General features: G+C 39.2%; 1 protein-coding gene across 1 annotated transcript; it reads right to left on the bottom strand.

The window, feature by feature from the left end:
- Positions 1 to 2,759: 2,759 nt before the first annotated feature.
- On the bottom strand, positions 2,760 to 50,038 carry LOC142139879 (multidrug and toxin extrusion protein 1-like). The gene is made up of 18 exons (XM_075197739.1): positions 49,546 to 50,038; positions 49,126 to 49,238; positions 46,829 to 46,840; positions 42,772 to 42,840; positions 40,422 to 40,570; positions 35,264 to 35,306; positions 34,097 to 34,141; positions 22,159 to 22,256; positions 18,104 to 18,201; positions 17,472 to 17,585; positions 17,309 to 17,376; positions 17,091 to 17,199; positions 14,335 to 14,410; positions 13,084 to 13,153; positions 8,559 to 8,691; positions 6,987 to 7,081; positions 5,378 to 5,444; positions 2,760 to 3,110 (listed from the first exon to the last, which is right to left on the bottom strand). The coding sequence occupies exons 1-18, from the start codon at positions 50,036 to 50,038 to the stop codon at positions 2,917 to 2,919; spliced, it is 2,046 nt and encodes a 681-aa protein (XP_075053840.1). The 3' UTR covers positions 2,760 to 2,916.
- Positions 50,039 to 57,243: the final 7,205 nt, after the last annotated feature.

Raw genomic sequence — 57,243 nt, 5'->3', positions numbered from 1 at the left:
TCAAATAGATTTGTCAGCTGTCACATAAAACTCTGCTGTCAATGATTTGTTTTGTTTTTCGTTGTATTGTTTTAAACTGTGTACACACATGCATAGACATATTAGTTAAAGTATGATTATTTGTGTTACCTGAAGAATTTCTCCAGGTGAAACAAATCCATGTCATCCAATTACAGGATCCTCAAGTATACACTGGTGTACCGATGAAATATATCTGGGTAAAGGTGTATTGAAATGTTTCTAATGTATTACTGTGTCGTACTCAGGGCTTTTGTTATTCAATGTGATAGCCCTAGAGTTATAATAGGTGATAGGGGTATTTGTTATTGATAATAAATGTATAATGTATGAGCAGTGATAACAAATTACATACTTTTGATTAGCCACAAACCAGTGTGAAAATAAAGTAACGATACTAATTAGAACGAATTTAATAGAATGAGGGTTGAAACTTGATTGGAGTGGCTGGTAGTTTTGGCCACTAGTCCGCACCACTATCGAGATCACTCCTGGGCTGCCTCCTAACCTGTTGACTTTTGAAATGTTTTTGACTTTTCTTGTGATGAGTTTGTAATGGAGAGACTAGTCTAGACCTTGAGAGGAAAGGTAAATAGTGAGACAGCAACCGAGAACGTTCAAAACACTGTCTCCTGAAAAGTTACACGAACTGTCAGGATGTTGGACCGGGAGAGTAAATTGTGGAACAGTAATTTCCTATGCTCAGGTTATTTGACATAGCAGAGAGACAATGGTACCCATTTCATTCACTGCAGAGGAGCCAACACCCAGAGAAGGTTCCAACTACACTCGCTAACTGCATTCGGGGCCTCCCAGTACAGATTCACAACACCTGAGCCAAAGACTAAGACAGTTGTCCAGCATGAAGTGGTAGTTTTTCCTGTTCTGTGTTTCTCTCCTCTCATTCTCTTTTCAGGACAGTCAATTCTTTCGATGGTAGACAGATGACGGAGGCTGGTTCAGGTTGTAATATTGAGTAGTTGGGGATGAAGGAGAAGTTGGTAGCACAATCGGTCCAGCCAATTACTCTATTCAATTCAGAAGTAAAGAAAAATTGGGAAAGCTTGGAGAAAGTGTGAGGGGCTATTGTCTGAGGAGTATTGCGTCCGTAAGTACGCTGACCCCATAGTTGAAGAGAGGTACATCCAGCGATGCCAGTCCAGTAGTATTCTGACTTGAGCAGGCATCCTTGAGAGTGATTATCATTATTGTGTGGGTAAGGTTGTAGACCAAAAAGTGCTGGGTGTGCTCTCACGTGCCTCAGAGATTATATCGAGTAGGACTAGTTCTCTTTCCATTAAATATTCCTGAGGTACCCGAATTATGGGGTGGGAGGTCACGAGGAGAAAGGTAAGACAGCTAGGTCCTTTAGTTTGGAATCTCCCAATATTTGGTTCACGCACAAAGAAGTATTGGGAGATTGGGAAGAACGAAACAGACAATAGGCCACCCCACAAGTGTTGAAGACAGGAAATGTTGATATTATTTGAATGTATATTTTAACTCTGGTTGATGATGTTATTGATGAACATGAAGTGTTTAAATGTTGTCTGAGCTTAAAGACATGTGTTGGGTGGATGAACCTGTTAGACATGAAGAACTGTAGTAGAAAATTCTATATTACTGATACATGTTCTATCGTACTCTGTACCCTTCCAAATAATGTACTACATGTTTTGTTGTACCCTTGAAGGGCATACAAAAAGATTATCTCCAAGCTCCAGAGGTATACGGCCTATAGTAAAAGTAAAAATTGTTTTGAAGATTTAGACTCTCTCTTATGGTAACCTGTTTAGATCTACCGACAGCCTGGTCATACACCAAGGTGGACTTACATTACAGAGCAATGAAATGTGGTACTGAGATCCTGCATATAAAATCTTTATAAGGTGATAGTTTATTATACTATCAAAGGGTGGAACTGTCAAAGTCGCATAATTGGATGAATGAAAGTATATTGGTTAATATTGATTTACTGTGCGATTGCGATCGGTATGCCACATAACATGTGGCATGGCGTAATCGCACTTTAAAATACGCACACACTCGCACTCTCACATTTAGTTATTTATATATTTCATATTATAAAGGTTCCATTCCCCAGTAATTTATCAGCAGATGGTATTTATGAATATAAATATATATATATATATATATATATATATATATATATATATATATATATATATATATATATATTCACAGAAGGGATCGCACATTGCATACTCTAGTTAGCGATGTTAGGGAATAAATGTTTAAAATGTTACTAACTGTATTGTGAATAGACTAGCTTGAAATGGTTTCTGGGCAGGAGAATCATCTGGAATGTTGACCCTCACCCTTGGAGGGGGTTGTTTTGAACTGGCCTATGACCTGTTTACACTGGACCCTCCTGAAGCCTGGACCTATAGAAGCAAGCCACATCATCTGCATTGTTTTCTCTGTAACACTGAGTGTATATAATACAGCTTTGCTGGTACTAGCCCAGTCATTCTCTGACCACAGTATTCTGGAGTGAAGTACTGTAGCTGGTACCAGCGGAGCACAGCTAGCGCAGGCGGGTGCAGCAGTATGTATGTATCTTTGGTATCGGATGTACTGTATTATAATTATGTATTGAATTGCTAAAACTTTTGCGTCTGCTGAATTAATTGTTTGTGCTTTGGAAACAAGAAATCGCTTAGACAATGCTTATTGGAAAACGATAAAATTACTTTAATACACTGCAAAACATGTGAAATATAGAGTTTTCCCAATCATCTTGTTTTATAAAGTGCATTTTTGCAAAAATAGAATTGAACCTGAAAACAGAGATAATTGTACCATAGGTCTTTATACTCCACTCCATTACTACATTCAGGGATGTGATCTCACTGTTATCTTGTGAAAGGATGGCAACTAGTGTCTTTTAACAGTGAATTTTATAATAAGTCCAATTAAAAAAGTTGCAATAATAGCTAGTGCCTCAAAAACTCGCCTGATAATGAGTCTCTTCCGTGCTTGTTTATCCATGCGGTGAGCAATGTTTTCAGGTAGCTCAGTCTCTCCGCTGGTGCTGTCCAGGGCTGCATAATTACTCAATTCTATATCATCTGCCAGGAATAATGGAGGTTAGTTTTGATACCATTACTCCATTAAATAATAAATTATGGTATAAGAGAATATGCAGGGCAAGTCAATGTTGCAAGCAGGAATATGTCACCCACACTATTTAAGTCTTTCACTTCTGTACATAAATGTACAAAATGTTAATTTGCAAATGAATAATGTAATTGCATTTGTCTATTTAATCACTTGATAGGCAAAATAGGAAAGATAGATAGCGAAACGCGCGTTGGCAGTATAGCCCGCAGCTCTCCTGCTTAATATTATAGATTTTCATCTTTTAGATTCAGCTAACCTTAAGCGTTCACTAAATCAGCTCAATCGCTATACCAGCATACTAAGGAGCTCATTATGCCTAGTGCAAAGCGCTTATAGTTTACCATTCATGTATAAGAAGTGATAGTCTAGCTGAAGAAGTCAAATTGAATTACCTAACACTGACTAAGAGTGCTTATGTATACCAATTAGAAAGGATTATATAGGAGCTGTTATCACAAACGGTTACCGTATAGTCAAAAGGACTTTAATCCGTGTAATTCAATCTGTTAATCTAATATATTATATATACCAAGCAGGTAGTGTTGGGATATTATAATGCTTATCAAAAACGAAATTATTTTCATGATACACTAATTAGTGACGTGCTAGGGTAGTAGTTAACTATCCTTTTAGCAGTTATTAACACAATCACCACACTACTGTTACTCATCTTTTAAATATTTCGCTACTTTCAAGTGTTTTTACGAGCTATGAGTGTTCCATACAGGAGGACACTTTTTAATGTATATCAATAAAGATTTGGAAAATTTTATTTAGACAAAGAGTGCCCCGTTATCACAATTCTTTTTCTCTCTCTAAAATTAAAAATAGGAAAGACGAATGACAAAAGATCCATAGGTAAGTAGATTGTGTGCACCAGCTTTGGCTTGTTACAAGCGTAGGGCCCTCTGAAAAAGCGGCAACCAGCTGCAGGCTGGTGTGGTCACACTAGAACAGGACCTTCAGCTGTCATAATATAATAGCAACCCCAGCACAAGATGAAATTCTCTAGGGAATCTGGGCTACCAAAAAATTAGAACTCTATCCCCTGTTCTACAAAGCACCATGCCCAAATAATTAATGGCTGTCAGGGTTTGCTGGGACTTGTAGTTCAAATCCACTTAGCTTATCAGCCTTTAAGCCATTACATTGGCTCCCACCACCCCAGGTGTACCACAATGAACCCCAGTGCTATTCAGCACGGAAGTGATTTGCCATAGGTGGTGCGGGCACACATATTTTACAGGCCTGATTCCACTTTAGCACTCTGCCCTGTGCTGACCAGGCTGGCACTTATATTACATTATGGTACAGGTCTCCCTGTTATAGTGTAACCAGCTCAGCCTGTCATAGTATGGTGCTGTTTGATTGTTTTTAAAGGGACCCCATGCTTGTCCCCCAGGCCATAGCACTGGTACAGGTTACTTATTTTAGAGGGTGGTCATGCATTTATTTACTTAAAAAAACCAAAAACCTAGTAGATACATGCTGATGATCACCATATGTCATTAGCTTCTGAAGAAATTACCAAGTGTAAAGTATTTGAGTACCTTGCTAACCTTATCAAAAGCATCGGGACTGCATGTTGACTATTTCAATCCATATCCACAACAACATCGATTAAACCTGAGACCCGTGGGTATTTACGATATCAATCTACCAAATTAATAAAAGGGTTGTATTCTATCGTCTTATGACTTTTTATAATGTGTATCTTTAAGATAGATTGTTTTCGTTCTTGATTTATATTAAAGTTGGTTATAGAAAACTAATCTATTCTGATTTCTGGGTTTTGTTTTTATTTGGATTAATTTTTTGATTGTGACTAAAATAGCGCTGCATCTTTCATTATCAGTTACCCTTTTTTTGTACAAGGGGATTTTTTACCACCTGGTCTGAGATGGTGATAAAAGCATTTTATCTGTGACTGAACTACTTAAAGCACAGCAGAGGGTACACCTTACGGCCTCATTCTCACACATTGCTACTTCATCTATGCATTTGTAAAGGGGCCTGAAAAAGTATTTTCACCCTTGATGAGGAATACATAACTAATACACCCAGGTGTTCAATAGAGTGGGAATACAGGATGGAGCATATATGGAAATAAATAGTACAAGATGCGTATAGGCTATGTCCTGCTTTTTACTTGCCTCATGGGAAGCGTCCTTAAACATTGAAAGATACTGATGTTCTGTACAAATGAGTTACATACCTGGGGTATCGATACTATGCTCACAAAATGGGACAGGTTTTTTTTTCAAACATACTTGTTCCTGGGCCTATAAGAAAAAAGGTCAAATGTCATCATAGCACACACATTACTTATTTTGCAGATAACTGTGCCTGGATTAATCAATTGATGCCTTTTTTTAAAAAAAAACCACTAACTTAATGCTCAGAAATCTGCAATTAGAATATAGGGCCTGATTCATCAAGGTACGCAAACGCATCCGCATCTGCTAAACGGGACTTGAGCTACGTAAAACACCACATACGCAGCGCAAACAGAGCAGATACGGCACTCAAAGTCAACTCAATCTCAAACTCCAACGGTTTGCGTCACTCAAAGTATGAAACACAGATGCGTATGCGTTTGAGTACCTTGATGAATAAGGCCCATAGAGAGGAAATGATAAATGAGAGCTGACTATTTTGTACTGGATGAAATGATTTACATTGGAAGGTCTGTCAACTACTAGATTCATGGATTCTCAACTACAGTCTTTAATTGGGTTCTCCACGTAAGGTCAGAAGATATCCATTGTGAAATAGCGCTTGCTGGCTGTACAGTTTGTTGAAACACAGACACCTGTGTACTCCCTGCTCCGGCTTTCTTATTGCAGTGTTCAGCTTCAAACTAAGTATAGTGTGAGAGGAAGACAATTTGTAGTATTCTGTGCTCTGGTATCTAAGCGGACCATGGGCGACTGCCTCGGTGAGTACAGCTTGTTCACTATGTGCTACTGATGGTACTTTTTCATTTTTAGTTGTAAGTGACGTCTTCTTAAGTACTGTCAACAGGTTATATTCTGGGACTATCTACTTGTAAACAGGAAGCATAAATTCTGACCTAGTGAAATATATTGATTCACCACGCTAAAAGATAATCCTTTAAAGTTATCAACAGTTGTCCTAAAACAATGGCTGCAGGTTAGCAGTTTTTGTTCTAACACTAAAATGTATTACAATTTATACAGTGTATTGAGCAGTGATGATGTTAGAGAGAAAAGAAAGCAAAATTACAAGCCGTTGATTTTCTATAATGGGAAACTAAATAAATTATTGTTAGTAATTCATTTTCTGAATTATGTCCCATAAAATGAGTGATTTGTAACCATTTATATTATTTATCATAAACTGTCACAAGAATGAAGTGTTCAAGGAACAATATGTCTTAAAAGAAGAAGCTGGAATAGGAATGGTATCTGAACTAGATTTTTATTAACTTGTCAAAAGATGCCTTTTATTCTATTTATTCTGAGTAATAATTTCTTACAATATTTGAAGCACTTTTGACTCGTGTCATGAAAAAATAAATCACAAAAAAAGTTGAGAGTGCCGCAAATGTGTCCAACTCTAAATGAGCCTGTAAATATTTCCTTTTCTAAGTGATCACTTTATCAAAAATATAGTCATACCATCTAAGGGCAGTACAAGGGAGCTTTTCCTGAGCCCTTATACTACCCCATGGGACCAATAGAATAGGGATCATTGAATATTAGCCATACCACACCACGTCACACAAGCTACTATTTGCTCTTACAATGTTAATATATTGCTCCGTTGGAAGAATAAGGATAGAAGGTATAAAATAATAATACCTTTTCTGTCAAAAGAGTCCAGTTTAATCTCCAGAAATAAATACAAAGGTAAACATTGATGAATACAAATCCAATTGTCATTCCAATCCAGTAACCTGACAATGCAAGTAAGAAAGGTTTAGCTATAATCCGTCAACCACTTTTCCATGTCAAAGAGAACAAAAATAATACATACAGTTGCTTAAACTTTTTAAAACACTGTGAAATATGGAATACTGGAATTCGCTTTAAGTGTGTTACTTTGGAGAAAATAAAAAAAGTAAAACGCAAATAAAAACACATTATAACTGAGAGGAGCCATCAATGCCTTTAGCATCTATTCCAGTATTAGATGCACCTTCCGTTCTCGGATTACCATGTAAAAGATAAGGTTTTCTTTAATTAGCATGTTGCACATTCTATCACTTACATGTCAGATTTTCCTAAAATAATCCCAGTTGTTCTGGATAATCAATTCTATAGTTGCTAAAAATAAATGTGGGATAAACTATTGTCAGGAAGCAATAAGTACACATTTACTAAGGTTTTGGAATTAATAATGTTACTTTAAATAGTAGACCAAATATGTGTAGGATATGCAAAATAACAGCCAAACACAAATAGCCAATTAGTAGTCTGTTCAGACGAGGAAAAATACATTGCAGGGCCATTTATGAAGCAAATGAAAGAAGGTTATGCAGCATAAAAGATGTATTCTTTCTGTTGTCACATCACCCAATATGCAATATACACAGATTTACACTGAAAAATAATTAGGGTAATTTACAATAGTGCAAATCACACACCTACATTTGTGCAACTGCATCTGTTTTTATGAATAAATTCTTCTTTATATACCAAGTGTTCTTCAAGGTGCATGGCCAGTTTAGTCTTTTGACTGTGGGGAGTAGAGGATTTTGTGCTGTGTCTCAGTCATTCTAAGATACGTAAGTAAGGTCAACTGTTGCAGCCCATGTAATTTCCACTTTTATACCTGGTAATGTTTGGTAGTGCAAACACCAGATCAATTTACACAGTTTTATAGATCTTTATTTGAGGCTTGCAGTTGCCCTTCAAAGAAGCAGCAACCTTTTCTGTTGTGAGTGTGACAGTGTACTTGAGTTTTTCTTCACATTTATATATTATTTTTTATCTCATTGCTACACTTCTGCCTGATGCTTTTTTACATGTGTGTTTGAAGCGTTATTACATTGGTCAGAGTGCTCCAACAACTGCTCTCCCGCAGAAATGCATGTGGAAGATCTGTTTCATAAAGTATAGGGATGAGAACTGATCTCTAGGCCCTCAGAGGTGATGGAGAATACTCTGTAAAACCAGGTTCAACTATGGAATAGTAGACGTATAACTTCACAAAAGAGCTCATATTGTGCAGTTTATTAGTATGGCACCTTTTGTGTACAAGTATTTTATGCCAATTTAATAGGTTTTAGGACGGATAAGAGTTCCCCTGAAATGCATAATGCTGTTCATAACAGCTGTGCACTATTTGGTCAGAATGGAACAGCCCTAAATCTCCATATGAACAATGATATACTCATCACACTGTTTGTTGTTTTTAGTGAATGCAATTACCTTTTATCCCAAGTTTTGCTGAAAACATAAGGGGAACTCCAACTGGAAATGCTATCAGACAATAGCCAATTAAAGATGCTAATGCTCCAATATGTGGCATCCCAATGCCTCTGAGAAGTCCAGCAACAGCATTCTGTATAAAGGAAAACATGCAAACTAGAGGAAAGTACTGTACATTGCAATCAACTTATCAGAATAGGTAAATAGGACTCATCAGAGGTCAACAAGTAAACTACGAGCTCTGGTCCACTTACAATGTTCTCCGTAGTGGCAGAATTTTTTGAGCAATCATTTAACTAGGTACTAATGATATAGGTATAGTCGTGTGTACTGGGTGTGCCCAGGCACACCTTAATGCACAGCCAGATTCATCATCAACATCACCATTTATTTATATAGCGTCACTGATTCCGCAGCGCTATACAGAGAACTCATTCACATCAGTCCCTGCTCCATTGGAGCTTACAGTCTAAATTCCCTAATGTACACACACAGAGACAGACAGACTAGGGTCAATTTTGATAGCAGCCAAATAACCTTTTAGTATGTTTTTGGAGTGTGGGAGGAAACCGGAGCACCCGGAGGAAACCCACGCAGACACAGGGAGAACATACAAACTCCACACACAAATAAGGTCATGGATGGGAATTGAACTCATGACCCCAGCGCTGTGAGGCAGCAGTGCTAACCACTAAGCCACCGTGCTGCCCACAGTATACAAAACTATACAAAAGATGTGTTGGCAAGACCAGTAACTATAAATGCTGAATTACCAATACATATATTCATTCTCTCTCTCTCCCCCTCTCTCTCTCTCCCCCTCTCTCTCTCTCCCCCTCTCTCTCTCTCCCCCTCTCTCTCTCTCCCCCTCTCTCTCCTTCCCCCTTCCCCCTTCCCCCTTCCCCCTTCCCCCCCAGATAGATGTCATTGAAGTCTGTGGAAGAATGAAACAATTGGAGAAGACTGAAGAAGCTGGTAATAGAAAATAATACTGTCTTGATAGTGTGGTCCTAGACCCAGAAACACTCAGATCAAACTCATAAAAATCCCAAGTGATTTCAACTGGTATTGATTTTTCTGGCTTATTAGTATGAAAAGCAACATGTAGTAGCTATAACATATAATAATTTACACTAACAGCAGAAAGACAGTGAAACACAAAGGCAGGGTATGACCCAAAGATTTATAGCATGTCCAGGGTCAGGCCCAGTTGGTTCCCAGGTCGTGACTAAGCGCAGTAATTGAAGAATGATTAACATAAAAGATATAATAGAAAAGGAATCATTGTCAAACACCACATTTCTCAAACACAGATGAAGCATGTGTAATTGCAATGAACGGTCACACTACGCCATAAATGCCAATGTTCATATCTTCTCCCCAAGGAAGTCATGAGACAGGGGGTTGGAGGGGGCGCGGTGACGGCGTTGCGTCACCATAGCCATGCACCACCCATAAAATGCCGAAATTCATGGCATTGAATAGCTGGGGCGGGGCTTAATGCCCACCATTCAATGCCGTGAATATCGGCAAATCCGGGAGGTTTGCCTACTATTCCGAGAGTCCGAGAGGACTCCCCGAAATTTGGGAGCCCCCCGGGACTTCCAGGAGAGTGGGCAAGTATGCATCACACATTTTTTCCTGCATAGGTCTGAAATACCAGAAAACAAGTTTGTAAACCTCAAACAAAGAACCACCATAGCAAATCACATTATGATTAAATACACCCATGTGGATTCAACATTTTCATTTTCCATTCATAAAAACACACAGATCATGGAGTGTAACTTATGCAAGAGAAAGTTTACGTGGCTTACTCTATAAATGGGGATATAACAAAGGTGTGGAATAGCAAACTAATCCATGCTGGTAAAGCAACATCTATGTTCATCCTTTAGTATGGCAATCCCTGATTTACAGAACTTATTTGGTTAGTTTGCTAAATTGGAGCAATACTGCCATCTAGTGGCTACACACAAAAATAAAAGTTGCCTACAAAAGACCTTTATCAGGTTCAAACTCATCAAAGCCAACTCCAAACTGACTTTTTAAGTCCACTGAGGGGCACTGCATATTAAGGTGGTTGCACGGCCCAATCATATATAGTTTACTGTGTACACTGACTGTACACTACAGAGAAGCACCACGGCTGCTTCTATCTATATTCAAGCAGCGCAATACCATATACACAAGATGACCGACGCAGCAGCTCCTCCCAAGTTCATTTGTGGAACTGAGGAGATATAGTCTCGGTGTGCAGACTTCATGTACAATTAAATAGCGCCCACAGACACCATTGAAGTAGGGCACTAAGTGATTAGATTGACATTAAGCAATGTCTGTTTTGCCAAGCAAGAACTCCTCAAATATAGGAATATATTTTATTCAGCAAATGTAGAGTTACCAACCCTTTAAAATAATTTTAAGAGTATGATAAACAGGGGGTAAATGTATCAAGCTGCGACTTTCCTGCGGTTTTCAAAAGTGGAGATGTTGCCTATAGCAACCAATGAGAGTCTAGTTATTTAGTACATTCTACAAAATTAAAGCTAGAATCTGATGGCATGTCAGGTGGAGGTGTTGCTATAGGCAACACCTCCACTTTTCTCGTCGGAAACTCGTAACATGATCCATTTAACCCCAGGTATTTTATTGGTACGTAATCTATGTGGTACAAATAAATATCAAACACACCTAAGGGCTCAGGAATTTGAGAAAAGGATATTAAAGATCACACAGCTGGCATATACTGTGTGTGGAATAGTAGTTTTCATTCATTATGATGTATTTTTTTTTCTGTGGCACACAAAGTTACTGCCAACCACTTGGTATTGTACAATTGAGACAAATGAAATACATGGTGGAGGAGAAAGGTTGGAAAAGGTGAAGAAGAAAAAGTGACAGTCCTATTGGGCACCCTAGATATAGACATATGGAGGACACCAGAGGTGCAATAGATCCTCCCCAAAGTCATTGGAATATACAGCAAGGCATTTAACTCAAGTCAACTTTATCTTTTGTCAAGGCCATGTCTGCCTCCCCTTACAGCCTTAGGCCTAGATCTACCACCCCAAAAACACCTATTATAGTCCACTACTAGTTATATGGGAGAACATGAAAGAGAGATAAAGGCACAGGAGACAAAGAGAAGTAATGAGGAATAAGACACTAGCAAAGAAGGGAGCACTGGGGATAGATCCCTATATGTCCAGTGGTCATGCCTTCTGTCTCACACTGTGCTGCCCATAACATGTTTGGCCAGCAGCAATGTGTTCCTGAGCAGTTTTCAGCGAAGGCAAGCTTTGTACTTTATGACATGGTGATGCAAACACCAGATTAACTACATTAGCAATAATTATTATATCATTATATTATGGTCATTGCATTTGTCTTATTTGTATGTACATGATGGGGTGTACTATGGATAAGTGATCTTTGCTTTCTTCTAGCAAGTCCCCTGTATGTTCCCAACAATCCCTGTGTTTCCTACTAACTTTTGTATTATTATCTATTATTAAACGATCAGTTTACACAGTTCTTGATATGATCCAGCACCATTTGTTGGAACTCTCTCCATCTCATATGCATGTCAGTATTAAATGTCAATGTAACATAGGCTATGATACACAGGTAGAAGCAACATTTGCTTGCTTAGCAAAAAAGTACAGAAGAATTGAAACTACAATTAAAAAGTAGAATTATGTTAAAACAAATAGGCCATACTATCATTTTCTCATTATGTGCTCCTGTTTAATCTTGTTTTCAACAAAAAACTAAACCATGCATTTTGGATAACTTGGTTCAATATAATCTTGCATAGACTTTGATAGACTCAATGCCACGGCACATACAGGCTCAATTGGCCACAGCTAGTGGCCTATCACCGTATTGAGAGATTATATATTGGGGTTTCCATTTTTATTCACTACCTGTACTTTGAACAATTATGGCTTGGTCCATTTTTATCCGACCTTGTTACATTTACTGTCTTTCTCTTGTCCTGTTCAAATCCAAAAATACAGCTTTACCTGTGATGGTAATCGTGCTTGATATACTTCACATATGTATTATTATACATTTTCATTGTTGTCACTAAGTAATGATATTAGTTGATAATTGTTTAATATAAATAGAGCCGCATATTTTAACATGCTTACTTCCAGAGTCATATTTAAATTGTGGTCATCATAGGGAAGTCACTATTGGTCTGCTCAATGGATGTTAACAGTAAAAACTAGAAGAGCTAGGGATGCAATGGGGGAGATGTTCAAAATTTAGCTGCAAATTGGCTGATATAGTTAGAAAATGAGTGGCGATCTGATGGCAAATGGTCCCTCACTATGCAGATACATTTAAAATCAGAACCGTATGTCCCTTGTTATAACTTTAGACCAAACCATAGACAAAATCATAGTTAAGCAGACAAAATAGGCTCCAAAAAAGTTCTTAAAATAGATACGTTAAAAACAGACAATAGTTATAACTAATAATTCACTAGTTGATAACAAAATAATTGTATACTTACGAATGGTGATCCAAATACATGAAATAAAGCACATATAGGCATGGAATGAGACACCAGTAATAAGATATCCCTATTAAGAAAAAGTTAAACAAATATATCAGTAGCGTTTAACAGACATCCACAGAAAACATAACAATTTACTGTAACAAAATATCAAGATATATTCCCATAATCTAGTCATGAATAAACTAATGGATACTTCTAGTCATATATAGACAGGGGCAGGGGGCATCTGCCCCCCTGGGCCGGTCACATAATGGGCTACCTTGGGCTGGGTCACCTGCATTTTTCCTTTAAAGTAGGCCGCTGAGTTGAGTCTTGACCCACCCCCCCGCCCCGGGCTAAAATTTGCCAGCCCTCCCCGGTCATAGATTAGGTTTTGTTTTACAAAAATACAGGTTGTAATGTGATTCCACGAGCAGCCCATTGCCTCATGACTTCATATGGTCAGAGAACTCATTTGTGAAATCCTTACAAATTACACTGTTTCCCATTTTCCAATGGTCATCCAAGAGCAAGTCTTAGATGGCTTGTGCCAGGTGAATGTATATATTGATTATGTGAAGGAGTTTAAAATAAAAGACCTAAAATACATTGCATACATGGCTAAAATACATGCCTCTTATTATCTGGGCCTACTGTTCTCTATGCTGCTACTACTGGCCCACACTTGCCTATTTTTCCCCTCACATCTGAGAGATCCTGGAGGGGAGGTGAAGTGTGAGTCTGGAGGGGACGGGACATCGTAAATCGTGTCATGGAGGTCCCTATCCTAGGAAATGTGCAGGATGCGGGAGAATGGTTTTACTCTTCTGGGAGACCTACCCAGAACTGGTGACATTCCAAGAGAGTGGGCAAGTATGAACTTGCCAGTTTCAAACTATTGGCTGTGTACTTGGTGCCTCTCACTCGTGACCTTCAAATTCACAGTTTTGGGTGGAATTCTGCTTTATGTATTTGTTTTTATTCATTTAAGGAAATACCTTAAAGACTGATCATTTTCACCTACTGCAATCAAATTCAGTGTAAACTAGATCTAATAGTAGCATTTGAGCCCACTACACTGATGAGGCACGACATTTCATATGTGTTATAATAATAGTGGCAAATGCAAGACATTTTATGATATTATTTTGTTGGAAGAGGACTTCGTTTTATTATATATTAAGCGCTAGCTATTCATGATTACTTCACACTTTTCTTTCTCTACATGCTAAACAGTCTTACACAGTTTACACAAGTATCACTTACTTATCATTGGTAAATATTTGACCAAGTGGATTCCTCAGACTAACCAATAAAATGAAAATTAATAATGTAGATGTAGCTGAAAGAGACATAAAAGTTATAGATATTATAATACACGTAATTTTCTGATTTATTATGTATTAATAATATCTGTATAAAAAGTGAGTTCTGACATCATTTAGAAATCAGTGAGTTCTGATGTCATCATTTCAGTGTTCATTAGGAAAATGTGTGTATTGTAAGGAATAATGCACTCCCTGCTGTAAATTATTCATGATATTAGAAGTCACCTTGGATTTATGTGACAGGATGTACAGACTTGTGCCAGATTTTCTCTGTAATATCCATATAATTTACAGTAGGGGGGGGGCATTATCCCATGTATATCAACAAAGCAATTGTAAAGTTTGTTCCTTCCATATGTTATAGTGCAGCTTGCAAACCATCTGCAATCACTAAAATCATATGTAATCTTCAAATGTTGAAGCACTTGAAACTCCTATTAAATTGAATGTTTATTGGATGATTCAGTACTGGTTGGATAGTGAGAACTTCTATTGCTCTCCATCAACCTAGTATTTCAGGAAGGAGAATCAGTATGTTGGTCAAACATAGAAATGTGTAAAACAAGTTCTGAAAAAAGAAATATTCAAGTTTTATCAATTATTCCAAATGAATGAAAACAAATATTATATGGACATGTCACACTTGCTAAAGCTTTTATATAGGTTTTATAATTGTAGTTTCAGGCTTTTCTACAGTTTCCAGCTACCAGTCTATATTATAATACTTTTCAGAGGACTTATGCTGGCTACACATGGGCCGATCTTGGTGCTCAGGATCCGTGCCAGTGTACTATTTGGCCACAGATGTCTGTCCTGCAGGCTGAACACTGGATCTCTTGTCTTCCGCACACATAGACCAATCGCCTTCTTGCTAAATTTACCAACAAGTTGATCATTCTTATTAGCTGGCATTATGCTCAGTTTGATGCAATTGCCTTGTATCTTTGTGTAATTTTAGCCTAGATGTGTATACCCTGTTTTTTATTTACACTATGGCTAATTTTGGGTAGATAACATATTGTGTTCTCTTATTTAGTCGCAAAACTAAATGTTTAGCCAGTAATACGCATGCAATCATCCAATGAGCCTACTCGTCTATGCCAGTGACGAGCATGTGGCTCTCCAAGCCTTCACCTGCAACCCCCAGTTCTTTTCTTCTTTATGCTTCATCTGTCCTTTTATCAGCTTTACTCTTCATTACACTGAATTGTCAGATTTGTTTGACATAACATGTTATATATGTTTGCATGCTGTTGTGTTATAACAGAATGGTGTCTATTTATTTGATTAAATGTATTATTTTAGCTTATTACTGAGATTGAGGGTAAAGTGCGCCCTATTGATGGTTATTTCTTACTCAACATGCTACCAAAACTCTTATACATTCTCTCATCTTGACTATTGCAGCCTCCTGCTATCTGGCATTTCGGAAACCCATATAGCTGCACTTCAGTCTTGCAGCAGCATTTAGGATGGATTGATCTTCTTTCTCACCTCTCCACATCTGCTGCACCACTTTGCAGATCCCTACACTGTCTCCCTGTGTCCTCCAGAATCAAATTCAAAATACTAACCCTTCCCTACAAAGCTCTCAACACCACCACCCCTTCATACATCACAACTCTCATAACAAAATACTCTCCCTCCCGCCCTCTTAGATCTACCTCTGACCTGCATCTTGTCTGGTCTCTGGTAACCACCTCTCACTCCTGCCTACAAGACTTCTCCCGTGCTGCTCCCCACCTATGGAACTCCTTATCACGCCCAATCAGACTTTCCCCACAGCCTTCAAATCTTTAGACACTCTTTGAAAATCCACCTCTTTTTTTAGAATTGACCATATCCCCGATAACACTATTCAGACTAATGCACCCTCACAACTGTCCCAATCTACATTCTGACCCACATTAGCTCCTCTTGTTTGAGCTGTACCCTCTTCCACTTAGAATGCAAGCTCTCTAATGAGCAAGGTCCTTCATACCCTATGTTTTTTTGTCTGCATTTATTTTGTCTGCCTTATGGATCCCTGTTTTATGTACGTACTGTTTTCCCTACTGTACGGCACTGTGGAGCCTTACAAATCTACGATAATAATCATTTTAATAGCTGGCCACATCTACGGCCCTCGAAGTATATCAGGTTAGTCTATGGCTCTAGGTTTTATTGTGTTTGTCAGTTTGTAACACAGGCTTGATAAGATTTATGTAAACTGTAAGCACCAATAATGTATGCTATCCCATAATTAAACAATAATCTACAATTAACAATAAAGGCATATTTGGTTAATAGTTTTGAGGTATTTGAGCCACTTTTCCTGTATTTCCATTGCCCACTCGACCCACATTTCCATTGCCAATGGTGTATCCTCTGGTAACTTGTTATTACTACATGCGACATTTAGCACACCTACTGCTGAACTAGCATATATTTTTTCCCCAAACCTTAGAAGCATCAACAATTTCACAGACTATATTTTATTTTAGGTTCCCTTGAGCCGAGTTATAGGGTTACATCTCTCCAAGCAGTGTCACAACAACAAGCTACGTAGAACTCCACTTTGTTTTACTGCGCATGCAGTCCAACTCTAAATCAGTTCTTTAGTATTAATGAATACTGGTAACTGCATACATATTACATATTTATAAGGCATACCCAACTTAGCATAACTCTAGGGCTTAACATATATATCCTTACCTGTTAAAATCATGCTCAACTTAGCAGATTTCTTGGCTTCATCAGTCTCTCCAGCTCCTAAAAAAATGCCTACTCTGATGCTCACGGCCATTCCAAGTGAAAATGGAATCTAAAATACGATGGGGACAAACATATTTACAGGGATATACTGGAAATCTACAGTACAATAAAAGTAAAAACCTGAATGTGACTTGTGAAATTAGAAAAGACTTCTGTACCTTCTGCACTAGAGTTATCAACTGAAACAAAATTAATTGTCCTCCAAGCTCCACTAGACTGATCAGACCTAAAGAAAGTCAAAGAGAGAGTAAAAATTGAATAGAACTTAGTGTAACGGTTATATTTGAAATTGGGACAAAGTGTAAGAATTATATTAGTAACCTGCTAGTATTATTGCTATTTGTTGAGCCCACAATTTAATGCTTATCATTAGTATGTTGGGAAATCCCAATGCTAAGAATGATCCCCAGTCTTCCAAACATTCAGTAGACCATCCTGTGGGTAAAAGAAGGAGATACTGTCATAAGAGCGCACACACATTGTACAATGATATTTTATAGAATATAAACACACTGATAACATCATCTATCATTATTTCTAAAAGTTCTAGGACCCAAGATTTCAAAAGAAAAAAAACAAAGGGGTAGATTTACTTAAACTTCTAAAAACAAAAAGTGGAGGTGTTCTCCATAGCAACCAATCAGATTCTAGCTATCAGTTTCTACAATATAATATAATGATAGGTTTGATCTGAGCCTATGGGCAACAGCTCCACTTTTCCTTTTTAGAAGATTTAGTAAATCTACACCAAGGTCTTTTCTTTGAAAGTACAAGATGTAGCCCAGTGCTACTTAGCATTTGGCAGAGCATCTCTAGGTGTGGGGGCCTGGTCTTTTATTGGGTTGTGCACATTACTTTCAATGATCATTTCACAATGAACCTTACCCAATATGTAGTTTGATATTATTAATTAGCTAGCCACAAATTTAATACATAAATGTAAGAAGACATACCTGGCCAAGACGCAGTATGCAACTTCCTCACTCGAATATAAATGAAGAGTAGGATACACTGAAAAGTAGCACCTGTACTCATGGCCAGTGCTGCACCTCTAGTAGGAAGAAAGCACAAAGGATTAAAAACATTTTTATCCTCAATCTTGTATGGATCTCATTGCTTAACTGTCCTATAAAACTATGGATCATTTAAAAAACTGGGGGAGGGGTGCGTGCCTTTGTAAATACCAGCTCTGATAGCGTTAGAGCTGGTTTCACATTTCTACAGGGGGGGGGGGGGTCGCTTTTAGTCTGGACACACTTTTTTGATTTAATTTATTTATTTTCCTCCCTGTACTGCCAGATACACTAAAAGCATATGATAAGTGTATCGTACAATTTAAGTGTAGCTCACTTAAATGTACGTAGCTCTGTATACTATGTAAGATTGCATACTTTTTATGGACCTGAAACCTTTGCTTTTGGCGAAAATTGCATCCGACTCTACATAAGGCCCCCAATGTGACGGATTCTCTAAATACAGTGGCTTCCAAAAGTAACCTATGCTCCTAAAAAATCAACAGATTTGTCTGTATTACAAATGACACTTACACAGAATGTTCGAGACAGTAATTTTCAAATTTATAATTCATTATTTGTCTGCAGATTTTTTTTTTCTTTCTAAAGTATTCAACCCCCATATGCTGTGGAACCTCCCTGTTTACACAGATGAAATATATTGCCCTAACAATTGGCTTTCAGTTAGCCCGGTGGATTCCAAACTTTTTCAGTTCAAGGCACCCTTAAGATCTCCAAAAAATTTTCAAGGCACCCCTAAGCCAAAATAATTCCCAAGTAGTCCCCCGCCTTGCTTACCACTGGCCCTGGCCGAGGCTCCCCTGTGAGATCTCCAAGGCACCCCAGGGAGCCTAGGCGCACAGTTTGGGAACCACTGAGTTAGACTCTACCTGTGAATCATTAGAAAAGATCAGCTTTTATGGATAAAAGACCAGCTAATTCAATTAACCTCGGTCATACTGTGAATATGCAGGAAAGCTGTGAAAATGAAGACCAAAAAGCATTGTAGGAAAACTAAAAATAAAGTTATAGACATGCCCAAGATGGGAAAATGCTACAGGATGATAAATATCCAAGTGTTTGGAAACAGGGGCTGGCTGGCAGACTTTAGCTTGGGGAACAAACACACAACAAATAGCGGCACATCCTTAAACGTGGTTTTTCGGTACAATATATACTTAGCAATATAAAAAGAGGCTATTTTAGTGTTGCTTAATCCAGTGATAATTTATTATTATAAATGGTAACTCTTAAATAACAAAAAAAAATTATACAACAAAAAACAAACCTCACTTTATATTGCATTTTATTTTATATGCTCCTTATCCTTACAGCACTTTTTTGTTTTTTTTAACCACATACCTGTCTAGGGGGGCTCGGGCCACTATGATGTAACATGGTTATCATTTTAGGCAAATTTTATACAATACATAGGCAATACCATGTGCACTACTGTTAGGTGCACCCAGCTCTGCCTTCAAGAACAGTACAGTGTGAAGCAGGACATACCTCCCAACTGTCCCTGCAGTCGGACCAAATCCTGACTAAGTGAGACAGTCACTCAAATCCAGTCTGCTCTCTCCTACCTGTTCTTGTCACTTTCACCACTTGTGGCTGCTGGTGTCTATCTCAGTTCCTGCTTATCTTGATGCTGGAATGTTGGATGCCATATTTGGGAAAAAAATGGGTACATGAGATTTAGAAAACTCCAACCAGCCCTGGTGTTAAATCAGTAGCACCTACATTTTATAATTAGGCCCCCCTCCAACCGCCACATTAAAATAACATTCACATTTGCTAAATAGATCTATTTCCCCCAACCAGCCCTGACATTAAAATAATAGCAAACACATTTAATAAATAGACCTATTTCCATCCAACCAGCCACAAAATTAAATTAATAGTAATCCCATTTAATATATAAACCTATTTCCCTCCCTCCAAACAGCCCCAGCAATAAATTAAATAGCAGTTAAGTTTAATAAATATAACCATTTCCCAAAACCATCCACGGCATTAAATAGTTCATATTCACATTTAATAAATAGCCCTCCTCCCCAAAATCAGACCCATATTCAATTTATAGCCCCAAACCACCCCAGCATTAAATTAAAGGTCCAGTCACCTCACCTTAAATTAATAGTCCCCACTATTAAATTAAATTGCCCCAGTATCACCCCACAAATAAAACAGCAGCCATTAAATAATTAGCCAACACCTGCACACCACCATTAAATAGCCTAACTCCCATACTATATTAAGATCCCCCTTCCCTCACATATTAACAGACTGTGCCCACACACACCCTACATTAACAGACTGTGCCTCCACACACTCCCTACATTAACAGACTGTGCCCACATACAACCTACATTAACAGACGGTGCCCACACACTCCCTACATTAACAGACTGTGCCCACACACTCCCTACATTAACAGACTGTGCCCACACACGCCCTACATTAACAGACTGTGCCCACACACACGCCCTACATTAACAGACTGTGCCCACACACACCCTACATTAACAGACTGTGCCCACACACTCACTCCATATTAACATCCCCCACAACACTTACCTTATTCCATCTGCTGCACTTCACTGTGTCACATGGGACGTGCACCGCGTGACAGGTGCTGTCCCATGTGACATCGTGGCTCTCAGTGATAGGTCACACATAGGACAGAGAGGAAGGAGGGACAGATCAGGTGGATCCATGGCCAATATAGATGGTGGCTGGTCCCGGAAGAGGGGCCTGCCACCAAGCAATAGAAACTTAGGCCGGTTACTCCACTGGCCCAAAATTTCTGACTGGCACGGAGGGTACATGCCCCCTGCACCCCGATCCAGAAGATAAATTAAATTATGTAGCTTACATGTTGATTTATGTATACATGGAATGTATTCATTTCTGGGAAGTACGATATGATCATCACTGTTATTGGGTAATCAATACTTGCCAATGCTATAATCAAAATTATAATATAACTCATATTTTTGTTTGTCTGAATCTATCTGATTATATACTACCAGGGAACTAAGGTTTGCTAAATTGCCTCTAGTACTTATATCTCAAGTACTTGCCCTAAATGTAGTATAGATTCAGGAGAAGGCACTAACCACCCAATAATACCTAGTAAATGGATGTTACATAAAGCTTAGGAGAAAGTTCAGGACAATGGTTCCAAGTACAAGGCCAAAGCAACACTGGTGTGGTTGAACAACAAACACAGGTGAAAGCTCTACAATGGACAAGTCCAGATCTCAATCTAATTGAGAATCTGTAGCACTATTTGAAAACTGTAGTCCATAATCATCATCCAACCAACTTGCACAACCTGGAGCAAATCTGCAAGGAAGAATGAGCAAAAATCACTCCTAAACAGTGTGCAAACCTGGCAGTAACTTACCCCAACTGACTTAAAGCTGTTATCGCAGCAAAAGGTGGTGCTACCATGTACTAGTCTAGGGTTTATTTCTTATGCAAGAAGCGGTTTTTAGGTTGGTTTTTTTTTAATTATGAATGAATTATGAGTTTAAAAATGTACTTTAAAAATGTACTTTAAGAGTCTACTGGTTTGCAATAAATTACTGTCTGGAACAATCTGTTTAAGTGTCATCTGTAATGCAGACAAATCTTCTGACTTTGTGGGTTGAGTACTTTTGCAAGACACTGAATATGTAGACAGTATTTTGATTGCAGTAAAAAACTGGCCTCTTTATGTGAGAGAAAAAGAGAGTTTGTAGAAAAGCTGTATGCTGCGTTCCTGGCATTTTGAATATTACTCAATGTCCACTCTATTGTCAGCGTGTGGCCATTCTCAGTGTGTTGGGCATGCGTTCAGTGCAGTCTGACCACAGTCAATTCACATTGTATGCTCAGTGAACTTAAGTTCCGATATCTGAAAGAGCCATAAATGTTTCACGGAATCCATATATAGTTTACTACAATATTAACAATTATATTAAACAATATATCAAAATAACACTTACATCACTCCAATTTGTAGAACAAAAAGCAGTAAATAGTTCATGAGGGCATTGACAATGTTTGCCATGCAGCTTATTACGATTTGAGGCCAAATGATTTCCTAGTGATTAAATATAGAAAATAAGCAACAAATAAATAAAAACATGCCTTTTTTTTTTTTTTTACAAAACTATGTTCTCTTCTTACCATTTTTAAACAGCAGAAAAAAGGAGTGGGAGAATTATCAAGAAAGTAGATAATGATTTCCTCTTACTAAGGAAGGTAAGAACTCACATCAAACCACTGACTGCAGGTACAGTTCACTAAACAGAAGTGGCCAAGTTGTTGGCAACAAGTTTTAACCCAGCAGGGACAGGTACTGTGATTTGCCAGGATGAGATCAGCGCCAGTTGTTCAGGTATAAAAAAAAAAAATGATATTGCAGAGACATAAACCCATAATGCCAGCCATATATTGCACAAGGATAATCTTTTTAAAGGCCAGCCAAATATTGCAGAAATCACACCCAGTTGCTAACTATATAACACATTTATATATCCCCCAGTTGCCATTCATAAATTAGAGATCACCCTAACCAATACATTGCACAGCGCTCTTCCCTCCAATGCCAACCATATATTGTGCAGAATCACCCCTCCCCAAAGCACACACACACACACACACACACACACACACACACACACACACACACACACTTCCAAGTGCTAGCCATCTATTACAAGGAGATCACTTTTCTTCAATTGGTGGCCATGTATTGCACAGAGATCCCCCACTTTCTGAGCATATACAAGTAGCTGTCAATGGATAATTTACCCATGTCCTGGTGAACATCCTCCCAGTATCTCCACACTGTATTCTGTTTTGGGGAGTATTTCAGGGTTCTAAATTACCCTATAAGCCCCAGTTGGCAGACAAATTATGTGGGTGCCTGAAAGCAATCCCAGTTGTCTAAAATTATCAGGGACACTCATCTCAATGACCAGAATCCCAGACACAGGTAACAACAAGTGTAGCCATCATGACTGCTGTCGCCAGTCAGTGGCCAGTGTGCAGATTCAAATTCTATGAATGAAGTCAGTATCTGTGGTATCTGTATTCTGGTACAGAGTTATTTCGAAATGGGGTCCCACTGGACTGAGGACTTATTATCCATCACCCATTTCTCACAGTTTCATGTACTTTTTAATCCTTGGCCCAGTCTAATTATATGCACCAGAGGATCAGTGTATTATGTGTATTGTTATTTCATGTTATTAAAAGGGGCAGGCTGGGCTTGAGGGCAAGTCCAGCCTGCCTGTTAAGTCTACCGTCTGACCCCCGGGCCGGTCCTATAGTGGGCTACCATGGGCTGGGTAACTGGGGTACCTGCATTTTATTTCCTTCCTATTAGGCTGCCGAATCGAGTCTTGCCCCCAGGCTAAAATTTGACAGCCCTCCCCTGGTTATTAGGTACATTTTGTCCTTGCTATTACCTGCAACATTGTATGTATTAGAAATATAAAGAATATTGCCATATTGTGTGAAAATAACAGGACAGCAGAAGTAATTTTGCTTCTGTTAAGTAAGGTAATTACCATTTGTCTCAAATGTCCATTGTTGTGAGGTATGGCTTAGATTTGGTTTGTAATCAGAACAATGTCTGAGTGACTGTTAAAATAGCTAGCTTGCAGCCCAAGTTAATTATCTAGGTCAACAGGTAATCTGAGACCTGGTAATTAGGTCAGATGATGTGCAATGTCGCCACAGTATTATACTAGCTGAAATAGCATTGGGAAATGTACTAACAAGTATCAATATAAATGTTATTGTATCAAAATGTATCTCAAAGTTAGATTGTGTAATACTCCTCATACAATATGTCAAATGTCTTAATATGTCAGCAAGTGTGAAGTGTCATGTTATTCTCTGTAATATTGTAACCCTTTGTTAAGCATATTCAGCCAAATAGCTAATTTAGTCATAGTAAGATAGTAACATAGTTGATGAGGTTGAAAAAAGACACCAGTCCATCAAGTTCAACCTAATTTGGATCTCCTGCGATCCTTCACTTATATTTGAAATTGATCCAGATAATGCAACCGCCAATCTATTTCAATCAGGAAAAATCCCTCCAGACCCAATATTGCAGTCCTATTTTTTCCCTATATCCACTACTATCCTTCATTTTAATTAATGATTGTTAAACATATCTATTGATCTGCCATCACAACCTTCCCTGGCAGTCAATTCCATATCTTCACTGCCCTTACTGTAAAGAACCCCTTCCTTTGCTAGTTGTGAAACTTGCTCTCCTCTAACCTTAAGCGGTGACCGTGTGTCCTGTGTATAGTCCCTGGAGTATAAACTTCCCATGAGAGTTCTCTGTATTGACCCTTAATGCATTTGTACATAGTAATCATATCTCCTCTTAGATGCCTCTTTTCTAAAGTAGACATGCCTAAACTGGGTAACCTTTCCTCATAACTTAATGACTCCATATCCTTTATCAATTATGTTACCCTTCTATGAACTCTTTCTAGTTCCAAAATATCTTTTTTATAGAGTGGTGCCCAAAACTGTACTGTATATTCAAGATGAGGTCTCACCAACGAATTATACAGTGGAAAATTTACACTGTCTTCCCTTGCATCTATACCCCTTTTTATGCATGCCAATACTTTATTTGCCCTTGCAGCTGCTGCTTGATATTGAGCACTATTGTTAAGTCTACCGTCTTTGAGCACTCCAAAATCTTTTTCCATTATAGATTCCCCTAAATTAATTTTATTTAATTTATAGATTACATGCTTGTTTTTTATTCCTAAATGCATAACTTTACATTTATCTATATTAAACCTCATATTCTATTTGGCTGCTCAATCCTCCAGTTTATTTAAGTCCCTCTGTAGAGAAGCTACAGAGCTACATCTTGCTCTCATTTTACTACCTTACACAGTTTAGTGTCATCTGCAAAAATGGAAACTTTACTTGCTAAACCATCACCAAGGTCATTAATAAATATATTAAAAAGGGGTGGCCCCAGCACGGAACCTTGAGGTACTCCACTTAAAACTTTTGACCAATTAGAAAATGGTTCATTTATCACAACTCTCGTTTCCCTATTCTCTAACCAGTTTTCGATCCAAGTACAAATGTTGTTTCCTAGACCCAGTTCCCTTATTTTGTAAACCAACCTCTTGTGTGGCACTGTATCAAAGGCCTTTGCAAAATCTAAGTAGACCACATCTACTGTGCTGCCCTGGTGTAAGTTCCCACTAGCTTCGTCGTAGAAAATTTATTAGATTAGTTTGACATGACCTATCCCTCACAAATCCATGCTGATTCCCACTAATAATCTTATTGCGCACCAAGTAATCCTGAAAACTATCCCTAAATATACCTTTCCAGGGGCAAGCGCAGGATTTGTAGAGGTGTTTCCATTCCATGCCCCAGTGGGCATGGCTATAATTTTAGACCGTGCTTGGTTGCTCTCCAACTCTTTCTATCACCATTATATACACGGGCAATGCTGCATGCACTACTGTTAGGTGCATGCAGCTCTCCCTTTTCGAGCAGAGCCATGTGATACGGGAAATCCCTGCAATGAGTGAACACAGTAGGCTTCCCTCCCCCAAAGCAAAATTATATTAAATCAAAAGCGCCCATGTTTAATAATTAGGCCTCCCAGCAAACAGCCTAGACAGTAAATTAATGTCATTCACCTTTAATAAAAAGATCCATTTCCCCCCAAACAACCATAACTTTAAATTAATAGTATTTACATTTAATAAATAAACCTATTTCCTCCCAAACATTAAATAATTAGCATTTACTTTTAAGAAATAGCTCTTCTTCTCCCCAAACTCAGCCACACATTCAGTTAATAGCACCCAAACCACCCCAGCATTAAATTAATAGTCTCATGATCAGGGACTAGGGTCCAGCCACCTCAAGCATTCAGTGCCCCAGACTGGGAGAGTGGGTTTCCAGGTACTAGGAACCCCCCTCCCCCCCACCTCTCGGTTTGCCTATGCTTTCAGTAGTTTCCCCACTATTGATGTCAAGCTTACAGGTCTACCGTGCCCTGGTTGTGATCTCGTCCCCTTTTTAAAAAACGGCACCATATATGCCATTCGCCAATCCCTTGGTACTGAGCCTGAGGAGATTGAATCTATGAAAATTAAGAATAGCAGTCTAGCTATTTCTGAGTTTAGCTCCATAAGAACCATTGGGTGTATGTCATCTGGACCAAGAGCTTTATTTATCTTAAAATTCTTCAGTTGCCTTTGGACTTCTTCCTTTGTCAGCCAAGTATTAATTAATGATACGGTTTAATTTCCGTTTTTATGTACTATTCCTACCATTTGTTCCTCTCTAGTAAATACTGAAGAAAAGAAAATGTTTAACACCTCTGCTTTTTCCTTAGTAGCATTTATGAATTTACCCATTTTACTATTTAAAGTTCCTATATTGTCTTTTTTAATCCTTTTGTCATTTATATACTTAAAACACTTTTTGGGGTTTGACTTACTTTCTTTTGCAACTTGTTTTTCATTTTCTAATTTAGCCAATCTAATTTCTTTTTGCATGTTTTATATGCCTTGTACCTACAGAAGGACTCTTTAGACCCTTCAGACTTGAACAATTTAAATGCACGCTTCTTGCTTTGCATTTCTTCCCTTACCTTTTTATTTAGCCACATTGGTTTAGACTTAATTCTTTTACATTTATTTCCCATAGGAATGAACTTATACATGTATGTTTCCAACAACATTTTAAAGATAGCCAACTTTTCTTCTGTATTTTTTCCTTCAAAAACGTTGTCCCAGTCTATGCACTTTATAGACTCCTTTAGCATATTAAAATTTGCTGTTCTAAAGTTTAAAGTCCTAGTTGGTCCTTCATACTGTTGGTTCTGGAAACTAATTTCAAATGAAACCATATTTTGATCACTGTTTCCCAAGTGTTCCCTTACTTGAATATTTGATATTACGCCTACATATTTGTTATTACTAGATCCAGCATAGTCCGGTTCCTAGTTGGTTCCTCTACTAATTGGGACATGTAATGGTCTTTTAGCTTGCTCAGAAACTTATTTCCCCTAGCTGTACCGCAGGTCTCAGTACTCCAATCAATGTCCGGATAATTAAAATCCCCCATAATTAAAACTTGACCAAGTTGTGTAGCCTTTTCAATTTGCTGTAGAAGTTGGGCTTCCTCAATTGTACTAATATCTGGCGGTTTATAGCATAGCCCTATCAGAAACTTCTCTGAACTTTTTACTACACTGGATATTTCCACCCACAATGCCTCTATATTATCATCAATATTGTCGTAAATAACTTCCTGAATACTTGGTTTTAACTCTGGCTTAATATAAAGACATACTCCTCCTCCCCTTTTATTTACCCTATCCTTCCTGATGAGAGTATAGCCTTCCAAGTTGACTGCCCAGTCATGTGTATCATCCCACCAGGTCTTTGTAATACCTATAATATCATCCTGCTCATTCATTGCTACTTGTTCTAACTAACACATTTTACCTGTCAGGCTTCTTACATTTGCAAGCATACACTTAAGTCTATTGCATCCCTTAGGTATTTGTTTTTGCTCTAAAAAGGGCCTCTCCTTATCGGCTATGCTTCCCTTTCCCCATTCTCAACCCCCTTGACTCTTGTTTAATTCCTCCTTACTACTCTCAATGTCTGTCCCATAAATACTTACTTGACCCTCTCCCCGAAGCCTAGTTTAAAATCTCCTCCAACCTTCAAACCATCCTCTCCCCTAGCACAGCAGCCCCCCTTCCTCATTCAGGTGCAATTCATCTCGACAAAAAAGACGGCAACTGACCGAGAAATCAGCCCAGTGCTCTAAGAATCCAAAACCCTCCTTCCTACATCAATCTTTTAGCCACGCATTAACCTCCCTAATCCCCCGCTGGCTCTCTGGACTAGTGCGTGGCACAGGTAGTATTTCCAAAAATACTACCTTGGATGTGCTTGCCTTAAGTTTGCAACCTATGTCCCTGAAATCAAACCATTCCATTGTATAATCAAGGTATCAGGCGGTATGTCTAACAGTTAAAGTGTCCACTGATAGACCCCTGCTGAAAGGGGGAGGATTGAGACATTTGACCCTACTCCCTTGTGTATACAGTCAAGAATATAAAGAAAGCTATGCTAGCTTGGAGGATCCTGGTGTACAAGACATCAGCAAAAAGGACTCTGGGCAGGCATTGCAATGCCGCTGGAAGAAACCCTACCAGGACAAGGTCTGCGTGAGCCAATATCCCACGCTGGGCAACATGGTAACTGTCTAGCTAAACGGTAGTGGTAATACTGCGGGAGGATACAATTCTGAAAGAGACTGAAGGGTATATTTACTAAACTGCAGGCTTCAAAAAGTGGAGATGTTGCTTATAGCAACCAATCAGATTACCATTTACCCTGTATCTTGTTAACATCTTATGGTGTTGTGCAGTCGTAATAAAACCTTCTTTTTTATATATTCTGGCCCGAGTGAGTTGAATCCCACTGAGGGTAACCACCATCTCAGCTAAGGGTGGTTTCCTCACAAGAGTTTACAACATAAATGTTTTGAAAAAATGTTTTGAAAAAAAAACATGTTATTGATTTATCACAGAAACATAAATGAAGGGGGGTGATATGTGGAAAATAAAAATAGGGTGTGTAGAAGGGAAATGCATGGCAAGTATAATACAATGTAATTTATTATATACTAATGTTGCTAATGACATTCAGTTGATACAAATGGGTGTGAGACCTAATGGTATTCAGTCCATGTTGTATTACAGAACTTGTTAGGACACTCATGTAATATACTTGTAATGTGTTCCAGACAATATATCTACCAGATTTCTATTAATGATTGCTATGAATGGGAAAGATCAGTATTTTTTGAAGTGGCTGCCACCAGACACTTAGCCATGCTTAATATGTGCCTAATGACCTTCTCAGTATCCTTAGGTGCATATGGGGTAGAGCTCAGAAGAAGAGTATAAAATGTGCAGGAGGGGGGATGAATGCTTGTAATAGCACAAATGAGGTTATGAATCTGTTGCCAGTACTTCACTTTCTTGGGGCAATTCTGTATTCCTTCTAGCAGCATCTGGACATGGACAGAAATAGTAGATGAGTGGGGACCTAGTACAGCCTATACAGGAGTTTGTACATCATTTCTTTGCAAATGGAGCTCTTGGCTGTTCTCTCCCTAATTTGAACCCATTTATCAGGGTCCAAGATCTCTCCTATGTCCTGCTCATCATCATCATTTATTTATATAGCGCCACTAATTCCGCAGCGCTGTACAGAGAACTCATTCACATCAGTCCCTGCACCATAGGGTAGGGAGTGGAACTGGAGCACCCTGAGGAAACCCACGCAAACACCGGGAGAACATACAAACTCCACACAATTAAGGCCATGGTTGGGAATTGAACTCATGACCCCAGTGCTGTGAGGCAGAAGTGCTAACCACTTTGCCACCCTGCTGCTCCCACTTGGATTTGTGTGGGTCCTTCGAAGTCTGACCTTGGGATAACAATAAATCTTAAAAAGTAGAAAATAGAACTTTAGAGTGTTAGATTGGTGTACATGCTGTGAACAGAGAGCAGTGTAGATATTTAAGTTGCAGGTATTGAAAAAATAGTTGGGAACTGAAAGCAATCTTGTAATTCTAGAAATTCTGGGAAAGAATGCAGAAGCACCATATCTGGCAAGAACTTTGTCAGGGCTAAGAGCGCCTCTGCTGCCTGAACATCGCCGAGATCAAGCCAAGAAGACTGCGGCTGAGCCTGGAAGTGGCGGCAGTGGGGTAGAGGTCTGGAGAAGATCCCCGAAGACCAGGGAAACAGGTTCAAGACGTCAGACCCCCATTGAAGGTAGGCTCTTGTTCCTTACTGTTTTCCTGCAATAATCTGTGACTGTGGGGACAAGGTGTAGTTAAGAGCATACACATAGCCAGGGAAGAACACACGGTAGTCTTCCCGTCCCGTAGGTCCCTGAGGTTACGCTGGTTTCCAGAGGCGGTGATTGAGTATCTAACTTGCAGTGCAGTACAGCCCATTTGAGTTCCAGGGGCGTCCCGTGGTTCTATTTGGGTGTTCCAGTCCTCAGTTCCGGCAGGTTCTCTGGCGGTTCCGGACTGGGACAGGTGTTCCGCTTGAGTGAAGACAGTCGTTTTGAGTTCCGGTAGTGACATCTGGTGGTTCTGTGCGGAAGTCGGCACTCTGGTGGTGCGCTGCTCCAGTGAGTCTCTTTCGTGCCACGTGCGACTAGTCCTTAGGATTCCGTGAGTGAACCCATAGTGAGAAGACAGTCTTCTCGGTACAACCTGGGTGAGGGTTTTCGGAACAGCCCTCCGAAGTAGGCCGTGAACACCGGCTGGTGTTACCCGTAAAGTAGAGGGAGGAGGTTTAGGCAGTACACTACACCCAGTCAAGTTGCGTTCCTGGCCAATAGTTAGTTTTTAGGGTCGGGTCGCCTGTTGTAAGTTAGTGCAGTTGTGTGGGTGTACATACTAGCCTCACTGGTAGAGTAGAGGGAGGCTGTGTTGTGCCTGTCGCCCACAGGTGACGGAGAGGAGCAGGAGAACAGGGACCGAAAGTTGGAGTGCCCGGTGAGTATAACACTGTATTCCTTCTTTTGGTTAAGCCCTCACCGAGAGGTGAGTGGGGTACTTGAGGCGGGACTGTTCCTGGTCTCAAGTACTCGTAGTCCCGCGCCCTGGGCAAGAGTAAAACGAAGTGGCAGCATGCGAGATTGACTTGAGTGCCTCTGTCTTGCCATGGTCTCGGACATTCCACTCCTGATAAGGCCCAGATTTAATTCTCTGTTTTCTTCCCCCAGGGGCAATACCAGCGAGTTGGCATAGGGATCTCCTTTGGAACAGGGGCGGAGACAGTGCACGGTCATCCACGCGAATTGTGGTAAGTTCCTGAAGTACTAGGAGTTTGTCGCCTGTGTGGCACTTCTCCTCACAGGGTCCTTACATCATTATTGTTCATACCTCCCACACTGTTCACGGACAGCCCCGCACCCTCCCCTTTGCGGGTGCGCACCCTGGCAGCTGAAGAAAGTACTTTTTTCGTTGTTTCTGCCGTGGCGCAACCTAGGAAAGGGATAGAAGAGGGGTATGGGAAGGTGGAAGAGTGGGAGGGTGGGAGAAACAATACACACGGAACAGACAATATACTGTAGTGCTATGGGATTTAGCAGGTGTTTATAGCCTGTTTTGCCGTCTTCCTGGCGTCTATAGCTCTTTTGCTTAGTTTATAGCTCTAATGCGTTGTATATTATTGTGGTGTCTGTACTGTTTGGGTTCCATGTGTATTATATCTCCCACCCTCCCACTCTTCCACATTCCCATACCCCTCTTCTATCCCTATCCTAGGTTGCGCCACGGCAGAAACAACGAAAAAACCAACAAGCCCGGGAACTGGAATGCCCGCAATACCCGTAACGGCAGCAACAAACTTCAAGACACATACAACAAGCGCAGTCGTCCATGGTAAGCTCCCTAAAAAGAGTCTCTACCATCCACTCCCAGAAGAAAGTACTTTTGAATTTTTTTATTTTTTTATTAAATTATAGCGTGGGGCCCTGGGTCCCCCAGGCAGGACCGGGCAATTTGTACCCGTCCCATTCCTCTCGGCGCCCCTGGCTGTGACTGTAGTGCTCATTTTTTTATGTCTCTGCGACATAGTGATCCATATTTAAAGTTGAAGTATTAGAATCAAAAGGTTCAGGCTAACCTGTCTGGGAGAGAAGATGTCAGATAGGGTGAGGGTGCAAGGAAGGCAGCTGTCAGAAAATTGCAGGGTAATGGTGCACGGCTAAGGGTTCCTATGAATTCCTAATATTTAGGTAATTGTGATCATCGAATTGCATTGATGGTCCCTTATGGATCTGTTGAAAAGAACAGATCTCTCCAATATTTTGTTCTGCTATTGCTAATAACAGATTAGAAATTATTACCATTATTGTTACTTTAAGTACTCATGGCTGTGTCTCTTGGTTGCTATGAATCTGGCTTGAAGTTTGTCTTGGTAAATGCCTCTCTAATTACTGAGGCTGAAGTATGGGACTGTTGTGTGCTGAACTGCTCATATAGGTGTATTGGCTCCCTTTAGTAACACAGTAGAAACCAGTTAATTCAATACAGTAGCCGGAGTTTGCAACTGTCAGTGAAAGTGGCTTAGGAGAGCACTCACTGGCAACATAATAAATAAACAGGGTAGAGAATCTGTCGGTCAGTAGGTGAGTGTGCTCGAACTTGCTGAATAGATTTCTGTCTCTGCCAGGAGCAGTACTGTTCACAATTATGACATGTAAGTTGCCGCCACAGCTTTATGTGAAGCTAGTACTTCTTTGATGGCCTATTAATATAAAGCAGTCAAGTGATTTAAGAACCTGAGAGGCCTCTTGAACAGCCAATTTCATCTAGGACAGAGCTGCTGCTTATATTCGCATAGTATGGATTAAAGGGTCCTAGAGTTGATTGCAAATGATTCTGGCCAGAGTTCAAGGCCAGAGTAGTGTTAGAGAAAGATTGGTCCTAGATTTAGGGGCCTTACTATTAGATATCCAGCTGTGAATGATTCACGGGGGCCAGAAAATAATGCACCAAATAGCCCCTGGCTCCTACAGGTCACTCCTTACAGTTCTTTGTGGTACAAGATATACCCGGAAGCCAAGGTTGCCCATGAAAGGGGGCCTTTAGATGAACATATATTGATTTAGCTATTTTTCAGTGCTTTTTTTCATCTTTGGCAGGTCCCCAAAACATGTGGGCACCAAGTTAACACTTTATGCACCTAAAGGTGTGAGATCCAATGAGTATTAGAGCAGATTATATCTGACAGAGTTCAGAGCTCTAGAGAGATGCGTCTGGTAGCTCTTCTGCCATGGCATGGCCCTGATACCTCTTTTAATAAAAGTATTTCGGTATAGTCAATTCATACCCTGGTCCTCAGTCTTCATCAGATGTAATTCATAGCAAATCTTAATTAAGGCTCTTGATTCTGTAAGCCATCTCTGTGCATAAAATAATCCCTAAAAGATGTCATATCTGTCACAATCTGTCTACAGCTTATGCATTACATGCTGCTTTGCATGGCAGCTCCTGCCTTTTTGTCCTTATCATTGTATTTGTATTGGCAGTACCTCCATTCACCAGAGGTGCTGCTATTGTGCCTTATTGTGTGCATTAGGGGTTAACCTTCATGTTCACCAATTATCCCATGCACCTGGGTGTGGTTTTCCCTTTATATACCTGTCACTCCCAGCACACATTGCTGGTTATTGTTGTCCCATCCTGTGATGTCATATCCTTGTTGCAGCCTGTGGATTACTCCTCCTGCCTTGCTCCTCTGGTTCATGCCTGCTTGGAATCTGTTCATACCTCCTGCTTCCCTGCATTAGCTGTTTACCTGCTGGTTTCTGAACATTGGTATTATTTCCTGCATCAGCTTGCACCTGGTATTTACTACTGCTCTCGATTACCTGCTATTTATACTTTTCTGCAAATAAACAGAGTGTTTTCACCATATTCGTGACTCCTAGCTGTACTCCTGTTTGTAACCGTGACAATATCCTAACAATAGACATCACCGCTGGGCACTGCAGCTTATGAAATAGGGTTATCAGCTGCATTACAAAGCGCTATAACCACGTTGACATTGTATTTTACTAAAAGAGGTTATTTTTTTCCACAATACAGTGGTGGTCCACTGCTTTTACCATATTTCTGGAAAATATGCCTAGGATTCAGTGCTCAATGTCAATACAAGTAATTAACCGCCGTGTTCTAGCACACAAATGGAAAATAATGGCGCCAATAGAAATAAGCAGCCATCGGTGGGTACACTGCAGCAAGGACAAAAATATACAGACTAAGCAGACTAAAAAATCATATACAGATTGTATTGGGAAGAAAATGTACCTGGTTTTGTAAATAGCGTAGTTGAAGTTCGAAAAAGAAAAATGCCTGAAAAAACAAAAACATATTAGGATTAGGTATAAGTTACTGTCACCAGAGGGCACAATGTACAATGAGGTATTTACAATAAACAACATTTAGTGCAGCTGGTTTTAAGGAAGAGGTGCATTCAAGGGTAACATTTTGAGTAGTTGTGGAATGAAAAGTAAAATGTAGCACTGTGGGCAGTAAAGTTTAGAAACAATGCAAGGTATGTTAAAGCAGAGAAAGAAATTACATGTTTGCGCCTCAGTGATTAAAGAAAACTTGGCTGTTTTGACTAAACATACTATTTTACGTATTGCCTTGATGTCTTCTACTGCCCAGTAAAGAACAAAGAAAAACATTGTGTGCTTGGCGACCTATGTAGCAATGATTTTCCTGACAAGCGATTGCTTCTTTTTAAAGGTCGTTTTACCCCCCCCCCCCCCCCTCACACCTATAAATGAAATTAGAGCAGTTTGTTAATGAAGTACTAAATGCAAAACAGTTAATCATTGTTGGTGTAAACAGAGATGTTTTTACATTCCAAAAAAGATTAAGATACCACAGTTCACACTCAACTGATAACTATTGTTTAAGTTTAGTTCTAATTTAAAATGTTTGTAATTCCTCTCAGTTATAGAGTAACATGGATGTCTTTATGTCTTGTGAAAATGTATTTTTAGTTACCATTGTTTATTGTGCAACTCAAGCTAACATATAATTTAAATGTTTTGTCTCCCTTCCCCCAATGAGCAGGACCATGGGTGTTCCCCATAACAGGTTCCCCAGCATTTCCATAAATCTCACCCCTACAAGTGTTGCAATGCTTCTGGTCCAGCATTGAAAAACAGGAGCAGATCCCATTCAAACAGTGTCATTTTATAAAAGAGGCTATGATTGTACACTACCCTGGCTTGGTCCAGTCAATACCTATGTTAAGCGCTGTTGACCTCCCCTTCTCTCATGGCAGGGATGAGATCTCGTGAACTATGGTGTTACCTGGCATGTATTACTATGGCCCTGCTAGTTGGGAGGAGAGGAATATTAGATACAAATAACTATTAAGGTTGAGTTGGCCATTAAATACAGTGTATAAATCTCTCAGATTCTAAAATGTGTTATAGTAAATGACTAGTAAATACTTACAGGAAGGGCTGGAATCATGGCCAATACACATAATTCAGCTTCTCTGTTAAAATATAAAATGAATAAAGTACTATATTCAGGAATAAAATGGAAATATAAAATACAATTTATTAGAAGAAGCACTTTCTCACATTCACCAATAAACATGTAAAGGTTTAAAAAATGCTGAGCTATCTTGAACCATTATGTACTGCATGAAAAGTATACATTAATGTATAAATGATTTATCACAGTTTTTTGTCCTTTAGGTGGAAGTAGTCCCATCAGAAGGAGTGATCCCTTTGGAGTGATATCATATCTAAGCAAATAGAAGCTGTACATACCTCAGTTATCCATGTTAATTTTGTGGAGCATTAAGGTAGGTAACATTTGTAGCATTATTAATTACTATTTCACACATCCTTATTATGTAACCATATTATGTCATGTGTGTTTTGTACATTTGTGTAATCGATTTATCTTAATATTGTGGCAAAGACTTGCTTAATTTATGCAAGAAGCTTAAGCTGTTCTCCTAACTGTGATTAATGTTTGTTTTTGTTCTTTTACAAATTTGACATTTTTATAAAATGTCTTTCAATATACTTTTTACTTACAATTTTCTATATATTTACATACATAATGGGGATTCAAAAGTTTGGTTAAATAAGTTACATTCATAATTGTAAGAATTTTTAAGACAAAACTATTTTCACTCAAACCAATAGCAACTGTTCAGTTGGTTCGGTAACATTGTTATTTTTCTACAAATGTTATGAATGATCTGTTAAACATTTAGATACAGCTAATGCTGTACTTGGACAACGCCACATTGCTTGAACACAAACTAATGAAAAGACAACAAAATTCCATTCAGTAGCCAAATAAATCACAAAAACACATTACAAAATTTACTTGGCATTTTGTCAGGCAAATAAATTTTGAACACATTGAATCACCTCAAAGATAATAAACAATGAAATGGAAAAGGCATATTATGTCATTTTACTAATACAAATTGTCACACACAAAATAATTAAATTCTTGTGTGCGTTTACATTTGTAATCTCTAGAGGAGTTCCCTGGAGTTTGACTAAGAAAATGTTAACAGGAAAATTCCCTTATAACACATTTAACAACCATCATTGCATAATCACTGATTATGGAAAAAATATTAAAAAGGGGGTTTGCTGCCAAATAAGCGTGGAGCCAATTAATAGTGGCAGCATTGAGGAACTACCATATAGAGTCTGGGGCCTGAGTCATTAAGGAGAGTATAGCAAAAAAAGGAGTTTGCTCCTGGACAAACCATGTTACAATGCAAGGGGTGCAAATTAGTTTATTATTTTGCACGTAAGGAAAATACTGGCTGTTTTTTCATCTAGCACACAAATACTTCATAGCTTTATTTTTACACTGAAATATAAAGTTGATCTAGGACATGCCCTACCCCAACTAAAGATCTGTCCCCACATTTTAAATTTACCTCCCCAGTCAATGCAACATGGTTTTGCCAAGGTGCAAAGTTACTCCTTTTTTTATGCTTTACTTTCCTTAATGACACAGTCCCTGCATGTCTAAAGAGGGGAGAGCATGTAAAGAGAGATCACCAAGGTCTTCATAGGTCACCAAGGATGAAGACGCTGCAAGAAGACACTAGTGAGAGTGTCAGACCTACCAGAGTCTGTGCACATTGCAGTGAGTGAGATGAGAATCCCAGGAGGGACAGAAAGCATGTGTTATAGCCCAAGGGGTAAGGCTCTTGCAGATGAGGGGTGATTAACTGTGCTGGAGTGAGAAAGGAGATGTACATACTGCATTTGTTTCAGTGTTACTTGCAACTCAAGTATCATGCTGGATTGAAGAGGCTGCCAGCCCATTTAGACCTGGACAGCCCCTATAATCCCAAGTCCCTCAGACAAGGTCCCTGGGTCTCCACACCCCTATTTCCTACCCCTCCGAGTCTGGGGAATCATTTAGACTGAGTCCCCATACTTAGAGGGGTAGGAGGCTAATATGGGTTTCAGTATGTGGCCATCACAGGACCCTAGGCTTCTAGGTCATCTAAGGATTCAACTGGCCATGCCCCACCCACTCTGCTTTAATCCCTTATTGCTAGATCATGTTTTCATATAATATAACATGATTTAGATTACATAGATCATGTGAACTAACATTGGCAGCATGGAAGCCGAGCTGTGTTTTAAGATAACAGGGCTGTTTCTTCTGCTAATACTCTAGAAACGATTCCTGGTGTGTCTCCTCTGGGTCCCAGTGCTGGGCCACATATTCAGTCACTGTCAATAAGGATGCCAGAGGGGGCAATACACGTGAATGCTATTAATTTATTATTGGGGTGGAGGGAGGCCCAGAATGTTGACTCATATCTCCGCTTTCCAGGAGGTGAATAGTACCTATCCATTTTTCAAACCAGGCCCCAGAATTCCAGAATTCGGCGAAACAGCAACTGAGTTCAAGACACCAGCAGCAGCATGTAGTCAAAACTACAAGAACAGATAGGCGAGTACAGTACAGGCTGCCAATTATATTCTGGTGGGACAGTCCCAATTTTGGGGGAACTCTCCTGCATGACTTTGACAATTGCTGTAACATTTGTGAAGTATGTCCAACTCCAAGCTGCTCTGCTCATGAAGGGGAAGCCACCCTGCCACTTGATGGGAGAGCAATTTGAAGTCAGATTAAATAGCCATTATTATGCAACCTATTGCCCAACTACAACCCCAGCATGCCAGTGATGCTGGCTCTTGTAGTTCCACAAAGGCTAGAGCATCCTGGGGTTGGTGAGAGAAGAGTTCTCTTTGGGGAATATAATGATATCTGAGTTGGAGCAAAGAATTAATTTCTGTTCTATCAATGAGTGACACAGAGGGCGGTGAGGAACAGTTCTATGTTTATACTTATGCAGAGGACATGAGTGTGCTCAGTGCTAGCTGTCTGGAAGACTATAATGATAATTAAATAGATCTATGTCATCAGTGGTCAAAACGGGAATTTTAACGAAAGAGTCAGGCTCATGGGGGCTACCTAGACACCCAAAAGCTTTAGAGATTTTGGATACTTTTTAACAATATATACTATTAAAGTAATTATATCGTTTTAAAATAAGCATTGCCCAATCAATTGAATGTGTGTCCAAAGCACAAAGTGATTTATTTTAGCAGATGTAAATAGTCAACAATTTCAATACATTATTATATTATGATAAAGTACAGCACAGCCAATACCAAAAGATAAGTACATACCAATGCAATCGCTTGCGCACGCTGCGCAACCACTGGACCCGATTGACACAATATTCTATACAGAATATTGTCCGAGTTGACTGAGGCCCCAGTGAGATGCAGCTAATATATATACAGTCAGTGTTTCATTGTGAACAATAGAGATGACGTAGATTGTTTCTATAGGTCCAGACGTTGGGTGGGTCCAGGCCAGACAGGTAATAGGTTGATTCAATCTAAGGAATTCAAAGGTGGGGGTCTTCTCTCCAGGGGGTCTGCTGATGATTAGGGCTTCAATATGATATCAGGCATGACACCTTTCCTATTACCTAAACCTTTAATAACACTACAATGTACATATAATCACTATATATATATATATATATATATATATATATATATATATATATAGACTAATAATAAACCGAATACTATCTGCTCCTGAATTACAGTGTAACAGAACCAATATGAAATTATATAAATAACTAACTGTTGTAATGCGAGTGTGTGCGTGCGTATTTTACCGTGCGAACACACCACGCCACGTAACACGTGGCGTACGCTTCGCAATACGCACGGCAAACCAATATTAAACCAATATACTTTCGTTCATCCAATTATACGACTTCAACAATACTATAAAATTTACATAATGTAAGGCTACCTGGCTTGTGTTCTCACATCTCTCCTGTGTCCTTCTACCTCTCCCTTATGTTTCCTGTGGTACTTTACCTTTCCTTAATGTCTCCTACATGTCTTCTTTGTGTACTCCCTATCTAATGCTGTCACTCCTCCTAATATCCCTCTTGCCAGTGATGTGAGATGAGGAAACATCCTATGCCTGGTTTAGGCAAGCTCTCAATGGAGCTTGGTGAAAAGCCTGTGTAGGGGATATTTTAAAAAAAAAAGAAGTACATTTTACGACGCTAAAACAGTTGTCAATAAATACAGCCACTGCACAGCATACGCTAGATGCACTCTTAAGTGTAAGCAGAACACACCCAAAGTTTCACTGCATTTAAATGCTTAAATAGTAAGATTGCAATATATAACTAGATTGATAGGAATATCAAATAGCAAATATAAATGACACATACAAGCAATGGATCCAGAAAAATGTCTCAATTATCAGAGGCTTACTGTGCTCTACAATCAAAGAAAGTGGGAAGAAGTGGCGGTATGACTTACCGCCTTATATTGGTCCACTTCGACCACTGTGTTTCATAAAGTTGAACACCAAAAGGTAAAAGGAGAAGTATAATAGAAAAGTGCCCAGGAATGCCATAGGAAATGCATTTTATCATGTATGGGTTGGAGGCTTAAACCAGTATCTTGCTTAGAACCCTTGCGGTCCTAATCTGGCAGAGTGGCACGTTTTTTTCCCCTTCTCAATAATGATATGTGTGCCCTATGCCATACTTGCTGCCCTCATCACTGTTCAGCTTTGTAGCATAAGCTGTTCACAGAGAATCCATGCCCTCTGCCTGGTGCTCTGACAAAGCTGGACAGCATTAACTGCAAGCAATCAGTGCAGTTATTGCCTAACCGGTTCATGTGTGGGTAGGATAGGGACATGAATGCCGCTCATGCACAAGTCAGGCAAACACTTTGCCACTATATTTTAGTGGCAGGAGCCCCACTATGTGAAGAGATGCAACGGTTCAGTGATGGTGAAGTGTGTGAATTAATACTATTTTTGCCATTTTCTCTGTCAATATTCACTAAAAAGAAATTCAAATATGTTCCAAAAAAGCAACTGACCCCAGTCCCACAAAAATAAACAAATTCATGTTTTTACTTATACAAAATATTGTTCTGATCCAAAAGTTCTAAAATTGTTTAAGAAAATGGTCTTTAGAAATTAAAGTTAGAAAAGACAATTTGCAAAAAGAAAAAGTATATATAAGTGTATACGTGTAATAGAATACTTAGAATACCTTGCCACTTCTTTGTTTTGTCCACAAAGCAGCAGAATGTTTTCAGTGTTGATATAAAAGGCCCAGCAAGGGAAGCATGCAAGTGTCAGGATAAGTATGGCCCGCTGGACAATTAATCCAATTAATTTTAGTTTTTTTCCTCCATAAATCTAATAAGAAAAAAAACAGCTGTTAGTTCTATCAGCTTTGTGCAAAGCATTCTATGTGTAATGTAATGCAAATATAATCATAAATGTGACCACTTATCTGAGTAGCTTGATTTTATTATGTATCCCTGATGTGAATGGTCATATGAAAGTCTTGAACAATTTTTCTTTTTATATATTTAAAAAAAAATAAAAAATGGATTTGCATGTAAATAATATACTGTATTATAATGAATCTAGTTTCCAGTTCTTGAGATGGTGGAACGTCACAATATGAGGTTGTGATGGAAAGTTTTATTTAAACCAAAATTTGATTTGTTCTGATCATTCATCATCATCATCATCATCATCATCACCACCACCATTTATTTATATAGCGCCACTAATTCCGCAGCGCTGTACAGAGAACTCATTCACATCAGTCCCTTCCCCATTGGGTCTTACAGTCTAAATTCCCTAACATACACACACAGACACACACACAGAGAGACAAGGGTCAATTTGTTAGCAGACAATTAACCTACCAGTATGTTTTTGGAGTGTGGGAGAAAACCGGAGCACCCGGAAGAAACCCACACAAACACAGGTGAACATACAAACTCCACACAGATAAGGCCATGGTTGGGAATTGAACTCATGACCCCAGTGCTGTAAGGCAGAAGTGTTAGGCACTACTCCACCTCATTGTGACACTCTCTGTCATATGTTAGATGCAACTTTAAATATTAAACTATTATTATATTATAATCCATCTGCCTATAGCTCAGGCATATATTAACCACACGTTTGCCTGAGGGAATAGAATATGTCTTCCAGGAGACTCATGGACATCATGAACACTGGCTATTCATCTTTGGGGAGGTCATTTGTTGACCTTGTCAGAGTAACCTTGTAATGTTTAGTCTGGCTTCTCCATCTGTCCTGAGCAAAGGTCTTGTGATAGGGCAAATAGTATTATCATTTGTATTTTATAATAAAATTTGGGGAATTGTCTTCTTCTCATGCCCATCTTGTCTGTAACACCAGCATGGTTAATTTGAACAATAAATTGAAAATGTTGGAATGTATTATTATTATATATATTTGTTATGTATTAGACGCCACACATTCCGCAGCACTGAATCTGTTGCTTTATTAATTTTTGATTTCAAACAATAACTTTTTCTCATATGCAGTTTAACTTTTATATCACATAAATAACAATATATAACTCTCTGCATATGTGTTATTTAGTTATAGTTTCATACGGTTACAGGTCTTAAATGCATTGAATGCTTAGTTCATTGGTTTTAATGGTTGATAACAATTTTTACTATTGAATAAGCTATGTTACTGCTGAAATTATACAGGTTGTGCATGTATCTGCTGTAAACCAAAGCAACAAGACGAAGTAAAATGATAGTCAGAATCTGAATAATCTCAATGTGTTACAGCACATTTGTGCACACCAAAAATGTTACAAAAAATCCCTTCAAAAGGTCATTTATAAACACAGAAAGGCAGGTGCAGTCCTAACGCTGTTTGTTCTTCTTTTGTGACACCACTCTGTGATCTATGTGCATGTTTAAGCGTATCAAGATGGCAGCAACTGTGGAGGGAAGCTGGCCAGATATAGGCTGATCTGGGGTGCCTTACAAGATGCCATCAAATGCAAACACATGGTTTTGTATTGTGGAACTCCAGGGGTGAAGAGTATGCATTTAGATAGGCATTCACAGATGGCAGCTGTAATTTAAGTTCGCTCGTTGGGATGACGTTGGCTCCATCTAGGTGTATTTCATATGGGAAGGTGTGTTTATATACACATGTAACTAAAACATGCAAATATACTTTCATGTTTTGTTGTTTTTTTAATCTTTAAATATTTAGATCCAGTTGTTCATTCTTCTCAATTTTGAATGATTTTACTGTATAAATTACTACCACAACGGCTAGGACAGCATTGATATATTACCCTTTCTGTTAAAAACAAAACAAAAACAAAAAATCCCCAAAAACTTTCTCCCCTCCAATTACAACATGTGTTCCCTTTTTTTGAGAAATCTTATTTTTTTTTAAAAGAATAGTGGATACTGTGGGGAGTAAAAGGGAGTGTTCTAAAATTAATACATAAAGTTTGATTTCAGAAAGACCTGACTACAGGCCCCCAACGGATCATGAACTATAAGGACATTTAACAGATTTTTACTAAATATATCATTTACCTGTGAGATGAGCGTATCACATGCTCCATTTAGTCCATATCCCACTGTAGCTCCAATCACTGATGTATACTATTGAGAGAAACAAATTAGGGTATGACACAAAGTGTTTCCTATGTGTAGATACACTTTTATCTCATTTAAAATTTTCTAATCCCAAATTATTATTGTAATGATCAGCAGGGGATCACTGATCAGTAACTGGGGTAGAATGTATCCCAGGGTGGGGAGCAAGATAAATGGACATGATGGGTAAACTGGGAGATTATACATAGAGGGTTTATGACTTATGGACAGAACAAGACACATAAAATATTAACCAGTGAAGGAGTCAGATTCAGAGAGTACTCAGACAGGCCAAGGTCAGCAGCCATATACCAAGATAGATATTCATTTAGGCAGGGTTCACGACCTGAAGTCAAATTCTCAGACAAAACTGAGACAGGAATAAGAGGAGAAGAACCATTAATTGAAACCGTTAACGGAGAACAGATTCCCTGCTTTTAGCGTGCTCTTGGGTTTATAGGGGTTCCCCCCTCCGCGGGACTACCCTCAGTTACCCAGATGCCTCCTGGACTTGGACTATAATGAGCAACATCAGACCTATGCCAGTTCAAACTAAAATTTGACAGTACCAGGAGAAAAAAAATGGAAAATAATAACAAAAGTAGACACTGCCTGGACAAGACATATCCTAATACAAAAGAAGAAAGGCAAAAGACTAGAATCAAAGACAGGGAAATAATTAGAGATGGGCGGGTCCGGTTCTCCGAGAACCGAACCCACCCGAACTTTGGGTATCCGAGTACCGAGCTGAGCAGCTCGGTACTCTCCCGCCCATTCCGAATCCAAATCGAGGCCGAACGTCATTGTGACGTCGTCGGATCTCGGGACTCGGTTCTCGCGATACTTCAACTTTATAAATACACGCCTCCACAGCAATCCATCGCCATTTGACAGAGGGAGAGAGCAGGGTGTAGTCATAGGCTAATTAGAGCAGGGACAGAGAATACCATATTGTTCTTGCAATTGCTCTAACCAAAATCGCTAGTGCAGAGAGGAGGATAGAGGTTTATTATTTTTTCTTCATATTTGGCACTCCCCAGCGCTTTTGGGGTGTCCCCCATAATTGTGCATTAATATTTCTGGCTGTCAAAAGTCATATCTGTCAGCAGTATCTACTCAATAATTTGTAGCACTCCTCAGTGTTTTTGGGGTGTCCTCCCTAATTGTGCATTAATATTTCTGGCTGTCAAAAGTCATATCTGTCAGCAGTATCTACTCAATAATTTTTAGCACTCCTCAGTGGTTTGCGCTCAGAATGGATTCAAAGCAGTCCACATATGATCTAAATGAGCAACCAGGTTCTGTCACCAGTCCTGATGTTAGTGTTCCCAGTACGTCATCTGGCCAAGGCGATGTCAAACAACAGAGTGTTTTCAAATTAGTGCAAAAAACAAAAACCAAAAAAAAATTTACTGTATTGAAGCGAAAAAGAAGTGTAACTGAGCAAAAGTTAAGTGACGATAAAAAAAAAATTGCAAGCATGCCATTCTACACACGCAGTGGCAAAGAGAGAATGAGGCCTTCACCTTTGGCTATTAGTGGCAGATCCCAAAAAGTTACCCAGCCTACAATTGGTGCACAACTACTGTTACGCGTCAAAGCCGAGCTGCAAGATAACAGTGAGGCATTACAGGAGAATATTTGCTCTGATTCACAAATGATAACAATCCCTGTGGAGAGTCCATCCAACAGTGGGATGTCTAATCGTGAGCATTCTGCTGATGTGTGCCTTAATAGCCCGAGTGTAGCCGGTGATACCCAAATTGAGGATGCCACTTTGGAATTAGAAGAGGATGAGGGGGAGATTTGTGTAGGCGACGAGGGCGCTAATGATGATGTTGATGATTATGATGCAGACAGATACCAAATTGCCTTTCTCAATTTCTATTTATATTCTAGATTATATAACGGCTGAATAGTTTTCTATTTTACTCCTAGTGGAGAGAGGATCTGATGCAGACAGATACCAAACTGCCTTTGTCCATTTCAATTTATATTGTACAGTATATAACGGCTGAATTTATTAGTATTTTATACAAGTGGAGGGGGGCCTAGAGAGACAGAGTGACCCCAAACTGTCTTTCTCCATGTCAATTAATATTGTACAGTCTATAATGGCTGAATTTTTTAGTATTTTATACAAGTGGAGGGGGGCCTAGAGAGACAGAAACCAAACTGGCTTTCTCCATGTCAATTAATATTGTACAGTCTATAATGGCTGAATTTTTTGCTATTTTATACAAGTGGAGGGGGGCCTTGAGAGACAGAAACCAAACTGGCTTTTTCCATTTCTTTACATATTTAACTATAAGTGTAGGGTGTAATATACATTCAAAGACGATGGCTGCATTGCCAATATGCATAGATGGAGAGGAAGACAATCTGTTTTGTGTGTAGAATAGGCCTACCAACGAAGAATTAAACTGTTTTTTTGGATGATTTATTACCTCAACAATTAGATTACTTGTCTCTAAAACAGTTGGAGCACTAAATTGGGTTAATTTAGGCCCAAAAACATGGATTTTCCCAAAAAATAGCAAAACAAAACCAAACAAAACCAAAACCAAAACACGCAATGGCGGTTTTGCAAAACCAAAACCAAAACCAAAACACGACGGTAATCCAGATCCAAAACCGAATCCAAAACCAAAACACGGGGGTCAGTGACCATCTCTAGAAATAATGCAGATTCCAAAAAACCTCATTATCATCATTCTTTAATTCTAAACTCTGCAGCAATAGTAAGTGGTTATGACAACCCATATATTAAAACAAATCATACATAAAGACCAAACAAGTAGAAGGAGTTTATAGAGCCCTGCTAGCGAGAGCTTAAAATATACACAAAAATGCTTAGACAATAGAAGGTAATGGGACTTGATTGGCGATTGAGACATTATCCTGCAGTAAGGAATAATATCACTTGGAGGTGAATTAAGCTATAGTGAAGGTTGGGGAGAATCTGGCAGGGGTAGGGAGTTCCATGAGTGAGGCGTTGATACTCCTCTTTTCCTTATGGGAGAAGTCTTGGAGACAGAGTAAGAGGTGCTAACCAGAAAGGAGGTAAGGTGAAGTTGAAGGCAGACCTATAAGGGCGTAAGGGAGAGTATATTATGATTAGATCGGAGATGTATGAGAGAGAGGTGAGGGTTTTGAGACAAGATACCGAAGATGTCCATTCATCGTTTTTTTTTATACATTTCCTGTGTTTTCCTCCTGCCTCTTCGCCCTTTTCCCAAATTAAGTTTACTAAAGAATATTTCGCTCACATTTATATTATACAATAAAGAGAACTATATATATACAGTGCCCTAGGAAGAAGACGGTAAAACAATATATACATATTTTATTGCAGGTGACAGACAACAACAATGTTGAATAAAGAAAATGCATATTAAAAATACAAAGTAGTAAAATACCACATACTATGTATCAAACAACAGCAATGCAAGAATCTATCAGCAGCAATAAAGATGAAAGAGTTCATGGTGTTGGTGCAGGAACAAAATATATTGAGTAAAAACAATTCAATAGTCAACCTAATAATACTTACAAAGGGTGGACCTGTCTGCGCTGACTGGTATACTAGCTGCCTCTATTTGCTAAAATACAACCTATCTATGTATATAAAATTAACAAAACCATATATTATAAGCAAACAGATATGGCGCTTATACTCTATATATTCTCCAGAGACATCATAAATAGTCCAGAAATATTGGTAAAGTTCCAAAAGAAAAGAGTTTTTCAAAAAAGATAAAAATAATGTCTTCAATGTTTATACATATCTCAGTATAAATGGATGTGTATCCAGATATTGATTCTCCACCGATGTTCATATATATAAACAAACAGAAAAAAATTGATTGAGTAATTTCATATATACACTATATACTCTGCCACGATCAATAACCTCTTAACCCTCGTGTGGTATTAAAGATATTTAATTACCACCACATGTGACCACTGACTCCCGATTGAATAATACACTTACATAAAAGTGTTTCTGTGATTTCAATAGTGGGAGTAGATTATACTTGCTGCTCCTCAATCAGATCCACATCATTCTCTGAGTAATTGCTCAAAAGAAAAAATAAAGGTGCTCCAAATGGTGCATTATCTTAATAAAACAGATTTAATATAAGCACAACATAAAAACACATATAAAAAGTGAGGTCATGGTGAAGTCGCTGAAAATTCTGAAAACAGTTGGACTCTTACCCCATGTGGGATGGTCTTAAGCATGTAGGGAAACCTTTTGTCCCTCTCCAAAAGATCAGGTTGCCGGCTGGTTACCGCTGCATACTCCACAATAATCGGGTTATGATTCCTCTCCTTTCAGGTGATCTGCGTACTTCCTCCTCCTACTCACCGCCTCTGCCAACGCGTTTCAATTTGAAAAAATCTTTATCAAGGCAGTATAGTGACATTCAAACACGGCAGGGTGTTAAAGCACTTGTATCCAATCAGGATCTTCCATATTAGCATACAGTTGCCATGGTTACCCGCCATCGCTCGGGTAAAGTTATTTAAAAGAATCCGGATATTCTCTAATGTGCTCATGTTGCAACATAACACATTTAAACCTAATTCACATAATGTACTAATAAAAAACATCAATAACACACACAGTTTGACTTAAAATATTCCTTACTTTCGTTAACAGTCTGTTCTATCTCTCATAGACTTTATTCACAGGTCAATAGTATCTTCTCCTCCTTTCAATAAACCAATCAAATAATACTTTAATGTATATCCAGCGGGGGAGGAAAAAGGTGAGAGGGGGTGTTTATCTCATTGGAATCAAATATTGTATGTATATTAGAAAATTCTTCAAAACTTATTCTTTTCTATCCTAATTATCATATGATGGTCATAATAGTACACATTCTATCACTAGGGATTGAAGATTATTTCTCATATATCCCCACAAATAAGTATAAGCCTCTTCCTATGACTTATGGGTAGACTTCATATATTGACTTTTGCACAAACTATATATAAAAAAATGGTCTTCCAATTTATGCCACAAAAGAGAAAATACATTATGAGGTAAATATATGTCACCATTCCAACCACATGGTAACCCATACTACCCTAACTTTTTATACTCTATATTTTCTCACAAAAAACATTTAATTTCAAAGTCCGAATTCAGACTCTTTGGTTCTAAAGTATCCATCGCATATATGAGTTTCATTTCCATTTTTGCTAACTCTCCTTTTGATTCTCTTTTTCTCCAATTTCCCCAAACTTTTTTAAAACCACAGAAATATTTAATCGATGAAACATTGCATTTATGTTCATTTTTGCAGTGAAGTGATAGGGAATGCAACTCATATCCTTTTCTGATATTCCTTAGGTGTTCTGCCCAACGTTCTCTTAATTTGCGGCTAGTTCTACCTATATATTGTTTTTTGCATTCACACTCCACCAAATAAATGCAGTTGTTTGTGTTGCATGTGATAAAATCTTCAATCTTATAGACTACACCAGTGGTATTAGATTGGACTTCTGTCCATTTGGTGGTCTCAGATTTCACATTTCTGCATACTATACAAGAGCCGCATCTAAAAAAACCTTTGGACATATTCAATGTTGTTTGAGGTTTAGAGATTGCACTTTTAACTAAAATATCTTTTAATGTTGGAGCTTTCCTGTATATAAAACCAGGATACTCTTTTATGGCCTCTTCCAATTCCCTATCCTTTCTTAAAGTAGACCAATGTTTTTTTATTATTCTTTCAACCTGTTTATAATGGGGATTAAATTGGGTAATGAATGGTATACTCGACCCCCTTTGAATATTTTTTTCATTTGTATCTCGATTCGGTTTTGGAATAAGGAGTTCCTCTCGTTCCATATTCTGTACTTTTTCAATAACCAAATCTAATTTTTGATTATCATATCCTTTAGCTACAAACTGATTTTTCAAATTTGAAGCTTGTTGATTATATTTCTCTACTTGTGTACAATTCCGTCTCATTCTTTGGAACTGTCCTATGGGGATGTTTTCAAGCCACTTCTCATAGTGGTTGCTATTTATCGGAATGAATGAATTTGAGTCCATTGGCTTATTGTAGTTTTTGGTATACAATTTTCCTTCCTCTATATATATATATGCAAATCCAGGAAATGGATCTCATGTTTACTAATATCAAAGGTTAGGTGAATATTGTAGGGATTGTGATTAATTGAATCGCAAAACTCTGTTAAGGAAGATGCATCCCCTTTCCAGATAAAGAGGATATCATCTATAAAACGATGCCATGAGACCAGATTCGCCCCCACCATGGGGTTCATCCTGATCTGATGTTCCTCCCACCACCTCATGAACATGTTAGCATAACAGGGGGCGAATCTGGTCCCCATGGCCGTTCCTTTTAATTGCAAATAAAAATCCTCTGAATACCAGAAATAATTGTTACTCAAAATGAATAAAATCCCTTCTAAAATAAATTCTTTTAGCCCCTCCTCCATTTTGGATAAATTTAAGCAATGTTCAATTGCCTGTAACCCTTGGTTATGATCGATGATCGTATATAGAGAGCTCACATCAGCAGTAACTAATGTATAGCCCTCTTGCCAAGTAATGGATTTAAGTTTGTTAAGGAGATCCATAGTATCCTTTAAATAAGATGGAATGAATTTCATAAATGTTTGAAGATGGTGATCTATATACTGGGAGGTTTGAGGTAATTGACTCCGTACCTGCCACAATAGGTCTTCCAGGGGGACAGACCGGATCCTTATGGATTTTTGGGAGGATATAAAAGACCGGGATGGACGGGTTCTGGACAATTAAATAGTCCTTGATCTCTTTCGATATTACCCCCTTTCTCATATTCAGATCCACCGAAGTTTGAAGTTTTTCCATTATTCTTATCGATGGATCTGTTTTGAGGATTTCATACGTATTTTCATCGCCCAGTTGTCTCATAACTTCCTGATGATACTGGTCTACATCCTGGATAACCACACTGCCCCCCTTATCTGCTGGCTTTATAACTATCTTCTTATTTTCTTTTAAGTTTTTTAATGCCTCCCGTTCTTTCTTACTTAAATTTAACGTTCTTTTATCTCTTTTGATTCTCCTTAGATCCTCTTTTACCAAATTTTCAAAGGTCTCCACCCAATGACCCTTACAATGGGTAGGAAAAAAGGTTGACTTAGGTTTGAAGATACTCCTCTCCTTTTCCACCATCTTGTTTTGATCATCTCTCTTGAAAAACTTTTTCAACGTTACCTTCCTCACAAATTTTGTAAGATCCACAAAAATTCCAAACTCATCTAATTTATAGATATACATTAAAGTATTATTTGATTGGTTTATTGAAAGGAGGAGAAGATACTATTGACCTGTGAGAAAAGTCTATGAGAGATAGAACAGACTGTTAACGAAAGTAAGGAATATTTTAAGTCAAACTGTGTGTGTTATTGATGTTTTTTATTAGTACATTATGTGAATTAGGTTTAAATGTGTTATGTTCCAACATGAGCACATTAGAGAATATCCGGATTCTTTTAAATAACTTTACCCGAGCGATGGCGGGTAACCATGGCAACTGTATGCTAATATGGAAGATCCTGATTGGATACAAGTGCTTTAAGACCTTGCCGTGTTTGAATGTCACTATACTGCCTTGATAAAGATTTTTTCAAATTGAAACGCGTTGGCAGAGGCGGTGACTAGGAGGAGGAAGTACGCAGATCACCTGAAAGGAGAGGAATCATAACCCGATTATTGTGGAGTATGCAGCGGTAACCAGCCGGCAACCCGATCTTTTGGAGAGGGACAAAAGGTTTCCCTACATGCTTAAGACCATCCCACATGGGGTAAGAGTCCAACTGTTTTCAGAATTTTCAGCGACTTCACCATGACCTCACTTTTTATATGTGTTTTTATGTTGTGCTTATATTAAATCTGTTTTATTAAGATAATGCACCATTTGGAGCACCTTTATTTTTTCTTTTGAGCAATTACTCAGAGAATGATGTGGATCTGATTGAGGAGCAGCAAGTATAATCTACTCCCACTATTGAAATCACAGAAACACTTTTATGTAAGTGTATTATTCAATCGGGAGTCAGTGGTCACATGTGGTGGTAATTAAATATCTTCAATACCACACGAGGGTTAAGAGGTTATTGATCGTGGCAGAGTATATAGTATATGTGAAATTACTCAATCAATTTTTTTCTGTTTGTTTATATATATGAACATCGGTGGAGAATCAATATCTGGATACACATCCATTTATACTGAGATATGTATAAACATTGAAGACATTATTTTTATCTTTTTTGAAAAACTCTTTTCTTTTGGAACTTTACCAATATTTCTGGACTATTTATGATGTCTCTGGAGAATATATAGAGTATAAGCGCCATATCTGTTTGCTTATAATATATGGTTTTGTTAACCTAATAATACTGTCAACATTTGAATTGTTGATCCACGCATGTTGACTAAATTAATGTCTAGCTGTCGACTGCATACCACAAAGTACATGTACCCTATTATCCCTTGTCAAGCATAACTGTATAATACATAGCCATACAACTGCTGCCCTTTAAAGCTGTTAACAGGACAGATTTTGGGGCATCAAATGTGTTAATAAGTGTGACCGTGAACCATGCATGTGAATACTTAGAGCTATGTAAATAATCATCAGCCAAATGTGTTCTGCTTTTATCAGTTATGTATTTAACCAAGGAAATGCATTCGGTAGTTAGTTCAGATACATATGGCTAAGCAGAAAGATCAACAGATAATTATTGCATGCAAAAAATTTATAGGCTACATTTTAAGAATAATTATATATATATATATATATATATATATATATATACACATACATACACACACACATACTCACAACAACGGCAGTCATGATTGAATCCAGTGCTAATTTTCCAATGTGTCCAGCAAACATGGTTGTTATAATGACAGGTGCAAAACTCAAAAAATTTGTAATAGCCTAAGATTTAAAAAAAACAAACAAACACTTTTAAGAACACAAAGACAGAAATGCAAGATTAAAGATACAATTAAAAGATGTCAATACAATAATGAGAATTGCTGATTTTTTTGTTTTACTGCTTAAAGTTTCAATAAGCACCATTGGCAGGCACTTCTAGTGTTCTAACACCAGGCCAAACATTATGGTTTTTAACTTCTAACCAGTGGACAAATGGTACTTCTTCCTAATTTTCCCTACTTCCTAATTTTCCTAATTGGGAGTTATACGAAACCTTCATCATGCATTATAAATGATTAATCGACACTTAAGTGGTTGTCTTCTTTAACATATAATTTTAACTGATTAAATACATAATAATGGGTAGATAAATTATTTAAATATATAGACTGTTAGTATGAGAGAGTCAAGCAGAGACCTAATACAGTAACAAGGACATTATAGACTGTTTACAAATTGTTCATTTTAAAATTCATATAAAAAAATGTATTACATATAGAGTAGGTAAACATTAATTTACATGAGGATAGAACTAGACTTGGTGCTTTAATATGAGAGTCTATGAGATCTTTATATGAACAAAGCATCTGTGCAGGGCTGGATTTACCACTAGGAAACCTAGGCACCTGCGGTCCCCAGGGGGCATGGGGGCATGGCGGCAAGGCAGGTGGTGGGGTATGCTAGCCAATAAAAAAAAATATTGTGTCCGAGGGAGAAAAAAAAAACTAAAAAAAAAAAATCACATGATTGCAGCGGCCACCGGCAGCCTCGTCCCTGAGCCTTTGCGTTCCATGTCAGGCTCGAGTCATGCCGTGTGAGATAATAACATAACGCCTGACATCATATTCAGAAAAGACTCACTGTAGAGCGGAGAGGGGCAGTGCGAGCGACGAGGCAAGAAAGAAGACAAAACAGAACAGAAGATGAGAAAACAGAAGAGAAGAAAGTAATAGAAAGATAAGCAAAATGGCACAATATGATAAAGGGGAAACAAGTTGCTTCAGACACAATTATGAAGGGGAACAGAGGTGATGTGAAGGGGCAGTGTGATAATACAGGGACAAAAGTGACAAGGGGCACATCCTTGGATTTATGCTTATTATTTTTGCAAACAATAAGTATTTCTATCCATACTTAAGTTGTTTTGACCCAACTACTTAAAAAGCAGGACTGCTCGGTACTTATTTAGGGGTGCCTTTTTCTGTACGAGGGTGGCCTAGCTCTTTTCACATGTTAGGTACGCTCCCCCAATGATGCAAGCCATGTCCCCAATGGTATGGCCACACCTCCTTTTGGCGTCGCTGCCGCTGCACAGCGGCACTTAGCTTCACTTCTGCTCAGGGCTGGACTGGAAATAAAAATCAGCTCTGGCATTTAAAGCACACAGGCCCACCTGCTGCGGGCTCCATGTACTATATTGTTGCATGGTGGTGCTGTCGCAGTGCGTGTTGCTGGTGCAGTACAACATGATGTAGTATGAGTGTGTGTGCGGGGCATTTATTTCTCCTAATGACCCTCAACATTACATTGTTATCACCCCCATTACTTCAATAAATACCACAACAATACATTATTAGTACCCAAATTACAGCAATAAATAACCCCCACACACACTCATACTACATCAATATCCCCCCACATTACAGCAACCAGCATCACCTCCAACATTACAGCAGCCAGATTGACCCCCCACATTACAGCAACCGGCATCAGCTCCCACATTACAGCAACCAGCATCACCCCCACATTACAGCAACCAGCATCAGCTCCCACATTACAGCAACCAGCATTACCCCCCACATTACAGCAACCAGCATCACCCCCATTATAACAACCAGCATCACCCCCACATTACAGCAACCAGCATCAGCTCCCACATTACAGCAACCAGCATCACCCCCCACATTACAGCAACCAGATTAACCCCCCACATTACTGCAACCAGCATCACCTCCCCCCCACATTACACCAACCAACATGACCCCCCACATTATACCAACCAGATTGACCCCCCACATTACAGCAACCAGCATCAGCTCCCACATTACAGCAACCAGCATCAGCTCCCACATTACAGCAACCAGCATTACCCCCACATTACAGCAACCAGCATTACCCCCACATTACAGCAACCAGCATTACCCCCACATTACAGCAACCAGCATCAGCTCCCACATTACAGCAACCAGCATCAGCTCCCACATTACAGCAACCAGCATTACCCCCCACATTACAGCAACCAGCATCACCCCCATTACAACAACCAGCATCACCCCCACATTACAACAACCAGCATTACCCCCACATTACAGCAACCAGCATCAGCTCCCACATTACAGCAACCAGCATCAGCTCCCACATTACAGCAACCAGCATTACCCCCCACATTACAGCAACCAGCATTACCCCCACATTACAGCAACCAGCATTACCCCCACATTACAGCAACCAGCATCAGCTCCCACATTACAGCAACCAGCATCACCCCCCACATTACAGCAACCAGATTAACCCCCCACATTACTGCAACCAGCATCACCTCCCCCCCACATTACACCAACCAACATCACCCCCCACATTATACCAACCAGATTGACCCCCCACATTACAGCAACCAGCATCAGCTCCCACATTACAACAACCAGCATCAGCTCCCACATTACAGCAACCAGCATCAGCTCCCACATTACAGCAACCAGCATTACCCCCACATTACAGCAACCAGCATCACCCCCACATTACAGCAACCAGCATTACCCCCACATTACAGCAGCCAGCGCATCAGCTCCCACATTACAGCAACCAGCATCACCCCCACATTACAGCAGCCAGCATCAGCTCCCACATTACAGCAACCAGCATCACCACCCACATTACAGCGTCCAGCGTCACCCCCCACATTACAGCAACCACATTAACCCCCCACATTACTGCAAGCAGCATCACCCCCCCCCCACATTACAGCAACCAACATGACCCCCCACATTACAGCAACCAGCATCACCCCCCACATTACAGCAACCAGCATCAGCTCCCACATTATAGCAACCAGCATCACCCCCCACATTACAGCAACCAGCATCAGCTCCCACATTACAGCAACCAGCATCAGCTCCCACATTATAGCAACCAGCATCACCCCCCACATTACAGCAACCAGCATCAGCTCCCACATTATAGCAAACAACATCACCCCCCACATTACAGCAATACCCTCTCCCACTTATTAGCAATACTAACCCCCAAACACAACATTGCCGCCACCACGCCACCCCATACTACAGCAATACCACCAATTACATAGGCGCCACTGTAGAGAACCAATGTTCTGCTTTTTTCAAATGTCTCACAAAATAGCGACAACAGACTACTTACACACATATAATTAACAGGTACCCTTTTCCCTCAATTACCTAGTAATGGCAGAATTTTAATGAATCAATCCACACAAAACAAAACTCTAACAAATATATCAGAAAAAACATAACTGTTGAATGATCCCCTGAACCTACACTGCCGCATTAAAAGTATTTTCATCTGCAGCAAAATGTCAGAGGAAAATATTTTTTTAGTAACTAGATATGTGTCTTTTCTACTCATTTTAAATTACACAGTATATAAATTAAGGGGGATAGATGTGGGTGAGAGCTAATTGGATGTGATCCATCAGTTTGATAGGAAACATTTAGATTATTTACCTGGAGATGTCTACCCCCTTGACTCACAGGCAGGGCTGACAAGAGGAATTTTGGGCCCTGGTACAGCAATTTCTTCGGGCCCCCATCATAGTCAACAATGACAGACTTGCCTTTGGCATAAGTACATATTATGCCACACCGTAGTGCCCCCAGGTCATATTATGCCACATAGTATTACCCTCAATTTATATTAGCCCATACAATACTGCCCACAAATCATATTTTGCCACAACAGTGTTCCCAAATCATATTATGCCACAATAGTGCCTGTAAATCATATGCCATAGTAGTGCCCACAAATCATATTATGCCACAATATTGCCCCTAAATCATATTATGCCATACAGTAGTGCCCACAAATCATATTATGCCATAGTAGTGCCCCCAAATCATTATGCCATACACAGTAGTGCCCCCAGTTCAAGAAAGGATGCACACAAGAAACACAATGCACTGTGTTCTGTTCTCCTACTGTGCGCGCTGGGCGAGAAGGGATCCGCAGCTGTCAGCTCACACAGGCAGTTGGGAGCAGGGACAGAGGGCAGTGGGAATATAAGTGAATGGAGTTTGAAGGCTTGATTTTTTTATTTTTTTTGAACACTTGTCCCCTCTGTGTATTCCCATCCTTCATTACTACTTTTGTTTTATGGTGGCTGCATCCCTGACATTCCCATTCTTAAGATGTCTCTCCCTTTACACTTTCTATTATCTATGCCCCTGCACCATCTTCTTCCCTGTCCCTCTCACACATCCCCCTGCACCATCATCCTCCCTGTCCCTCTCACACCTCTTCCTGTACCACCCTCTCCTCTGGCCCTCTCACACCTCTTCCTGCACCAACTTGTTCCCTGGCCCTCTTACCCCTCTTCCTGCACCACCTCCTCCCCTGTCCCACCCACGACAACCGCTCCCCCCTTCAAAAAAAAAACAAAACTTCAGTGCAGAACTGGAAACTGTGTCCAGGTTGCAGGGCACAGTTCCAGTTTACTGACATAGGGCAGAGGCAGGCGAGGGGAAGGAACGGAGCAGCAATCATCCGTGACATATGTAGTAAGGTGGCTGGCTCTGGGAGGAGCCAGCCTCCAGGAAGCCAGAGAGTTTCGGGGCCAGCAGATAATGGGTTAGGTCCCTACACCGGCCCATCTAGCCATCGGCCCTTCTGGCATTTGCCAGAAGTGCCAGATGGCCAGACCGGCCCTGCTTCTGCTCAACTATAATGGTATATGGTATGCTACAAAAATATAGTGCTATGGATTGTTTCAGGGAGGGGGGGCCCAAACCAGTATCTTGCCTAGGACCCCATGAGGTCTAAATCCGGCTCTGCATCTGTGAATGTTACAATCTTAAATGTCAACTGAGAACATTTTTATAAGTGGCAGACCTTATTTATTTCAACAACTGCAGCATCTTAAATTAACATTTCTACTATCATGCAGAAAATATATATCAGCTTTTAGGTATATTACCAAGTGTGGGAATCTTGGATTGTGTCGTGAAAGGATGCTCCCATTTTATTGCTGTCTCTAGGTGGCAGCAGTTTAATATTACAGAGAATCTGCCGTCTTCCATCTGGCCATAAAATATTTTATATATCTGCTCACCACCTTCTCAGTTCACCTTATATATTTCTCTAGGAATAATTGCAGCAACTCTGGGACTTTGGCTTTTATCACTGTGATGCTTTGTTCTGAGGATGCCTATATACAGGCCTGGATTCCATTTTATTGACC

The sequence above is a fragment of the Mixophyes fleayi genome, chromosome 2 (genome assembly GCF_038048845.1).
Source record: "Mixophyes fleayi isolate aMixFle1 chromosome 2, aMixFle1.hap1, whole genome shotgun sequence".
In the NCBI taxonomy this organism is placed as follows: domain Eukaryota; kingdom Metazoa; phylum Chordata; class Amphibia; order Anura; family Limnodynastidae; genus Mixophyes; species Mixophyes fleayi.
This window is presented reverse-complemented; position numbering and strand designations above follow the sequence as displayed.

Bases quoted from the DNA above. Each gene is read 5' to 3' on its own strand.
- LOC142139879 (XM_075197739.1), bottom strand. From the start codon at position 50,038: ATGGTGGAAAAGGAGAGGAGTATCTTCAAACCTAAGTCAACCTTTTTT. The intron at 13,154-14,334 runs GTAAGTGATACT...TTTTCTTAATAG, and splicing joins CAAATATTTACCAATGATAA to GGATATCTTATTACTGGTGT. The intron at 8,692-13,083 runs GTAAGTATACAA...TCCTTTATACAG, and splicing joins ATGTATTTGGATCACCATTC to AATGCTGTTGCTGGACTTCT.